The sequence below is a fragment of the Chiloscyllium plagiosum genome, unplaced genomic scaffold (genome assembly GCF_037043375.1).
Source record: "Chiloscyllium plagiosum isolate Xiang-an unplaced genomic scaffold, Cpla_swu_hap1 HiC_scaffold_5, whole genome shotgun sequence".
In the NCBI taxonomy this organism is placed as follows: Eukaryota; Metazoa; Chordata; class Chondrichthyes; order Orectolobiformes; family Hemiscylliidae; genus Chiloscyllium; species Chiloscyllium plagiosum.
This window is the reverse complement of record NW_028270143.1, coordinates 68258932-68315031: the sequence shown is the minus strand read 5'-3', so window position 1 is coordinate 68315031 and position 56100 is coordinate 68258932. Positions and strand designations below refer to the sequence as shown.

The window sequence follows — 56100 nt, the reverse complement described above, 5'->3', positions numbered from 1 at the left end:
GCTGTATTCTGCATTTAAGGGACCTCACAGATTTAAAATATGTGCACACCATTTGAAAGGGTAAGAACATAAGGGAAGTGTGATGTTAGGATGGCAGGTGGGTAGAGTGCTGGGGCACAAGTTGAGAACAGGACCAGGTGGAATGTTTTACGTAGGTCAGGGTGAAGAGGGAATATCAGCATGAAGGGGGAAGGAAGATCCTGAGGGGGGATTGGTGTATTGCCATGTCCCAGGCTGGGGCATTGAGTACTGGGGTCTGAGGGGGGGGAAGATGTCCTGGGAGAGAGACATGTCAGTTGGATCATGTGGTGGGGTGGCATTGTGTCCTGGGATGAGGGGGAGCTGTGCATGGTTGGTTGGTGTCAGTTTATTAGTCCCCCAGGAGTTAGACAAGGCTCTTAATTGTTTAACATTTCCTGGGTAAGTATTAACTGCAGCATATCCCCCAAATTTTCCAATTTAAATGCCTACTTTTGGAAGGTTCCTGACTTAGGAAAATTGCCCATCAGTTTCCTGGCCTATTCACTCAGAGTTTTCAACTTCGCTGATTCTGCAGGTTCCTCTTGAACAACTCTAAGCTACTCTGCAGAAACAACTATCCGGCCATTGGAATCTCCAGGCCCATTCATTGCTTTTAGGAATCTCTGAGAGCTAATTAAAACAGGTATGTAAATATGTAAATGGTGACCCACCATCTGTTTGAGACTCCTCAGGAAACTAATGCGCCAAGAAGCAGAATCCTTCTGCCCTTAGCTTTATCTATTGTGACTATGGTCTAAGCCAGCCAGAACTCAAAACCTGTTTCTATAATTTAAAAAAATCATCTGCTGTCAGCAGGAAGGAGGCTCCTCCCTTTTCAACAGCACACTCTTTAGCCCCTGTCAGCTACAGTCAGCCCCGTGTCCTCTCAAGTCCAGCTGTCTCTCCTAGCTCCTACTAAAAATTGCAATTGGGGAAGCAGGAGATCTGAAATTTGTAACAAACGCACAAATGCTTGAGAAACTCAGGAGGTCTGGCAGCATTGGTGGAGAGAGAATAAAGAGTTAACATTTCAAGTCTGGTATGACCTTGCTTTAGAACAAGAACAAGGCTTCTGAAGCAGTCACTCTAGATTCAAAACTTTAATTATGTTTCTGTGTCTACAGATGCTGCTGGACATGCTGAGATTCTCCAACATTTCTGTGTTTCAGGTTTCCAGCATCTGCAGGCCTTTTTGAGGGCTTGGAATTGAATGCTCCTGTAAAAGGTTGAAGTACTGTGGAGATGTGACAGGCTCCACGTGTGTTGTCCAGCGTATTCAGATGAGGCCCAATTTCACCCCAGTTCTGGCATGCATCGCCTGCTTGCCAATGAATTTCTCATCACTACATTTTAATCCCATCTTTCCTCACATGCCTTGTGTTAATTTGAACCCTTGGATTTCAGTTTCATTTAAATATACCTTAATCTCCTTTGAAAAAGATGTAGTCTCAAATGTTTGCTTTCTTTCACAGAATGTGACAGCTTTCACATTTAGTTTGGCGCCAAGGATCAAGTACTTGTACAGCCCTTAAGAAACCGTTGGTAGGAGTTTTGTATCAATGTACAACTGAAACCCCAGCGTGTAACTTCTTGCACAACATTTTGAGGCCACTGAGCTTCAATAAAAGGTCAAAGATATCTAACTTCTAAAGTCTGCTTCAGAAAAGCAATGTATCATGAATTGCCAGTTCAGAACTATGCCAATTCCAAAATGTGAGTTACGTGCAGGGAGTAAAAGGAGTACACTCGCACATCTGGATTTATTCATTTCCATGTGTCAGCAACTTACATTTCAATCACCGTACACAGTAAGCCCTAGGAATTCTCCCTTGAAAATTTTACATTTGAACTCGGCAGAAATTGATCATTCATGCCACATTTTAGTTACCCCCTGCCACTTTAAGCATAGAAAGAATTGGGAACAAACCTTTACAAATAAATTGAGATCATATAGATCATAAAAACATTGTTGATGGCTACAGATCACAGAATTGATGTTTCTTCATAAATTTTATTCCATGACCTTTGGAATTAAAAGAGTCCTGCTGCTGAATACATGGATTCAATGCTCCTTTTTATTTAAAATATTGTGTTATATTCTAATCTTCTTAGCAATGTTAATATATGCATTGGCTGTAATTCGCAAACATTATATATATTTACGTATAAATAAAATCACTGAGGGTGGAAACTTGTAGGGGTCTGAGCGACACGGGCTAGGAAGAGATTTGTAGCAGAATCAAACGGGAAGTCTCGCAAGGCCCATTCTGATGTTGGGAGCATTCCACTCCATCTTATTGAATTTGCAAGTTTTTCGCTCGGCAACAGTGTGGTACTAAGGTGGATTACTGCTTGTTAAATGCCTTTGTTAATGGCCTAATTTGCCTCATTAACATTCAGCTTCATATGTGGCAAACAAGCTGGATGTTGAGAAATCTCAATATGGAAATTAGAGCGGGTGCCTGGTGACTTCTGCTTGTCACTTGTTCTGGAGGACCACTGTGTGGCTTAGGACCAACAGCATCTCAGCACACAACCCATGTGCACTAGCCACCATGCCTGTCATTGGCATCTGACACTTGCCAACCCCTTACAACCATGATAGCACATCCCCCATCCACAGGCTGATAGTCACATCTGCATTGAATACTGTCTGCTGTGGCTGGAGAGGGTAATGTGTGAGTGGCAATCCCTTTCACTGACAGCAGGGGGGAATAGCATTGGCCCTGGATGAAGTCATGGTTTTTCCTTCTTGCAGGTTCTCAGTCCTACTGGCCATTCCTTTTTACCTCTGCATTTTCTGCACTCTTGTTGACTGCTTGATTCCTGGCAGACCAGTTTATCAGCAAGGACAGTCCATCCATCAGCTTTGACCACAGTCAGTTTGAAGTCTTGTCTGCAGACATCCTAGATTCATACACTTATTGGTCAACTTATTGGTCTCAAGTGAATAGCAAGCTTGTTATAGAGTATGCCTTTGGCAGTTACACATCCATCCAGTCAATGACTCTGTCAATGAAGTTTGCTGTCGACTCAGGAGCAATCACGCTGTATTCCTGCTTGCTGGTGTACATTCCAGTTCAGCATTCTGTCCTACCACAGGATCCTAATATTTATCGGACGCAGCAAAGCTACTCAGCCTCTTTTCTCAGAACAGGAAGGAACAGTGTCCGGTTAAAAATTGAATGTACAGTGTAAGTGTTTGGGATTACGTTTAATGGTGAATTAGCTCATGCGTCTCACTGCACAGTTACTGCTGCCTCAGGCTGGGCAAATCCCAGTCAGTTTGATAGAGCCCCACTATAGCCTGCAGGCAGGTTGCTAATGTGTGCACCAGGCCAGACAAACTCAGTAGAAGATATAAGTCTTCTGCATTGAGAACTTGAATGAATGAACCATGGCTTTACAGATAACCTTCCATAACAAGACAATGCACACAAGATAAGGTTCAAAATGGACATTGCTACACTGCAAGAATCTAGGCTTATTCAAAGTGCATCCATTAACGAGAAACCATACAAGTTCTTCTGGCAGGGGAAAACCTAAGAGGCAACACATTCAAAAACAATTTCTTCCTCCCTGTTATCAGACTTCTGAACAGATCTCTCAAATGTTAATTCTGATCTCTCTCTCTCTGCACCTTCTCTGCAGCTGCTACACTGTATGCTGTCCTCTGTTCTGTTACTCTGATGCCACTTTGTATTGTACAATCTCCTTGTATAGCACACAAAACAACACTTTTCACTGTATCTCTGTACGTGATAACAATAAATCCATACATCAATATTTGAGCATAGAGCAGGTTGGTAATTAAAAAGAACACCCATCCTACACACAATGTTTGAACCCCCAGAGAAGGCTCACCTCTTCCTTTTGCTTGTCAGCAAGCAAGGACCCAATTAACCTCACCTGCATCGATAACCAACATTCACCTCCACGCCTGATGTCAAACGGCAAGGATAATTTAATAGTCATTTCGGCAAAAATACCTGATTTGAATACTATGAGGTAGCATTATGAATCAAGAGATATAAACAGCAGAACGGTTTTTGAAAACTGCTTTGAGTGGCTTGAATATGGTAATTTAATAGGCTTAGGACAGAGGTGTATGTAATAAATACATACCCACTGAGTGGGCACATGCAAAGTATTTACATGAAAAGTAGTCATGTACAGATTCATAATTGGTACTAGTTAATGATGTAATGCTAGCATATGAATGAAGAATATTAATCTTATTAAATATATTAGAAATATTTTATAATTACATCAGGAGATGGTGAAAAACGATCATTGACTTGGTATAAAAGGGAAAGTTTGATTGTCACAAGATTCTGCTCCACATGAAACCTTTTGCCTTTCTGATGGTCAGAAAGTGTAACAATCTGGACTATTCCAGTCTTGGCAAAGTCAGTTAAAAATTCTTGAGCTATTTCAGTTAAACATCGCAGCAAAATGACCATGTCAGATGGACACAGAGCATTTTGTTATTGAAGTTATTGGCAAGTACTGTGGCATTGGAGCACATACACGTTCTTTATTGCTCTGTTTCCTGCTGTTAGGTAGTATTGAATTTTACACTGGAATTGAGGACTCTGACTACAAACTGCTATGGCTGGATTATTCCAGGATATTAAATGGCTGTTGGGTCATTAATCAGCTTGAGGTGGGTTTTTCACTTTCCCCTGTGAGGTAGCCGTGCCTTGGAGAGCTGCTGGCTAATTCACTGATCATTGCTTTCTTCTTCCCAGAGTTACAAGGAGTGACACGCTCTGCTGTATCTCAAGCTAAAAATCCAGGAATCTGGTTTTACAGATAATTCCAAGGTCTTCTAGGGCCTGACTGGCTGCACAAGAGAGTTGGTGGGAGGTAGGAAAGGACAGATGGTGAAAGGGCTGAATAGCTTCCTCCAGTGGAGGCTACAAAGGAGTACTTGATGTTCAACCTGGCAGCATGCCCCCTAAGCCCAGCCACAATGACACCAGGTTTGGACACTTGTTGCTTCCTTCCACTGCTGTGAGTTAAATTCATACAAAGCAAGCAGAGGCAGGTAGATGACAAGCACAGTACTGCTGCCATGGCACTTAATCTTATGGACTACCCTTCCCCACTCCACCCCCAACCCATCTACAGTGGATACAATTCTGGCCATAGAATTTGCAACACAGAAACAAACCATTCCACGCTCTATACAAGTCATCATCCAGCCCTCTATAAAACCTTCTATCTCTCTCTTCCTCATGTGTTTATCTAGTTCTCTCATAAATGCACCTATTCTATGCCCCTGAACTTTTCTATGTGGTTGCATATTCCAAACTCTTTGAGCAAACAGCTTCTCATAGTATTCTTATTGAATTAATCAAAGAAAAAGGCTGTAATTTATTCATTCACAGTTTTTGACGTCTGGACAGTTGAAAGTACTTCAGAGCTAATGAAGTACTTCTCAAGTATAATCATTTGTGTAACAGAGGGAAGGCAGGAGCCAAGTTGCACATAGCAAGTTCCCATATACAGCAATGTAATAATTTCCACATAATCTATTTTTGTAAAAATGACAGAAGGCTAAATATTGACCAGGACAACACAGTTAACTGCAAAAGTCTTCTTGATAATAGTTTTTCTTTAAATTTCAAAAATATACTTTATTCGCAAAAAACTTTGTATATATAAATAGTTACAAATGCCATTTGGTTCTGTACAGTAGCATATCAAAGGAACCAAATAAACATAAGAGTTTGGCTCTGTCCAAACAAACTAAAGACCTCTTATATATCGAAGACTATATTTATATTTATATGCATTTGAGGCACGAGGAGGGTCTGATAACGGAACAGGCCCCAATTAAACTTCTAGTGTCATTCAACTTTTTGCATACACTGGAGACAGCAGATGGTACTTCTGTTTAGTGACTGTCTTGTATTTGTAGCCTCTGGGTTTGGTCATGCTAGCAGTAGAAATATTTATATCAAATTCCCTTACAACTCTACGATTAGATAAACCCTCAACCTTTTCTTCTGAAAATTAAATGATCCAGCGTGTTCAATCAGCCTTGGGAATTTGTACCATCATTGGAAATCTTTTGTCACCTTCTCCAGAACCTCTGTATCCTTTCCTGTACACAATATGCAAAACATTCTACTGAACATATCCCTTTGTCCAATTTAATTCCTTGAGAAATGCACCCCAAATCTTTTCCTTTTTTAATAACCCTGACAATCTACATTTGAGAGTTTAAATGGCTCACTCCCATTGCTCCTCGATTTCTTAGATCGCAAATTCATCAACCTTGTTCCTCTGAGGTGGATGTGGTTAAAGGTGGCCAGTAGCAACCACATGATCCTAGAAAAGAGTTATGCTCACCCAGAATGATGGTTGGTGAATCAAGATGACAATGTCATAGTGCCATTTCTGTCAGAATTACTATTCATATCACCTCGTTATGTGTGCAAATGAGGGGTGGATGCTGATTTTGCTCTGATCACAGTTGCAAAAAGAGTTGATGTGTTTAACAATTAGGTTGCAGGTGCAACTCCAAATTATGTTACGACCACACAAAGCTCTTTGATCCTCACAGAACCTGAATAATGTGGGTTGTTTAAATTTCACGTAGGTTAGCAAGTAACATTGCTCCGGTCTCTGGTTGGGTCATGCGTCCAACTTAAAACAGTGGCATCAGAGTAGCAGAAGCTTATTATTAAACCACCCAAGGATGCATGACATCTTGGTTTGGGGTTTCCAGTGCCTAGAGGCTGTATATAAAAATTTAATTGTTCACCACTTTGTAAAGAAAGTCAGACAGGATGAGACATATTCCATATTTCTTCATCTAAAAATACACACCACTCACCTCACCAAACATTATGCACCAAATTTCTGCAAGAAAGATATTGAAGATCAAACTAAGGAAACTGAATATGTTGTCACTGAGACAACTAAGAAAGTATGAATAAAATATTATTGTGCTGTGAAATAAATTGCCAAAGTTCTCCTTTGCACTCCCTCTTGAATGCATGGAACACCAGTCCCAATTCTGTGCATCTGATAACCATTATTATCTATGGCCCTTGATGTCCTGTGTTAACACAGTTATGATATCACTTTAAGAAAGGAACATGATAATGAATAAGTAACCAGAATGTATAACATGTGACTAGCAACCTTTGTTAGTCAAGGATTTAGGTTCTGTGACAAGGGCAAGAACTACGATTGCTCAAAATGTGAGCTATCTGAACAGATAATGGAGTTCGTTATAACTTCAATACCTATTGAAGAGTTCCAAGATCACAACTTTTAGAAAAAGATATTCATCGCATTGACACACCGCCAAAAGATGGCAGAAAATATTAAGTCTTTGCAGCCAGAAAAAAAAATTAGCAAGCATTGGTTGGCACAATAGCCAGGATACGGATTCACTTTGGTTCACCTCAGTTCAAATCACTGAACTGAGATATTCAGCAGAGATTTCAGCAGACCATACTTTGATACAAAGAAAAAGGCAATTCTGTTAAAAAAAATCTGCTGAGCAAACCTACCTCTGACCTTCACATAATCAGAACCTTGTTGTTTAACAGTTAGACACAAACAAAAATACAATATATACTATGAGCTCCAGTGCTTGACTTCATATCACTCAATGCCCATGACATTTACACTTCCAGCTGGACTTATAAGATAGTGATCAGGAGTAAAATGCTGGCACTGAGGTCAATTGTAGCATCTCAATCAGTGCCATGTCTCTAAACAACTCATTGTGCACAAATTGGGGATTTCTTGCTTTATTACTCTCTGGATAAACTGAGAATCATTGTGAGACCCAAAATAAAACAAATGTAAGTTTGAATACGGTATAGTTAAAGGTACTTCATTGTAATACATACTCTTTAGGTAAGCAACCTACTGAAACTGATGAAATGCAAAAATGTATTTATTTCTTATTTTAAATTTTTAAAGGCTTTTTAAAAAAGTCTTGCTTATGCCTTACAGAATTTATTGAATATGTGAAAAAAACATCCAAGGAGGCGGAAGGGACATTCTCATCAGATAAGATTCAGATAATAATTTGACATTTGTTTTGTGTCCATGACAAATTTCTCTAATAAAATCCTGATTGTTATGTTAGCAAGACCTTCATAAGTGAATATATTCACCGTCATACGTGTCAAAAATAATCAAATAATCTTCTGCAATACCTGATTACTTCTGACATTTTGAATGCCATTCCCATTTTGTGCTAATGAGCAAATAGCTGCAGTGACAGAAGCTACAATCTGATCTTATTTTGAATCTTTTTTTTCCCCAATAATATGTTAGTGCAAATCTAAGTGCAATGATTGAATATTGCAACAATAATGGTGAAGCTATCAGTGCTCACCATTTTTGCAGGGTAAATTGGATTGCAACTTCTAGAGTATCCACGGGTATAATTAAATACAGAAATTCAGAAGGTCCTGTCACAGAGATATTTTGATTCTCTAAACAGTATACAGTTGCCACATTGCTGATAAATCCAGCATTGAAAGGAGTAGAACAGTGTGAACTTGGGGCACCTACCCATTAGTTCCGCTCTAAAGATGACTGATAAAGTTAGGACGGGTGCATTGATGAGTGGTCGTAGTGGTAACTGGTGCTGACAATCTCAGAATTTTTAAAGAATATGCCTTGATTGAGTTTCATTCCCTCAAAAGAGTTTGCCCTGGAGATGACAATTTTAAAAAGTTTTATCTGTGCCCCTTCAATACTTGGAAATAAACAGAGAATTACGTTACTTTTCAAGCATAATTTAAATTTAATTTGTATTTTTTGCTTTTGACTTGATGCGTTTCAGTGGGACATTACAATCTGGTTGGTTGAAGAGCCTCAGATCTTTCTTGTATTACTCACACACAATAGGCACCCTGTAGAGTAATGGTGCTGGGACAGACATCCAATTACAGGAATCACCTGTACTAAAGCTGAATAAATTTGTGACTAGCTGTCAATGCGGTGAATGCTGAGGGCATTCCTTCTCTATTGATAGCAAAATTCAGGCCAATAGTTTGGTTAATATTGCTGACAGGAAAACCTTAAAACTCCACAAGGTACTTTGGCAAAACTCCATAAGCTCTGAAAATAACAGAACTGGTGTTATTGCTTTCTAGAAATAAAGATTAATTAGATACAATATGTTGGTTTACAGAAAGTAAAGTAGGTTATATGCTTAGTTCAAACACCAGAGATATCAGTGAACATTAATACAAGTGGTTTATGCCCGTGATTTATTTCTTCATGAGCATACTCTCTATAAAACAGATACAACATTATCTTGGGTTTTTCTTTTCTTCCTGGTGGTGTAAAGTGAATAAAGATTCATACACCTTGTGTGTTTCACTGTGTCTCACACCTGCACACACACAACATTGGTGCTGGGGAATAAATAAGCACTACCGCAGAAGAGGAAAAAAAATAAAACAGATACAACATTATCTTGAATGTTTCCTTTCTTCCTGGTGGTGGAAACTGAATAAAGATTTGTACATCTTGTGTCTTTCGCTGTGTCCCACACCTGCACACACACAACATGGATGCTGTGGAATAACTAAGCACTATCGCACTTAGTGTAGAAAGAAAAAAAAAGAAAATAAAAACAGGGCGTCACACATCCTGTTCACTCTGAGAGCTGGCTCTGAGGGAGCTGAATGAGTGTCAAGCACTTTCCGTGTGCAAATAAAGGGTGATGTGGTGACAGGTAAAAGAACATTATCTATTTCTTTAGGGTGTCTATTTCTTTACCATTGGAAGGTATTGCTTACATCACTCACTGTGCGCTCTGAAATTTAGAGCAAAGTAGAAGTTTTAGATAGGTTGAAAAATAATAGGTTCCTTCTAGAAGGCTGACCTACATCTCTTTAGTTACTGTGAGTTAGAGACAGATGTTTGTAAAGTACTAATGCCAAAAATGAACTATAGGAAATTTCAAACAGACTGGAAACAGGGAACTCTTATGCTTGAGGATCATAGGCAATCATGCCTCCCAATTCTGAATTCAAGATGGCGGCGGAGTAGGATGCTTTAGACAGAGCTCATCTACTCTGTCCGTTTTTTTTCTCTTTTGTCTTTGCTTTTCCTTTTTCTCTCTTCTCCTGGCCATGGACTCCCGGCCTTGGATTCAGTACAGACCCAGCGAGGCAGTCTCCTGGCTTGGTGGGGCAACCTTCCAGTCTGGTGTGATGGACTTTCAGCCCAGACTGCCAGACTTGAGGTGATTCCTCAAAGTGTGGTCCTATTGTGGCTCAGTACTTAAAGACTATAATGTTTGAACTTTCAGCTTTATTTCTTTTTCTACTTAAAACTAATGTGATCTGCAATATGTAACTTTTAACTTTATTTTGTATGTTTTACTTTATATTATAATTACAGCAATGTTCTTCTTTATTCATAAGATTCTGTACCTAGGTACTTGTACCTGAGATGGCATCTTGTGTGCCAACATTGTACACTTTTTATTGTACTCCTGTTCTTTTAATTTGAGTATGTGCAATAATAAAATCAAAATCAATTGCAAACTCTACAGTTTGCTTCACTAAACACAAACAATGGGATCAATAATCAAAAAGAAAATAGAAATGCTTAATTAAATATTATCTAATAAATGATGGCCATAAGATGCTGAAAAGTGATTGATTTTGCCCAGCCAAACTCAAACATTGCTCAAGAATGATATTCCAAACTGATGGAGAAAACCATATAATGTATTGCAAACCCTCCAAACATTATCTTAAATGGAGCATTTGGTCATTCAGGTATTAATTGCAAATATAGGGCGGCACGGTGGCACAGTGGTTAGCACTGCTGCCTCACAGTGCCAGAGACCCGGGTTCAATTTCCGCCTCAGGCGACTGACTGTGTGGAGTTTGCACGTTCTCCCCGTGTCTGTGTGGGTTTCCTTCGGGTGCTCTGGTTTCCTCCCACAGTCCAAAGATGTGCAGGTCAGGTGAATTGGCCATGCTAAATTTCCCGTAGTGTTAGGTTAGAGGTATGGGTGGGTTGCGCTTTGGCGGGTCAGTGTGGACTTGTTGGGCTGAAGGGCCTGTTTCCACACTGTAATATAATCTAATCTAAAATAGGGGTTGCTTCAAATTTATGCTGATGACATACTACTTTCTCTTTCCTCCCAGCTGCTTGACCATTTCTGTGCCATCAAACTGCTCCAAAACAACATGCATGTTGCATCTGCCAGCTCAAACTCATTCTTACCAGAAACTCTGCTCAACTGGCAATGATTCTACCTCTCTCATTGTCCTCTTAGTCTGAATTATGTTTTGCTGAATGTGATAAATGGATATTATTATTATTCTGGATTTGGATTTGGATTTTTAAAATCGAGACAGAGGTATGGTTTTAGTTGTGTATGAAGCAAGCTTCTTTTTGAGAGGGCAGAGCGCCATTTGGGACTGTGAACTAGAGACATAATTTCAAGGAAAGCATATGTTTCCATCAACTGCCTAATAGGGTACACATGGTGTTAATGGATAAACTGTTTTAAGCTGTTCAGTATAAGACAGAGACAACAGATCAGAAAGATGAGTTCAGTTTTAGCATCAGGATAGGGGAATCAATATTTCAGTTCAAGGGAAACATTTCATCTTTGTAGAGAAGTGTTCATTTTTAGAATCACTAGGTCATGAAAATGCACAGAAGATGTTAAGCAGAGGTTTGGACCATATAGTACAAAAGGTTCATACCTGCAGACTGGGAAAAAAAGCCCTAAAACTATCTCAGCAGAGCAATAAATGAAACCTAAAAAAGTTCAGTCAAGTACGAAAGGAAAGAAAATATTTCTAAGATTGAGTAAAAATACCAGCATCATGTTTGATCCTGAACTGAGATCCAAAACATTCATCCTTTTCATCATTAAAAGAAAAAAAGGACTTCTGTTGAAAAACAAGTTGGAAAAGCATTTGCACATTTTTCACCTAAGGCACATTGATAAAGAAAACATTTATGTATTTTGTGAGCTGTGCAATTCAACAAAGGCATTTCAATGCAGTCAGTTGCTGAATCCAGGGCCTTTGCCAGATACATAACTCTGCTTGGTGTTCTCACCCTTTTCATTAGTCCAACCAATCCCAGTCCTGCCAGTCATCTGAGATCCAACTAAGCTGCCCATTTGCAGATACTTCAGCAGATACTGGTCATCAAACTGTGCATCTTTCATGTCTTGGTTGCTTGCTGGACAGATTAATTAAAGCACTAAGGAGATTTACTCTCTGCTTCCTATTGTTAAATCAGTTTTAAGTTTAATTAGCATATAAAACCAGTTACTAGGTAGATGCATGAAGATAGATTTGAGTTAATGCACCTGCTGATTCTCTTTCTTTTTTCAATAGCCCATCTGACAACATAATTATTATTGTAAGCCTCTGTTCTACTGAATGACACCAATGTACAATGCTGCCTGCAATTAGTCTAAATGAGTTGGTTCCAAGACAAGCTATATTACCTTTCTTGTTACTAAAACAAAGAATTTATGTTTACCTGTATTTATTCCACATGGTAATTACTATCATTAAATTTACCATTGCATGGCTATGACTTGACTTTAAATGAGTTGAACTCTCACAGACAGTAGCAAAATATTTGCCTGTGCTCAATGAACAGCTTTGATATGGCAAGACAGTATTCACTAAACTCTGCAGCACTAAATACCAATTTAGAAAAAAAGCTTTTGCATATTGGCAAACAGTAATTCAAGTTGTGTTTTAAATATTAAAAAAAACCCTTTATTACTCTCCAGAGATATATTAACCAACCTGTTTAACCAGGGGAGACATGTTAAGAGTATACTGGGGCTATTTGGATCAAAACCAGAAAGTACTTTTAAATAGAACATAGAAGCTCAACAGCTGACTTAAGGATTTTAGCAGTAAGTAGCCTGAACCATAAGATAAAGGAAAATTTGACAATATGAGACAGTCACTTCAGCTTGAAGGATCTGTAACAAACTATAAATCTTCATCCAACACAAGTAATTTTTAAATGCCTGAGTAAAAGCACACTGTACAACGAAGCAGACAAGTTATTAACAGGAAAAATGGAACAAGCTCAGTTATTTTTAAGCAGTAATGTTTTTCAGGACATTGAGTTTAACTCATATCCTGTTCCACAGTTGACAGTACAATGTGTTAACCTAAAGTGCTATCCAATGCATACAAGTTTGATAATCGTTGTTCTAATGGCTCTCTCAAAGAAATACTGAAGTCGCTGGTCCAAGTTGGTGAGATGTTCATTAAAGCCAAATCCTGATTTTAAAAATTCCTGCTTGCTAAACTTACCTGTGGAGGATGTAAGGTGGTTCATCTTTCCATGGATTGCCACCTTGCTGTGGTGAAGATTCTTAAGTATTCTGGGTTGATCCTGAATGTGATGCTGTCAGGAGTTGACAACTCACGACAGGGCCACCCATGATGGGAGGGTCATAGGGAAAGAAACGGAAAAGTGCTTTCCAGAAGTTATCCTCAATAGCTAGCCAGGTGGAAGATACTTAGGTAATATCAACAGTTATGATGGCTGCAGTAGGGAGATACCCACTCAACAAGGTTCCCTTGTCACTGAAACTGAATCTATCTTCTGTCAAAGAATATGTCTGCTGATGTACAACAGCATTCCCACATTAAAAGGATGTCCCACACATGGCATCTACCCAGATGAATTCAACTCCCACCACTCCCATCCCCACCTCTGTGCCCCACACATGCATACATATACACTTAACACAAGCCCTGCAGCAATCGGTGAGAGATCTGGAAGCTCTAGCTTTGGACCAGCATGTAGATAGTGGAGTGTGACTCAGTTGTTATGCCTTGGAATATGCATTACCATCATGTGTGGCTCTGCCAGTTGTCGGCCACATTAGTGAGGCAACAGGCTATTTTTAGAGCACCTTTTCTAGTCTGATCCCCTTGTGAAGTGAGCAGGGTAGATCTTAAAGAGAACTATTCAGTTGTAAAGAAAGCTGTTGAAACACTCCTGCTATTCCAGTGGGCTCATTTACCTGTGGTCTGAAAACCAAAATGAAATTAGATATCGGAACCTGGAATGTCTTAACTTTCATGGAAGAACAAAACAGTTATCTGAACGAAGAAGTATGCTCGTTCCCCGTGAACTCAGACACTTGAACATTATGACTGAGTCTCCTGCAGGGCAGCAAAGTGCAGGCAAAGGGTAGCAGGTAGTAGTTAGACCTTCTTCTGGAGAAAAATCCAAGGATCAGTTGAGGATTTGTGGAATTGGATTCACTATCAAGAACAAACTTGCCAATTGACTCTTGAAGCTCCTTTTTGATATCAATTATCACCTCTCCATCTACTTGCCATACACCAGCAGGCAATGGTTGTATCTGTGCTCCAACCCTTGATGTCACAGTGGAGTCCAAAGAAAGGCTTCCACTCCACCATGGTCACCAACATTCCTAAAAAGATAAAACTATCCTCCTTGGAGACTTCAATGCTAGGGTTGGAAAGGACACAGAACATAGAACAATACAGTGCAGAACAGGCCCTTCAGCCCTCGATGTTGCGCTGACCTGTGAACTATTCTAAGCTCACCCTCCCCACACTATCCCATCATCATCCGTATGCTTATTCAAGGATTGTTCAAATCTTCATAATGTGGCTGAGTTGGCTACATTAGCAGGTAGGGCATTCCATGCCCTTACCACTCTGAGTAAAGAACCTGCCTCTGACATCTGTCTTCAATCAATCACCCCTCAATTTGTAGTTATGCCCCCTTGTAAAAGCTGACGTCATCATCCTAGGAAAAAGACTTTCACTGTCTACCCTATCTAATCCTCTGACCATCTTGTATGTCTCTATCAAATCCCCTCTTAGCCTTCTTCTTTCTAATGAGAACAGACCCAAGTCTCTCAGCCTTTCCTCATAAGAGCTTTCCTCCAGATCAGGCAACATCCTGGTAAATCTCCTCTGCACCTTTTCCAACGCTTCCACATCCTTCCCGAAATATGGCGACCAGAATTGTACACAATATTCCAAGTGTGGTCGCACCAGCATTTTGATTAGTTGCAGCATGATATTGCGGCTCCGGAACTCAATCCCTCTATGAATGAAACCTAACACACCGTATGCCTTCTTAATAGCACTATCAACCTGAGTGGAAACTTTCAGGGATCTATGTACATGGACTCCAAGATCCCTCTGCACTCCACATTACCAAGAATCTTTCCATTGACCCAGTACTCTGCTTTCCTGTTATTCTTCCTAAAGTGCATCACCTCACATTTAGCTGCATTGAACTCCATTTGCCACCTCTCAGTCCAATTCTGCAGTTTATTCAATCCCCCTGCAACCTGTAACATTCTTCCAAACTGTCCACTGCTCCATCGACTTTTGAGTCGTCTGCAAATTTACTAATCTATCCACCTATGCCTGCATCTAAGTCATTTATAAAAATAACAAACAACAGCCATGGTCCCAAAACAGACCCTTGTGGCACACCACTATTAACCGGACTCCAAACTGAATATTTTCCATCAACCACCACTTGCTGCCTTCTTTCAGTAAGCCAGTTTCGAATCCAAACTGCTAAATCAGCCTCAATTCCATGCCTCATTTTCCCCAACAGCCTACCATGTGGAATCTTATCAAAGGCTTTATTGAAGTCCACGTATACCATGTCAATTGCCCTACCCTCATCTACATGCTTGGTCACCTTCTCAAAAAACTCAATGAGGTTTGTGAGACATGACCTGCCCTTGATGAAAACATGTTGACTATCTGAAATCAAATTGTTGCTTGCTAGATGATTATAAATCTTATGTCTTACAATCCTTTCCAAAACCTTTCCTACAACAGAAGTAAGGCTTACTGGTCTATAATTACCTGGGCCATCGCCACTGCCCTTCTTGAACAAGGGTACATTTGCAATCCTCCAGTCCTCTGGTACTAAATCTGTAGACAATGATGACTCAAATATCAAAGCCAAAGGCTCTGCTATCTCCTCCCTTGCTTCCTCGAGAATCCTCGGATAAATCCCATCCGGCCCAGGGGACTTTCTACTTTCACTCCTTCTAGAATTGATAACACCTGTTTGTAACTAACTTTGATCCTTTCTAGTCTAATATCTTGTACCTCATTTTTCTCCTCTACCCTAGTCATCCTTTTATTCCTCACGTACCTATAGAAAGCTTTAGGGTTCTCCTTTATTCTTTTTGCTAAAGACTGCTCATGTCCTCTCTTTGCTCTTCTTAACTCTCGAAATCCTTCCAGCTGATCTGACACCCAACTCTGGAAAGGAACCACTGGAAGGCAAGGAGTTAGGAATTCTCTTGCTCACTAAATGTGTGGATGATCTGGCCATTACCAAAAAGACAAATTCAAAACTTCTTGAAGGCATCCATGATAAAAACACAGCCAGAACACTAGTGGAACAGGTTTGAGGGGCTGAATGCCCTACTTTTGGAGTGCGTGCCATAATGAGGATTCTGAGGGATCTCCTACACAACTCTGATCTACACTGGAATAGCTACTGACCAGCGGAAAATCAGCCCCAAAGTATTATTTTCAAACTTCTGTTTCCCAGTCCTGTGCACAATTGTTAAGTTTAGATTAGATTAGATTAGATTAGATTACTTACAGTGTGGAAACAGGCCCTTCGGCCCAACAAGTCCACACCGCCCCGCCGAAGCGCAACCCTCCCATACCCCTACATTTACCCCTTACCTAACACTAGGGGCAATTTAGCATGGTCAATTCACCTAACCTGCACATCTTTGGACTGTGGGAGGAAACTGGAGCACCCGGAGGAAACCCACGCAGACACGGGGAGAACGTGCAAACTCCACACAGTCAGTCGCCTGAGGCGGGAATTGAACCCAGGTCTCTGGCGCTGTGAGGCAGCAGTGCTAACCACTGTGCCACCGTGCCGCCCTTTACAAGAAGAAAGTAATGAAATATGCAATGCCTCTATATTCATAATACTTTACTTTTACACAATCATGATGTAGAGTTCAATAAACAAATAAGATTCGTCTTGACTTATTTGACTTAATTAAAGCAGATTGCTGAGACTACTAGCTGCCACTTATTATGAATTTTCCTTTCATGTCTACAAATGAAGATCTTAGTAGCTGAATGAAGAGGCTTTCTAAATTCTGGACAGTTATTTTGTTCTCGCATGCATGTATCCTTAACATTATGTTGATTTTTGTTAAAGGGAACATGGGATCAGATTTCAACTTTGGATGTTTATAAAATTATGAAAATTCATTAGTTACATCATGATAGCAAATCTGTTTCCTAATTAGTGGATGTGCGATATTGTGACTATTAATGGTTGTAAGACGGTCTTAAAGTTTGGAAGAAAAATACAGAAGCTTAGCTGGACTATATATGGAGCAATCAAATATAAGTGGAAGGATATGAAAGTGTCCACCATTACTTTCTCCAGTAACATCTTTAAATTCCAGACTATGGTATTTGCATTTAAAGTACAATATGAAAGCATTCTAAATTGAGGATTTTCTTCTGTAAAATAATTTTTAAAACATTTCTCATGTGCTCTTAATTGGAAAGCTTTATTAGCTATTTAAACAGCCAAGTAAAAGTTTTTGTAACAGCAATGCTTCCATTGAAGTTAAAATATTGGGCCATTACTGGTCTGTTACATTTCACTTGAAACTTAGAGAAAGTTATTAAAGGCATGGTTCTTAAGAGAAAGCTGAATTATCTTCAGCACTAACAATTATAATTCATTTGTTAAAAACAAAAAGTACATCACACAACTAAAGGAACTTCATTATGTATTTTCTAATGACACAGTTGACCCTTTGTGATTGATGTCGTTTGTAGGAGAAAAGAATTTCAAGAATGCCTAAGTTAAGGTGCCAGGTAAAGCTATCATGCTGTAATCACCCTAAAAGCAGTTCCACATAATTTTCCATTTTAGATTAGTTTCCTAACCACTGTATAAAGTGTGCAAAAAATGAGAAATGAGATTAAGAAAAAAAAAGTCAAAATAATTTATTGCGGCATGAAACATTCACTTTGGACAAGATACATCACTTTTAACAGTCCTAAAAAAGATAAAGAAAATTTCAGCATTTTTATATTGTGTAAACTATATTAAAAATTAACTTGTGGAATATACATTGGTTATGGTTTTTTAACCAGATTAAGGCACCATGTACTCGACTATTCAAATTTGAAACATATACTAGTTACTATCGCAGTTACACCAGCACCACCTGTTCCTCCAATGATGGTATTTGCGCCGCCTCATGCTCCCATTAGGAAGTTGAACAGTTCATCAACTTTATCAACACCTTCCCTTTTCACGTGGTTGAAGATGCCCTCCAATGCATCGCATCCATGTTCCGCATCTCTGCCCTCAAACCCCACCCCTCCAACCGCAACAAGGGCAGAATCCCCCGGTCCTCACCTTCCACCCACCAATCTCCGCATAAACCACATCATCCACCGACATTTCTGCCACCTACAAATGGACCCCACCCCCATCCGCAAAGACCCTTCCCTCCAGGACTACCTGGTCAAGTCCATACCCAACAACCCACCCTCCCCTCCTGGCACCTTCCCTTGAAACTGCAAGAATTGCAAAACCTGCGCTCACACCTCCATCCCCAGTTCACCTCTATCCAAGGCCCCAAAGGAGCCTTCCACATCCAAAGTTTCACCTGCACATGCACCAATGTAACTTATTTTAATCGGTTGCTCCCAATGTGGTCTGCTTTACCTTGGGAAGATTGGACGCCTTCTCGCAGAGTGCTTTAGGGAACATCTCCTGGACACCCGCATTAATTAACCTCACCACCCCATGGCTGAACATTTCAAGTCCCCCCTCCACCGCCACTCCCTCACCAACCGACACCTGGAGGAAGAACGCCACATCTTGCGCCTCAGAACACTTCAACCCCAGGGCATCAATGTGGACTTCACCAGTTTCCTCATTTCCCCCCCCCCCCCACCTTACCCCAGTTCCAACCTGCCAGCTCAGCATCATCCTCACGACCTGTCCTACCTGCCAATCTTCTTCCCACCTATCCGCTCCACTATTCTCTCCAACCTATCACCTTTATCGCAACCTCCATCCACCTACTGCACTCTTAGCTACATTCTCCCCAGCCTCACCCCCATCCCATTTATCTTTCCGGAGGCTCCCTACCTCATTCCTGATGAAGGGCTTTTGTCTGAAACATTCACTCTAATCTCAGCGACGACACTACCAATTGATTTTAAAACCTAGTCAAATTCAAAATATTCCACTCTTAAAACAAATTAGAAAATGGCATCAAATAAATGCTGGCCCTATGCCAACAACCTTTGTCTAGGCAGGAGGAGAGGGACAGAGACATCACTTTACGGTAATTGTTCTTGATCACTTTCAGATTCATTTAAGGCACAACTAACAGAATTATGTGAAGCACGACAAGTTTCACTTAGCTTCTGATGATATTCAGTTTGCACAGATATCCAAAGAGGTTTAAATGCAATAAACAAAATGGAGCTCGAGTATTGCTGAAAAAGATATTTAGCCAAACCTTTGAGTCTTCCACTCTTCAGGACAATGTTGTAAACAATGTAAAGGAAATACATTATTTATATTGAGTGGAATGTGCTATCTGGTGAATAGATTAACTGCTAAACATGTTGGCTAGTTGTTAAACAACTCCTAGTATGCAAAGAATTATATGGATGATAAAGTATACAATCATCAAACTCCCAGTCTTATCACTTACCATACTGACATTATATATATTAATGCAGAGCCCTGTTCTATACTGACACAATGAATAAGTACATACATTGTACCTCTTTTCAACTCAGGAAAATAGCTGACAATCCATTCTCAGGATTGTACTTCAGCACAATGCCATCAGAGTTAGTCTGTCAGGTATAAAATAAAAAAGGTTTAGCAGTTAATTGTCAATCATCTAACAGGTACATTAATCGTGGCAATGCCACCTATCAGTTCTCTTCTCCCAAAAAAGTGTAATTTCTTTCCCCTTTACATCGGCATTATTATGAACTGTGTTATGACATGGGGTAAACCTCCTGCTTAATTTAAAACCGGCAACCCAAAAAATATTTATCCCTGCAGTAATCTGCAAAAATTCGAGAGGCCAAGGACTATTTAAAGTAAAATTAACAACTTTATTTCTCAAGGTATAACAGAATAATTAACTAACCACTATTTACAATTTCTTTCTCTAACCTATCTTTTACCTTCTCTTCTATAATAATAGTCCGATAAAACTCCCAATTAAGATTTATAAAACAACACTTCTTATATCAAGACCAGGCAGCTGTAGGTTCTTGTCTTCAGATCTTCCTGCATCTTCTTTTCTCCTTGTTCGGAATTTCTGCGTCACATGTTACTGATCGAAAAGGTACCTTCTTAAGACAGCTATTTTTCAGACAGTCTGTTTAAATGCTGGGCTTGTCAGTTCTCCTCTCAACTGTTCAATTTTCCTCCAGTCTTATATCCTATAGCATCTCATCGTGTCATGGGCTTTTAAGATTGTCAGTATACTCAATTCAAACTTGATTGAAAATTGGTATTGTTTTTTGGGGTATAATTTAAACTGATTGCCTGGAGACAAAAATAAATTCGAATCCAGCCAACGAACTACTTGAGTTGTTCAACCCAGTGTTACATACATTGTTGCCTTATTGAGAACACTTGGTGCTGTGTCCGGTTGTTCTGCTGCTTTTAAAGGTACACCCACATCTTCATAACAACTGTCCTGGTGACGGCAAGATCAAACATTTAAAACAAAAAGTCTTGTTTTTCAACAATACTCAATCTGTACTCTCAAGTTTCAAATGGGGTTGGTTTTTAAGAGGACTCGGAAATTTGAATAAAATAAATTGTTTTAAATAAATAATGGGAAGCATTTGATTGTAGTGCACTTAATCAAAAAGTAAAAAATGTCAACTTTGTAAAACAATATAATAATTTTTAGAAATAGAAGTCACACCGGCTAGCATTTAATCTCTTCTCAGTTTCAAAGCACTGAGATGGCCTTTAAAATGCTGTTTTCAAAATGTGTTAGATATAGCTGTTTAACAATTTTTAAATTAATGCAAGTTTCCAATCCTCTTATAAACTTGCAGTCCAGTTTCATTCTTTGTTCAAGTAGAAGCACAGTTGTAGGTACCAATGAAGCATAATTAGCAAGTCTGGTAATAAATTTACCAGGATAATTTCTCATACAAACTTATCTTTTTTGAAAATGACCACATTCTGTGAGATATCCATTACATTTCAAACAACTGTCTGCAATGTATATTCAAACAGCAAAATGCATTGGTGGCTCATGGTGTTCCACAGGATCTTGACGCTTTCTGATGGTTGACTTTTCATGTTAAAATATCAAATCAGGTACTTCTCACCCTTCAGTAGTTAACAGAATCCGTAACAATTTTCTTGGTCATTCTGATTCTGCACTGAGTTCTGGGTTTTACTTGATGTGTCATCTAACCAGCAGTCAATTTATTAGTAAGTGGTCTTGTATTTCTTGACTTCGGTGTATCTGGGAATGTTAGATTGGGATACATTTCTTGGATTGTTCAATTACATTTGGGTTAATATAATTTTGCATTGATACAAAACTAATGCAGCATCAGCTAAAAGTTCAATATTGTACAACACAATACAGAAATAATATTACTTAATTTGCATTTTTATAATGTTAGAAAATGAAAAGATGATGTCAACTTTTACTGTTGAATATTTTACGATTTTATACATTTCACAAAAGGAATTTAATGGCAATATTCAGGATTGAAAATCCCACAGACAATTCACTACATGAACAGTGTCGAACCTAATTATACTGATCTCAATTTCCAACTTTGAGTACGGCTTCCAGCAATCTTAATGGTCTTGGAATCAAAGAACAATCAAAGATTGATATTCAATGCTGGAGTAAAGTTATAACTCTTTGATTATCAGAACATGTTGAGGTAATTTTTTTTAGGCTTGCACTACCACCACTTTTCAAAAATGATACACTCTTTAGGAACGCCAAGTTTTTCTAGCTGTTGAGAAACAGCCTCTATCATTGGAGGTGGACCGCAAATATAACAGAGGTTATCCTTTGATACATGCGCTAGAGTCCTTTCAGATATTCTTCCAGCTGAAACAGAAATGAAAATTAGTCAAGTACAGCTAAATATTATTAGCTCCAAAACACAATTATATTTAAATGGTTTGATGCAAAACTTTTTATGTTCTCTAATTCATCAAATGGAAGGCAATGGCAGTCATCAACAAAAAAAAAATCATAATCTTACACTTACATAGCAGGATTCACAACCTCATAGTTAAAGAATTATTTCAAATATGTGAATTTACTAGCATGGTAAAAAAGGATCATGGCTCCTAATTTGCAGACAACATAGGTCCCGCAAATAAAGAAAAGATGATGTATACCAAGACATAAGGTGCTGATTAAGAACCAATGGGCATGATGCAAGGAAAACACGCCAGCTCTTTTAATATGTGTTGTGGAGTCTTTTGAGCTATGTTCAGGGGTAGATGGAGCCTTAGTTACACATTTCATTGGCAATTCACAATACACCAATTCCTCAGAATACATTGGATGGTCAACTTAGATTGGGTGCTCAAGTAAGACAATTAAGCCAAGAATGCTGTTACTAAATCACAAAGATGGAGACTTAATAATGATCTCTTACTCTCAACAACCATTCTACCCATTCCATCAACTATCTTTCAAATAGGAATACCACTTCAGGACAAGATCATGGGATACAGCCCTGGAAATCTTTCTTTCACAAATACTTAACTGGCTACCTTTAGCAAAATACTACTGAATCTAATTCACCATCTTTTGAGGTAGGTCATTCCTGATCATAACTAGGTAATTTTTTTCCGCATCTTCCTCACTGGTTCTTTTACAAATTTCCTTAAAAGTGCATACTCTGTTTACCAATCAATCATTCTGTCTGTTTCACTGTTAAAAATAATTGGCTTTTGCAACCTTCACAAGGTTTGGGATCCTCCCTAAAGTGTATGTCATTTGCTGTGAATTTTTCAGAAAACTTACAATTTCAAGCATTCTTACCTTTCCTTCCTTATTTGACTTAGGTTACTTTCTTGGGTAAGCTGCTTTTCTTTATTTCAGAGAGTAAAACTGAGCTATATTGCTAAATAAACCATGCTAATCAATTTAGGACATGCATCAATACTTTGATAAGCACATTTGGTAGAACACTAGAGCTTACCAGTCACATAAGGTTGCATATTTCCAGATATTTCAAAACTTTGTTGTGTCACATGAAAATTACAGTTGATTTTTCCAGAAAACTCTCTTGCCAGGTTTATGATGCTTCTCTGGAAGATAAGTTGATACAGTACTGGATGAATACTGACTATAATTTGCTTTATTAATACACTTTGATGGATGAGGGAAAGACAGAAAATGACTTGGGAAGGGGAGGGAAAGGAAACAAAAAAGTGCAAGCAACCAACACACTCTCAATTATTTTAGAATATGACAGCCATTTGTTAAAGTGCATGGCCCCAATTAACTCTGATTACATGACTTGTGGGGGACAACATACATAGCCTTCTTGTGAATTTTCAGGTTGTTGCTTGGCTTAGAGGGAATGCTGGAGTGCATTCCATTCCATTTAAGACCTGCATCAGTACTTTCATAAGCACATTTGGTAGAACCACATTGACACACTAGAGCTTAACAGTCACATAAGGTGACAGGATTTTCTGGAGTACAATGTAGGCAGAAATATGGCTGGGATTGAGACGATTTGGAGATTGGGGGTGGTAGGGAGAAGAGGGTAAAGAGGAGAGGGAAAGGAGAGAGAGAAACTAAATGATTAATTACATATTTTACAATTAATGTTTCTGCATTACAAAATTAGTGAGGCTAATCCAGCCATTTTCCTTTAAACCTGAGGACTGATCAAATTTATAATAATGTAGTTAATTATACAATCACACAGTAGCTACACCATAGTAGATAGCTAAATTAGCCTATAGTCTCTTCCAGTTCATATTAGCAACTAAGGTAGTCTCCTCTCCTTTCCTAATAGCTCTGCAAACATTCTCTCTTTTCCTCATGTCATGTTTGGCTTTTTTATCAATCATCTCAAATTTGTGTCCTCTGCTTCTCAATCCTTCTGTTAATGGGAAGCTTATTCCACCTTTATTGTTCAAATCCTTCTATATTGAACACCTCTTTTTTTCAAGGACTCAAGCTTTTCTAACCTATCTAACCATCGTGGCTTGGTGGCTTAGTGGCTAGCACAGCTGCCTCACAGCACCAGGGACCTGGGTTCAATTCCAGCCTTGGGCAACTGTTTATGTGGAGTTTGCATTTTCTCCCCATGGATTTCCTCAATTAGAATTAGAAAACAATTAGAATTGTGGAAATAGACCTTTTGGCCCAACAAACCAACCCAGACCCATTCCCCTCCCCATTACTCTACATTTACCCTAACTAATGCACCTAACTTGCACATCCCTGAACACCATGGGCAATTTAGCATGGCCAATTCACCTACCCTGCACATCTTTGAATTGTCAGAGGAAACCAGAGCATCCAGAGGAAACCCATGCACACATGGGGAGAATGTGCAAACTCCACACAGTCACCCGAGGCTGGAATCGAACCGGGGCACCTGGTGCTGTGAGGCAGCAGTGCTAACCACTGAGCCACTATGTCGCCCACAGGTGTTCAGGGATGTGTAGGTTAGGTGTGATGCTCAGTAGAAATATGGAGTAATAGGATAGGGGAATGGGTATGGGTGGGTTACTCTTTGGAGGGTCGGCAAGGAGTTGTTGGATGAATGGCCTGTTTCCACACTGTAGGGATTTTATGATTCTATCAAGGTAACAGAAGCTCTTCAGCCATGGAACCATTCCACTAAATCTTTTCTGCATCCACTCCAAAACTTTCTCAATCTTTTTAAAACTCCAATTTGTAATTTCACTAGTCTTTCATAAAGACATAACATACCATCTTTGCTTTTATATTCTCTGTCACGACAGAAGAGGTCTAGGATTTCATGCACCTTTTTAATTAGGTTCTTAACCTTTCGGTAACCCTCAATGATCTGAGCAACTCTCCCCACATCTCCTGTGGAATTGCCCCCTTAGTTAATTTTATCTTTCCTCATTCTTCCTATAAAAATGGATAACTTAACACTTCCTTACTTTGTTGAATTTTATCTGTCATTTGATATTTCAATAATCTGTTGAAGCTGCTTTGAAATCTATTTTTTTCTCCTCAGGTCAAAAACATTTCTAAGCTTAAATCATTTGTAAATTTTGAAATTCACAATATTGGATGAGGAACCCAGATATTAAGCTCAAAACCCATTGAGACAAATAGTGAAAATAAGTAAACTGAAGAATTACCGAATTAATGTGATGTCCATGAAAGCTGTCAGATTGTTGAAAAACCCAACAGTTTTACTAATACCCTTAAGTGAAGGTATCATGCCATCCCTATTTGTAGTTCCTGCCCCATATCTTCTACAGGGAGAAAGTGAGGACTGTAGATGCTAGAGATCAGAATCGAAAAGTGTGGTGTTGGAAAAGCACAGCCGGTCAGATAACAAATGAGGAGCAGAAGAGTCGACATTTTGAGCACAAGCTCTTCATCGCGAATCCTTCATCAGGATAACAAATATGTCATCAAGAATTTAACAACTTCCCATCTTCAATCCTATATCGCAATGGACATACAGACGAAGTTTGGGTTGGGGATAGTGTGTATCAAGGCCTAGTATTATAAGCATCCTACAAAAAAATGTGAAGCGAACCATGTTTTTCAATTTTAAATAAATATAACAAAGTACAACACAGCACTATTGCCTACAAGGAATAATTCTGAGCTGAGCATTAAAGAAAGCATTAAATTTAACTGGCTCAAAGCACAGAAAATTAAGTAAAGCCACCAGTTTAATTTGTGCTAAATTACATTACACAATGTATTAAAATCAAGCCCAAATTCAGGAAGGTAGGAGAGGGTGGGAGAAGGTATCAGCGCAATGATTTGAAAATTTAAAAATAAAGGTTTAGCTAACCTTGAAAAGGAGTTCATCTGTGTTTTTGGCGCTATAATACAGCTGCACTGATCCTGGTTTGTATTTACAAGACTTGCTTCCTTGCATTCTGTAGAGATCCACAACGTGCAAAAGTATGGAATACAAGGGATTAATGCCCACTCCACCTGCAACCAGTAACAGGTTCACCGGTTTGTCAGAAGGCTGAGGGTCAAAGAAGAAATCACCTCCGACACGAAGAGTTACTTCTGAGCCAACATCGCACTATAGAAGAGAATGAAAATTTTTCGTTAAGAACAGTTTTTTGAAAAACAATTGCAATTTCTAGGACAGGCTCAAAACACTTCCTGCACAACCGTCATCCACTATAGGAATACCTTGCTTCTGAAAATGAAGTGAGAAATCAGATTTAATACTGTTAGGCAAAATATGCTCATTGCATTTCAGTAGAACCTCCCTTACAGGTAAAATAAAATGCCAGAATGCATGACTTAGTATTGCTAACTCAATAAAATGTGATTAAAAAAATTAACGGGTTTCTTGACCATTATTGAATTTGAAGTTTCATGCCAGAACTGATGAATAAATTTCACTAAAATTCATTACGCTTTAAATGTTGCTCGATTGCAGGCCTTTGAGAAGGTTCAACAAGTTAAATTTTTAAATCTAAAGATGAATAACACAAACAGTCAAATTTTCCTGAAATTACATGGGCAACGGTGAGACGATTGAGAAACTATGGCAAGATCAGAAAAATGAAACTCTTTGTGGAGAGAAAGAAAATTTAAGTTTCCATCCAAGGTTTGACTGGCAAGATGAGAACTTCACTAGTGAGCAGCAAGAGGCATATTTGCATGTATTATATATTGCTGTCTCATTTAAATGCAATTTCCTATTTTCTCCCATGTGGTGGAGAGAAAGTAGCTGAAGAGAATCACTAAAGTCAAAGCAGATAACTGGTGGCTTTAGTTCTCTGTGTGCTTCTCCAGGCCACCATCCTAGCCAGCAATCCCCAATACTCTATGGGCTGCAACCACCTAAATCCCCCGCTTACAGGTTGGTCTTGGCATCAACCACATTACATCATGGCACTTCTTTGACTCACTCTTAATACAGTTCACTACTTTGGAGTCACTAATGCTGCTGCCAGGCCTCTTAGCACCTACTTTGCATCCACTTGGACCATATAGCATTTTTGTCATGCAATATCTTTTCACGATTTGCCACCTCCTTCGGAAGTAAGCCTCACAGTCCTTCTATTGTGCCTTGTCTTCCCATGGCTGTCAGCAGTGATCGGTCAAGCGGGTGGACATATAGCAACACATCAAATAGCAATACCACACTTACAGCATGTGGCAGTAACTGATACACTGTGCTTGAACCAAATGACCATGCTTCATTCAAAATTTACCGGAAGGAGTCCACAATCAAGTCTACAGGGACATTCTCAGTCAGGGCGTGGGGGCACCGGCATAACAATGGGTTTTTCCAGTAATTGACAACGGTTTCATGGTCATTAGTAGATCTTAAATCCAATTAAAATTCCATTAACTGCTACTGCAAGATTCAAACCCAGCTCACCAAAACACGAGCTAAGTTTCTGGAAAATATCACTCTGTCATTGCACACACAGACATCACCTCCTCCCAAAAACATAAAATCAGTTGAAAGCACTCACCACTACCCAGACATTTCAGGATTCCCGACACTACTGCCTTGGAGGATTGTTGAAGTTTAGAGTCAGAGTTATACAGCATAGAACAAGGGCCCTTGGCCCATCACGTCTATGCCAACCAACAAACACCAAACAACACGAATCCCACTTAATTGCAAATGGTCCAAAGCCTACTATACGCAGGCTTTTAAGTACTCTTCCAGGTGGTTCTTAAATGTTACAAGAGTACTAGCCTCCACCATGATCTCAGGCAGCACGTTCCATATTTCTGCCATCCTTTCGTGATTGTGAATATCTTTATCAGAGTCCTCTGGGTGAAAAATGATTTCCTTAGATCTCTAAATCACTTGTTCCTCACTTTAAACTTATACCCTTTGGTCTCAGACACATTAGATTCCCCTACAGTGTGGAAACAGGCCCTTCGGCCCAATAAGTCTGTGCCAACCCAGACCCATTTCCTTCTGATTAATGCACCTAACACTATGAGCAATTTAGCATGGCCAATTCACCTAACCTGCACATGGACTGTGGGAGGGAACTGGAGCACCTGGAGGAAACTCACGCAGACACGGGGAGAATGTGCAAACTACACACAGACAGTCACTTGAGGCTGGAATCGAACCTCGGTCCCTGGCGCTGTGAGGCATCAGTGCTAACCACTGAGCCACCGTGCCGCCCCAATGGCATCAGTCATTGGGAAGAGATTCCCATGAACTAATTTGAGCATTGAAATCTTAAAAAGCAAAAATGGATTCATACCAGCAACAGGGCATTCAATACTAATAAAACTAAATTACAGCTTGATAAAATTACATTTTCCTAAAATAAGGTTTGCATGGCAAGTTGTGCAATATTTTATGCTCTAAATTACAAAATTCTGTTTCAGAGTTGGATTTCTTTTAGTGTTCATTTCAATTCAATTTGAAATTTTTAAAGGATACGTAACAATCACCTAAAGCCTAAAGCTTTAGTCCTGGAACAGAAACCTAGGAATGTACAACACACGTGGAATACAATAATCTGAAACTAATGATTATGCTTGCATGTCAACTCATCTGACTATAAAAGAAAAGAGAAGCAAATGACAAATTTACACTATTTTCTGAAATACATAACTTCCAATTCAAACTAGAAACAAAAAGTAATTCAGAATTAAAAAGTCTCAATTTTTGTCTTGCATCATTTATATCTACACCAGTTATATTCAAGCAGGCAGGGTAAGTGTTGCAGCACCAGCTAGTGGTAGTAGAATGTGTATAGGTCACATCATAAAAATCACCATGAAGTGAGTCATTAATTTGGACTCCAAAACAAAAATCACTATTCAAGAACTTAATTTACATTTTTCTACCTACTTTCAGTCTAAATTTAAGCTATAATTAATTTCAATTAAGGAACAGTATTCATGGTACTATTGTGCTGAACTATTTGTGAAAATATACCACATGTACCAGGAAGGTTTGCTCCAACACATAAAAAGTTCCTGTATTTAGTCATTACTGGGAATTTAATTCAAAGATTTTCTGAACAAATGTGCTCATTTTCCCTACTGCATGTTCAATTTATGCAGATAAATCAGACAAACAAAAATCTGATGATGTGCTTCACAACCACCCTCTATACATTTACCATTTCTCTGCTCATCGAATTGAATGTCTAAATAGCAGAGCTGGCTCAAAGATTTGAGAGAGAGAAAAATGGGTTTGAACTCATGGGACATTGGCACCAGCACTGGGGAAGAAGGGACTAGTTCTGATGGGATGGTCTTCATCTGAACCTGGCTAGGCCCAGAGTCCAAGCGAATTGCATAACTAGGGCTATAGACAGGGCTTTAAACTAAATTTTGGAGGTGGAAGGCAGGGGTTTCAATTATAGAGGAAATTAGAAAACCTGAATTAAAAAAAAAGGTAAGATTGCAGGACTCAGGAGAGGTTATTAAAATCTCAGCATAGAAACAAATAGGACAGAATATCTGGAAAAGGTTAGCAATCAAACTTCAAGTACACTGGACAAATGAATGACTGTTAATACAGGACTGAAGGTGTTATATTTGAATGCATGCAGTGTAAGGAATAAGGTAAATGAGCTTGTGGCACAGATTGAAATTGGCAGGTATGATGTGGTGGGCATCACAGAGACATGGCAGCAAGGGAATCAGAATTGGGAGCTGAATATTCAAAGATATACATCCTGATGAAAAAATAGGCAGGTGGGCAGAGGGGGTGGGATTGCCCTATTAGTAAGAAATGAAATAAAATCAATAATAAGAAATGACGCATGGTCAGATGGTGTAGAATTCTGTGTGGGTAGTATTGAGGAACCGCAAAGGCAAAAAAAAAACATAGTTGGAGTCATGTATCAGCCTGCTAACAGTAGTCAGGAGCTGGGGCACACGATATACCAGGAGATGGAGATGATGTGTAGGAAAGGCAAAGTTACAGTAATCACGGGGGATTTCAATATGTAGGTGGACTGGGAAAATCAGGTTGGTGATGGTTCACAAGATGGCTTTTTGGAGCAGCTTATGATGGAGTCCACTACGGAACAGACAATATTGGATTTAGTGCTGTGCAATGAGGCAGACTTGATAAGGGAGCTTAAGGTGAAGAAACCCTTAGGAAGCAGTGATCATAACATGATCAAATTTACTTTGCAATTTGACAAGGAGAAGACAGAATCAGAAGTATCAGTATTTCAGCTGAATAAATGCAATTAGAGGCATGAGGGAAGAGCTGGGTAGAACTGATTGGGAGAGGAGCATAGCAGGAAAGATAGTAGAACAATAATGGTAGGAGTTTCTGGGAGTAATTCAGGAGACACAGCAGAGATTCATCCTGAGGAAAAAGAAGCAGGGTACAGGGAGGATGAGGCAACCATGGCTGACTAGGAAAGTCAGGGATAGCATAAAAGCAAAAGAGAAAGCATATAAAGTAGCGAAGAAGAGTGGGAAACCAGAGGATTGGGAAGCTTACAAAGTCCAACACGGGGCAACAAAAGAAAAAGAAATAAGGAGGGAAAAGATTAAATATCAGGGTAAGCTAGCCAGTAATGTAAAGGAAGACTGTAAGAGTTTCTTGAGATATATAATGGGCATAAGAGAGACAAAAGTGGACATTGGGCCGCTAGAAAATGACACACGTGAGATAATAGTGGGGAACAAAGAAATGGCTGAGGAACTGAATAATTATTTCACGTCAGTCTTCACAGTGGAAGACATGAATGATATCCCAAAAATTCAAGAGAGCAAGGGGGCAGAGCTGAGCATTTGTGGCCTTCACTAAGGAGAAGGTGATAGAAAAACTGAATGGCTTGAAGGTGGATAAATAACATGGACCAGATGGATTACACCCCAGAGCTCTAAGGGAGATATCTGAAGAAATAGTGGAGGCACTAATAGTAATCTTTCAGGAATCACTAAAATCAAGGAGAGTCCCAGAGGACTGGAACATTGCTAATGTAACACCCCTGCCTAGAAAGGGATTAAGGCAGAAGATGGAAAATTACAGACCAATTAGCCTAACCTTGGTCCTGGGTAAGATCTGGGATTCCATCGTGAAGGATGAGATTTCTGAATACTTGGAACTGTGTGGTAAAATAGGGCAGAGTCAGCCTCATTTCATCAAGGGGAGGTCATGCCTGACCAATCTGCTAGAATTCTTTGAGGAAGTAACAAGCAGATACGACCAAGAATCAATGATGTTTTCTACCAGGACTTGAAGAAGGCCTTTGACAAGGTGGCACACAGAACACAACTGAGTAAGATAAGGTTCCGTGGTGTAAAAGGCAAGGTCCAAGCATGAATAGAAGTTTGGGTGATTGGCAGAAAGAGAGAGTGGGGATAAAAGGGTCTTTCTCAGGGTATCAGTTGATGACAAGTGGTGTTCCACAAGGCTCAGTGTTGGGACCATAACTTTTCATTTAATAGATGAACGATCTAGATAAAGGAACTGAGGGTATTCTGGCTAAATTTGCAGATGATTCAAAGATAGGTAGATGGACAGGTAACATTGAGGAGGCGGGGGGGGGGGGGGGGGGGGGGGGGCTGCAGAAGTATTTGGGCAAAGAAGTGGCAGATGAATACAATGTGGCAAAGTATGAGGTCACGCACCTTGGTTGCAAGAATAGAGGCACGGACTATTTGGTAAATGGGAAGAAAATTTAGAAGTCTGAAGTGCAGAGAGACTTGGAAGTTCTAGTGCAGATTGTCTCAAGCTAAACTTGCAGATTGAGTCTGTAGTTAGGTTCCGTAGTTAGGAAGGCAAATGCAATGATGACATTTATTTTGAGAGGACTTAAATATAAAAGCAGGGATGTTCTTCTGAAGCTTGAAAAAGCTCTGGTCAGACCACATTGAGTATTGTGTACAGTTGTTGTGGTTCTGTTCGCCGAGCTGGGAATTTGTGTTGCAGGCGTTTCATCCCCTGTCTAGGTGACATCCTCAGTGCTTGGGAGCCTCTTGTGAAGCGCTTCTGTGATCTTTACTCCGGCATTTGTAGTGGTTTGAATCTGCCGCTACCGGAAGCGGCAGATTCAAACCACTACAAATGCCGGAGGAAGGATCACAGAAGCGCTTCACAGGAGGCTCCCAAGCACTGAGGATGTCACCTAGATAGGGGACGAAACGCCTGCAACACACATTCCCAGCTCGGTGAACAGAACCACAACAACAAGCACCCGAGCTACAAATCTTTTCACAAACTATGAATTGTGTACATTTTGGGCCCTAAATCTCAGGAAGGCTGTACTGGCCCTGGCACGTGTTCAGAGAACATTCACGAAAATTGTCCCAGGAATGAACAGCTGAGGAATGTTTGAGGACTCTGGGTCTATACTTGATGGAGTTTAGAAGGATGAGGGGGGATCTAATTGAAACATACAGAATACTGAATGGCCTGGACAGATTGGATGTTGGGAAGATATTTCCATTGGGGTAGAAGAGACTAGAACCCAAGGGAACAGCCTTAGAGCAAAGAGAAGACCTCTTAGAACAGAGATAAGGAGAAATGTCTTCAGGCAGTGAGTTCCAATCTATGGAACTCATTGCCACAGAGGGCTGTGGAGGTCAGGTCATTAAGTATATTTTAAAATGGAGATATAAATTCTTGATTGTAAAGAGGATCAGGAGTTACGGAAATAAAATGTGAGTTCGGGGTTGAGAAACTTATGAGCCTTGATTGAATGGCAAAGCAGACTTGATAGGCTGAATGGCCTAATTTCTGCTCTTATGTCTTATGGTCTCGTGGGAGTGAAAAGTCCACAAAGCTTTTTGTTTAGTGCTGTTTAAAGCAACATATTAATGTTGAGCTAACGGCATACAGTGGAAAAAATTCATCTAATTACTTATTATAGAATTGAGAAATTGTTTCAGTATTATGTTATATATCCACAATGCTCTTATATTGTTTATGTCACTGGACTAAAGGGCTTTTACCCGAAATGTTGATTTTCCTGCTCCTCGGATGCGGTCTGACCTCCTGTGCTTTTCCAGCACCACATGCTTGACACTAATATTTCAGATGTCAAGCCAAGTGGGCAATCAATTTTCAATCATCTTAAAACTGAGATTTAAAGCTCATAAAGATAATTTATAATCTGATTTCAGTTAATTAAATGAAGCTTATGACCAAAATGACCATATTGTTGTTAGCCCTATTATTTAATTATAAAGTTCTGGAATTTTATCTGAGCTGATCTACTGATTCCAAAATAGCCAGGTGTTTGACTGCTTTTGAAACATCCTAATAAGCGAGTTTTGAGAAAATTTGTAGTTCAGGTTGATGTTCTGGATGTAGGTTTGCTTGCTGAGCTGGAAGGTTCATTTTCAGACGTTTTGTGACCATACTAGGTAACATCTTCAGTGAGCCTCCGGACGAAGCACTGCAGATATTTCCTGTTTTCTATTTATATGTTTGGGTTTCCTGAATTGGTGATGTTATTTGGTTAAAGATTAATGATGCCCATAACAGACTCCGTAAATACAACAGAGAAATTTTGCACCTAAAATCTTTACTCACTAATGCAACAGACCATGAATGGATAGACACAATACAGCAAGCCATAGATATTAGACAGTGACAAACACAGAAAATGAAAAAAACTAGACCTGCAGAAAAAAACTAGACAAACTTACACCAAATAACAACACTGACAACAGAAGCATGGATAATTTTTTTTTAATCTGACCAACCCTTAACAGACACTTAGTTAGAGGATTAAATTACAACTGCCAGGATGCGGACAAGAAAGATTTCTTAGCAGCATTAGAAACAAAACTGAAAGACAACCAAGTCACAGAAGAAACCCAGCAAACTATCAGACAGGTAGTCGCACCAACATTAAGCAGGAAAAAAGAAGGAAGCACACTCAATACACAAGAAAGGAAAGCACTAGAAAGACTAAAAAAAGTTAAAAACATTGTTATCCTACCAGCAGATAAAGGACACTTGACAGTCATTTTAAATCAAAGAGACTACATTGAAACAGTGAACGCAGACACCAACACTAACCGACAAATGGCGATAGACCCGACCCTACAACTAGAGAGCCAAATCACAGCCTTACTCAAGAAACTTCAGAAATCTGGAGAAATAAATATGACAGACAGATCCAACACACGCTTCTACGGATTACCCAAAATTCACAAAATTCACAAACCGGGAGAATGTCCACTAAAGAGGAAAACAATAACAAACCGCCATTCAGTGATGTCACAGTACAGCGAACAGCCAATGGGGAACTTCAAACCTGTATCTACAGGAAAACAACACATACCAGCCAAATATTCAACTACTGAGGCAATCATCCCAACATCCACAAGTGAAGCTGCATCAGAACACTATTTCAAAGAGCCACCACACAATGTGGCACAGAGGAACTATACAGAGCAGAGGAAAATCACCTACACAGTGTATTCAAAAAGAATGGGTACCCAATGAATACAGTCTGCCGATTTCTCAGCAACAAACCCAAACAAGCAGACAAAACACACCCAGAAACCCTAGCCACTCTCCCCCCAACATTAAAGACATCTCAGAAATGACTGCCAGACTACTCAGATCCCTTGACATCATGGTAGCCACAAATCCACCAACACACTGAAACAGCAGCTAATGAACTTGAAAGAGCCTATACAGACAACAAGCAAAACTAATGTCATTTACAAAATATCGTGTAAGAACTGTAACAAACACTACATTGGACAAACAGGCAGAAAACTAGCCACCAGGATACATGAATATCAATTAGCCACAAAACGACATGACCCTCTGTGACTAGTATCCTTACATACAGATAAGGAAGGACACCATTTCGACTGGGACAACACATCCATCCTAGGACAAGCCAAACAGAGACACGCACAAGAATTCCTAGAAGCATGGCATTCCAACCGAATCTCTATCAACAAACACATCGAGTTAGACCCCATCTACCACCCCCTGAGAAGAATAGGAAATAACATCACTACAGGAAATGACATCACCAACCCAAGGAAACCCATAGAATGCAGGAAACAACAGCAGTGTTTCGTCCAGAGGCTCACTGAAGATGTTACCTAGTATGGTGATGAAACATCTGAAAATGAACCTTCCAGCTCAGTGAACAAATCTATATCCATGTCCTAATAAGTCAGTACAGGTGGACTGGGTGCCCGTCAAGTGCTTTATCTGGGATATAGTGCCTACCTTGAGTGTTAATGGACCAGCAAACATCCAGACAAGTGGAACACTCTTGGAGAGAAGTGGTGGCACAATAATTAGTAATCCCAAGCCAAGGATGATATGGGATATGGCAAATAAAGACAATTGTATTCAATAAGAGTCTGGATAAAAAAGCTAAGCTACTCTGTCCATGAAAACATGGTCTATTGTTGGGTTAAAGAAAAACTCATCCGGTTCACTAATACCTCAGATTACAATGGGATCTTAATCAGATGGGTCAATGGGCTGAGAAGTAGCAGATAGAGTTTAATTTAGATATATGCGATGTACTGCATTTTGGGAAAGCAAATCTTAGCTTATACACTAAATGGTAAGGTCCTAGGGAGTGTTACTGAACAGAGACCTTGGAGTGCCGGTTCATAGCTCCTTGAAAGTGGAGTCACAGGTAGATAGGATAGTAAAGGCAGAGTTTGGTATGCTTTCCTTTATTGGTCAGAGTGTTGTGAGGTCATGTTGCGGCTATACAAGACATTGGTTAGGCCACTTTTGGAATACTGCGTGCAATTCTGATCTCCTTCCTTTCGGAAGGATGTTGTGAAACCTGAAAGGATTCAGAAAAGATTTACAAGGATGTTGCCAGGATTGGAGGATTTGAGCTATAGGAAGAGGTTGGGGCTACTTTCCCTGGAGCGTCGGAGGTTGAGGGGTGATCTTATGGAGGTTTATAAAATCATGAGGGGCATAGATAGGGTAAAGAGACAAAGTCTTTTCCCTGGGGTGGGGGGAGTCCAGAACGAGAGGGCATAGGGTTAGGGTGAGAGGGGAAAGATATAAAAGGGACCCAAGGGGCAACTTTTTCATGCAGAAGATGTGTGGAATGAGCTGCCAGAGGAAGTGATAGCAGCTAGTACAATTGCAACATTTAAAAGGAATTTGGTTGGGTATATGAATAGGAAGGGTTTGGAGGGATATGGGCCAGGTGCTGGCAGGTGGGACTAAATTGGGTTGGGATATCTGGTTGGCATGGACGGGTTGGACCAAAGGGTCTGTTTCCGTACTGTACATCGCCATGGCTCTATGACTCTAACACAAAGAGTCAAATAGCTCAGGTGGATGACATAGCTGCAAAATAGGCACTGGATTCAGACATGAAAAAGGCTTATCCAATTCATTTGACTCAACAAAGTTGTTTGGAAATCACCAGATGTTATATCAAAGTTTGGTTGCATTAGCCCACAGACTGATCAAGCAACAGTCTGAATTGGAAATGTAGTCAGATTTAGTAGCAGAAATCCCAACTTCCTTCATTATCATTCCTGTGCATATTCTTTCCCTTTGATAGATTAGGTAGATTGGCCATGGTAAATACAGTGTTATAGGGATGGAGATTGTGGGAGAGTTGGTCTGGGTGGGTTGCTATTTGGAGGGTCAGTGTTGGCTTGATTCATCAAATGGCCCACTTTCACGCTGTAGGGATTCTACAATTATATGAAAACAGACCTACTAGAGATGGCAACAGCTTTTATTCACTCTTGGGATGTAAACATTGTTCAATGAACCCTCAATTATTGTCCACCACCCATTGTTCAAAAGGTCATGCTGACCTGCCTTCTTAACCGCTGAAATCTGTTATGGATAGGTTGACCCACAAGCCATTAGGGAAGGATATTCAGTATTTTGGTTCAATGACACTGAAGGAATGAAGTTATATTTCCAAGTCTGAATGATGAGCGACTTGGAGATAAACATGAAGGTTACGTTGGTCTCAAGTATCTATGATCTACTCTAAAGATTTTCCTCCTGATTCCCATTGACTCCACTGTTGCTGGGGTTTTCTTGATGCCATACTCAATTCCACTCTTGATGTTAAGGATAGTCACTCTCACCCCACCTCACCTCTGGAGTTCAGTTCTTTTGTTCATATTTAAATTAAGGCTGTAATGAGGTCTGAATTTGAATATCCCTAACAGAATCCAAACTAATTGTCACTAAGCAGGCTATTGCTAAGCCTATGCTGCTGGATAGCACTGCTGGTGACACTTTATGCCATTGTACTGATGACCAAGAGTAGAACAATTGGGTGACAGCTGGTTGGACTGTACTTATCATGCTTTCTATGTGCCACACATACCTAAGCAATTTTCCACTGTTGGGTAAATGCCAGTGTTGCAGCTGTATTACAACAGCCAGGGGAGAGGCACAGCAGACTTTAGAGCACACAAATAGCTTCACCCTATGTGCACTCTATATTCAGCCTATATTCACTCTACTTCACCCTATATTCAGCCCACTGATGATTTGCAAAACCTTATCAAATCTCCTCTCAGCCTCCTTCTCTCCACAGAGAACAGTCCTAACTTCTTCAATCAATCCTAAAGCGTGAAGTTTCTCTGCCGTGGAATCATTCTTGTAAATCACTTCTACACTCTCCCCAGGGCAATCACATCGTAGGAACAATGTGGCACCCATTACTGTATACAATATCCCAACTGACGAATAACAAGACCCTCTTTTCCTGCACCCCTTTTAGAATTGCAGCCCCTATTTTATATTATCTTCCAATTTTCTTTCCAGTGAAGTAGATAACCTCACACTTCTCTGCACTGAACCTCATCTGGCACCTATCCGTCCACTCCACTAATTTGTCAATATCCTTTTAAAGTTCCACACAGTCCTCTAATAGTTTACAATTCTCTCAAGTTTCATATCATCTGTTAACTTTGAAATTGTCTGCTGCATACCAAGATCCAAATCTTCAGATGGGGTAGTCAGGAAGAATATTTTCCCTGATGGAGAGATCAATGACCAGGGAACATAATTTCAAAGGGCAGAAGGTTTAGAGGAGATGTGAAGTAAAACCTTTTCAATCAGAGGGTGTGGGAATCTGGAACTCCTTGCTGTGAGAGTGGTAGAGGCAGAAACCCGCATTCTGAAGCAATGAAGTATTTAGATGGGCACTTGTGATGTCAAGGTATCCAAGGTTATGGGCCCAATGCTGGAAAATGGGATTAAAATAGATAGGTGGTTGTTTCTGACTGGCATTGTTGCAATGGGCTGAAGGGCCTTTGTACTGTGCTTTAGATCTTTATGACTCTATTAGTACAGATGAGGAAAAGCAAGGTTCCAAAACCAACCCCTAGGGAACCCCATTACAAACTCTCCTCCAGTCCAAAAAAAACAATTCCTCCTCTGTCACCATGACCTGAACAGTATTCTTCTCTTTTATAAAGACAGATGCAAAGTATTCATTTAACACTTCTGCAATATCTTCTGACCCATTACAAATTCCCTTTCTCTTCTCAGCATATGAAAGTAAGGAATAAAAATACAAAAAAAGTGCCATAACACTTCTGTGTTTCTCTCCCCACTGAGGAATCAAAGTTAACATTGCAGGTTGGGAAGAACAGTCATACTGGACTCAGAACATTAACCTTGTTCCTATCTTCACAAATGCTAGCAGACCTCCTAAGCTTCCCTGGCATTTTGTTTTTATTTGTGATATTCAGCATCTGCAGTACTTTGGTTTTATAAAAGGATGTTATGATGAAGTTTTATAAAACACTGGTGCTGACTCAACTGAGTTTATGTCCAATTGGGGGTGCTGCACTATAAGGAGGGTGTGAAGGTGTAGGGTTATATATAGATCAGAAAAGCTGAAGTTCTTCTTTAAGAGAAGATCAAGATGTAAAGTAATAGAGGTACTCAACACAGTATGCATATACAGAATACAGAAAACTGCTTTCATTGACATAGAGGTCAAAGACTGGAGGACACAGATTTAAGTTGATTTGCCAAAAGACACCAAGGTGCTATGAGGAAAAACACTGAGTTTTTAAAATAAAAAAAAGTGAGAAAGATCTTGAATGCACTGTTCCCAGGTGTGGCAGATTCACTGTTAGCTTTTAAAACAGTTAAGACAGTTGAAAGGAAATAAATCTTGAGTGCGCTCAAAGGGTGGGGGTAGGACGTAATTGTTCTGGGCACAGATAAGATGGGCCAATGGTCTCCCTCTGTGCTGTATCATTATACAAGTCTATTACTTTACTTGCCTGGATGAATGTAGCTCCAAAAATACTGAAGAGGCTCTACACCATCCAGGACTAGGCCACAAGCTTGTTTGGTACTTCCTGGCCTGCAGTGGTTCAAGAGAGCACGATTACTTCTTGAAGGTTTTTTCAGAGGGTAGTAAATACTGGCCTTGCCAGCGACTACCAAATTCTATGAAGAATAAAGCAAAAAGAAAGCTAGCTAAAAAAAAAAACAGATGAATACTTGGTGACAAATTCGTAAACAGTCAAAACTAGAAATCATTGTGGTCAATTCTTTGATGAAAAAAACTCCACCATGATTCAACAATCGAGCATTTTTATTTAATAATTGTTTTTTTAAAACATGTTTACATTACTAATATTGCACTGACATAATTGATTTGCATTCACTGATGTTACTTTAACTCTTATGAAATCATTAAAAACAAAGAAAAAATTGGTTACCTGAGTATGAATCCAGTGGGCAGGCAGTTGTTTACTGTATTTTACGGCCAATTCTAATACACTTTCCCTCTCCAAGAGCCCCGGACTTGAACAGATAGAAAAGCCACCAACTTGTGAAATGCCAGGTATAAAGAAATCTACCCTTTAATGGAATTTAGAAAAAGGTTTTAAATAAAAAGATTGCAACTAACAAGAAATATATGTAATTATCTCTTCACACAGCTCCTTGAATAAAAACAGCTTAGACAGGCACAAAACATGCTTCACATTCTACTCAAGAGCAGAGTGAATTTGGAAGAGAACTTTAGATAGCGAACTGAGCAAAAGGAAATATTATTAAAATATGTTAAGTTTTTCATTTGAATTGACTTTATAGTTTAACACCACATTTAATTTGCGCATGTACATAAGTTTCTGCTGGCTGCTTCCTCTCCGATGTATGTGAGGTTTTTTTAAAATTTGGTTCTGCTGGGTACAATGGTCCTGGGTGAGCTTCTCAGAAGACTCAAAATCAATAGCAAAACAAAGTTAAACCTCGAGAATATGCTTTTAGCACTTCCTTTGACCAAAATGCAAACACTCCAGATTCAAGCTCACCATAGAAGATTAAGTTTGGTCATTTTAGCCAGATGCAAATTGAGTGAGTCAGCTTGATTAAGATGCGCAATTTAGCTTACCCGAGGACTTTGGTGCTTGGCATTTTGCACTATCATTAGATATTCACAAGCTTCCAAAGGTAGTTCAAGTGAAAGTGCTTGAAATTCCTAGCAGTATACTGGCTAGTATCAAAATCTAGTAAACACAGTTCATTGTGCAGGACTGTTATTTTCTATTATATCTGTTTGGTAGGCAGTTGTGCACCTCTTCATTCTGATTGATGTTTGAAATCTGAAAGCTGCACTTGCCTAAGTAACCCTTGCACATGTTTTGCAGACAACTAAGACCATTCAAGAATGTGTTAAAGGCACAGCTATTGATGTGGTGTACATGGACTTTCAAAAAAGCATTTGATTCAGCCAAATTTTGTGGCAAGTAATAAATTGTGGAATTAATGAAATGAACAATATCAAGGTGAATACAAAAGTGGCTGAGAAACAGAACACAGTGGATAATAGTTTATAGGTCTTTTTAGATTGGAGGAATGTTTGGAGGGAGTTCCAGGGTTAATACTGGAACACTTGCTTTTCTGGATATAAACACATGACCTGGATCTTGACGTGGAGAGGACATTTCCAAAGTTTTCAGATGAAATGAAACGTAAAAGAATTATAAACTGAGAGGAGTACAGCGTGAACTCCAAAAGGATGTTGAAAATTTGGAAGAATGGACAGTTAGATGGTAGTTGAAATTCAACACAGAACTGTGAGGTAATACATCTTGGTACAAAGAACATGGAGATATGGAAAACATAAACTAAAGAGGACAATTCAAAAGGGAGTGCAGGAGCAGAGTGTCTTGGATTTATATGAGCACAGGTCATTAAAAATTGGCAGGATGGAGAGAGCTGCTAAAAAAGCATGCACAATTCTATGCATCATTAATAAAAACATAGAGTATACAATCAGGGAGGTTTTGATGAATGTATAGAGGATACTGCTAAAGCCTCAGTTGTACACAGTTCCAGCCAGCATTCTATGGGAAGAACGTGATTTAAGAGAATGGTTCCAGGGTTGAAAAAACTGAGTTATGAAGATAGATTGGAGAAGATGAGACTGTTTTCCAGGAGGGAAAGGGGGGGTGGGGGGGGGCTGTTGATAGGAGTCGCAAAATTACAAAAGGTCATGACAAAGCAAATAGGCTGAAACTGTTCTCACTTATAAAAGGATCTAAAACCAGAGGGCCCAGATTTTAAGTACTTTTCAGAAGTAGATAGGAAGATGGTTACAGTTGTCAGCCATCTCTGCAGGAGTTCCTCAGGATAGTGTCCTGGCCCAACCATCTTCAGTTGAGTCATCAATCACCGCCCCTCTATCGTAAGGTCTGAATTCGGATGTGGCATGTAACACAAATGCCAGGCAATGATCACCTTCAAGAACAGACAGACAATCTAACCACTACTCTTTGACATTCAATGGTGTTACTATCACTGAATCCACTACTATCAAGATCCTTTGGGGGGGGTGACAGAAACTCAACTGGATTCACCCTATAAATACAGTGGCTACAAAAGCAGATCAGAGGTTATGAATACTGCAGCTAGTAACTATCGCTTGATTCCCCAAAGTCCATCTACCATCTACAAAGCACAAGACAAAAGTGTGATGAAATACTCCCCATTTGCTTGGATGAGTGCAGCTCCACAATAGTTAAGCAGCTTAATATCAGCCAGGACAAAGCAGCCTGCTTGAGTGGCACCACACTCACAAACATTCACTCCCTCCACAACTAACTTTCAGTAGCTGCAGTGTCTACAAGATGCACTGCATAAATTTGCCAAAGATCTTTAGACAGCACCTTCCAGACTATATATACATTAGAATTTCAACAGCAGAAGGGGATAATTAAGGGCATAGATTTAGATAAAAGAAAATAATTTTAACACTCTGGATGTTGGAGTGAAAAATAATTCCAGATTTTCTTTGTGTAGTTTGAGGTAGCAACCAAGCAGATTAGTGCTGCTGACACAGCTAAACACATACTGAATATGTAGCTCATTTTAATTTTCTATGGGACACAAGTGTTGCTGGTAAGATGTTCATTTGTTGGCAGGTGGTGACAAGATGCCTTCTTGAATTGCTGCAATCCTTCTAATGAACGCATAGCCATAATGTTGCAAAGAAAGGAGTTCCATGTTTTTGGTCCAGTACCAGTAAAGGAATTGTGATATAGTTCCAAGCCACAATCACGTGTCGCTTTGTGGTATTGTTTGCAAGTGTCTGCTACCATTTTTCTTGATTGTAATGTTGGGTTTGAAAGATGCTGTTGAAGAAATCATGGCAAGTTAATGCAGTACATCTTGAATATGATACCCACTGCCTGTTCAACTTCCGTAGTGGATGCAGTGAATGTTTGAAGAATGTTTAAGCTGAATGATGGCTTTGGATTTCTTTGGCTTAGTTTACTTATATCAGTTTCCATTTTTTCTACTGACAATGGCAGACACCCCCAAACCTCACTTACATTCTGCTACCCGCTTTATGATTTGTGGCAAAAAAAGATAGGGTTCACCTTGAATACAATAGTTTATTGCAAATACTGCCAAAAAATACATCTATTTTAATTAAGTTATCAGCTTTGTTATATCAGATCAAAGCATAGTATTGAAGCTAACAACTGCAATTAAAACTGTATTCTTTTTTACCAACATCTACAGACCAACAATTCTGGAATAGTAATTTAGAGGAACATCACGCTGAAGCTAAATATATTTTGAACTGCTGAGGAACACGCATTGTACAAGAAACTAAAGTAATTACAGGTAATTACAACAAACTCTTCTAATGCTGATATGAACATTTACCACTGTCCTGCTTTGAAAGTAAAATCTTTGTTCATGACGACAAGGCGCAGTCTTTTAACTGTTTCAGATTCCTGAAGTATTCCACAGACCTTTGCTTCAGCAATCATCTAAAAATACAAGAAAATAAAGTTTATTGCATTGGCAACCTAAAATAATTCTTCCACAACAATAATTTATCAATTATCTTCTGTTTTTCCCTACTTCAATATCCAGTTAAAAAACCTTCTTTACATAGGTACCTTTGCCACACTAAATTTAATCATTGCACCTCTGGTTAAAAATAATCCCCACCTGCAAAGCAAAACTAATATAACATTTCCAACCATTCCATTCCCTTAAGTTCACAATAGTTTATCATATTTACAAATTGAGGAATATACAACAAAATAAAAAGGACTAAAAGTTTAACAGTATAGGTGCTTCAGTCAATAAGATCAAAATCAGGGTGGGGGTTGAAAAAAAACTAAAAAGATAACTCAGAGATATTTTATCTGAATACATTTGCAACAAGATAGTTAAACTAAATAAATGGGCTTTCTTAAATTGCAGAGACTTGGATGTATGGTAACCAGAGTTAGAAACTAAATAACTTTTGGGTATGTGAAGTTTTGATAGTTGAAATGTTGTTTGAACGTCACAGTGCTTTCTAACACTAAAAGCCACATACAAACAAAACACCGCAGTTACATAAACTGGGGGACTGAGTTTCGGAACCATGAGGTGATGCTGCAGCACTACAGAGCCCTGGTTAGACTACACTTGGAATATTGTGTTCAGTTTTGGTCGCCTCATTATAGGAAAGATGTGGATGTTTTAGAGAGGGTGCAGAGATTTACCAGGATGCTGTCTGGATTGGAGGGCATGTCTTATGAAGAAAGGTTGAGCAAACTAGGTCTTTTCTCCTTGGAGCAAAGAAAGATGAGAGGTGACTTGATAGAAGTGTACAAGAGAGACATAGATAGAGACTTTTTCCCATGGTGGAAATGTTTATCATGAGGAGATATAATTTTAAGGTGATTAGAGGAAAGTGCAGGGGAGATATCAGAGGTAGGTTCTTTATACAAAGTGTGGTAGGTGTATAGAATACACTGCCAGCAGTGTCAGATACATTAGGGACATTTAAGTGACTCTTGGATAGGCACATGGAAGATAGTACAATGAAGGGTATGTAGGTTAGTCTGATCTTACATAAAGGGCTGAAGGGCCTGTACTGCGCTGTACTGTTCTATGTGCTAAACTATCCTAAGTTTTTGAGCTGTGGTCTTGTATTGTTTTAGAAAGACTTTGCTATTTTCATATTCTATTCACTTAGAAATAAAGGCCAACATTCCAATTGCCTTCTTTATTAACTGATGAACTTAGATGCTGGCTTTTTGTGATTCATGGATGAGGACTTCCATATTTTCCTGTTTCACAGCTTTCTGCAGTCTTTCACCATTTAAATAAGATCCAGCTCTTCTTCTTCCAGCTAAAGTGCATAGCCTTACATTTCCCCGCATTATATTGCATCTGCCAAGTTTTCATCATCTGCAAGCTTAGCTATAGTATATTCTTTTTCCTCATTCAAGTCAATAACATATATTGTAAATAATTGTGTCCCTAGCACTAAACCCTGTCCCACTAATCACAGGTTGCCGTGGTGAAAATGACCCCCCGCCTTATCCCAACTCAGTCTTCTATTAACAAAAACAGAAATTGCTGAAGAAACTCAGTGAGTCTGGCAACATCTGTGAGGACACATTAAACCAACAGGCTTATGATTACCCATTTTTTTGTCACCTTGCCTTTTTAAATAAAAGGTTCTGCATTGGCAGTTTTCCAATGTTCAGTTTTTTCCAGAATCTAAGGATTCCTGAAAGGTTACTACCAGTGCATCCACTATCTCTGTAGCTACTTTCTTTAAACAATAGGATGGGGACCTATTGATCTTTAGGTTCATTAGTTTGCTCAGCACTTCTTCCTCTAGTGATAGTTATAGCGTTTATTCCCTCCCAATTTTTTTTTCTCCTTGATTACTTAGTAACTTTGAAATACCATTAGGGACTTCTACTGTGAAGACTGATGGAAAGTATCTAATCCACTCTTCTGCCATTCTCTTGTTTCCCATTACTATTTCCTCAATTCTTCCTCATAGCTTCATCTGCCAATCTGATGACTCAACGCTCCTTTTAAAAAGTTATTTCAAAGCCCTTGAGTAAGCTTTTAGTAATTTTTCCTCATCTCTTCCTTGGATCGATGTTTCTTTATAGGTCTATAGTGGCAAGGATGGCAATCCAAAGCTAATCTGGTTTTATCTTCACCAAACATATACAAACTGTGCACTGTTTGGTCAGAATCACTGCATAACGGTAAAGAATAAGACTTTTTAAACTGCTTTTTTCCCTTGGCCAGCTCAGGGTAACCTGTGCCGCTCCAACAAAGAATTTGACAAAGCAGCTATCCCAGGACAAAGCATAATTCTAAACTGGAACTTTCTAGACTGTGTTAAACTGGGTGTTTTCTTTTTACATTGAGTACTGTACAGTTAACTTCAAGTACCCGAGATCCTGGAATGTTTTGGATTATCTCTGGCTATATGCTTTTTTTCTCTTTATTGTGCGGGGGTTGAACATAGGAACAGGAGTACTGCATTCAGCCCGTCGAGCCTGTCTGGGCCCACACACAAGGCAATAATGGGAATGTCTTCTTTATCATTGAAATGTGCAATTTAAATTTCTATTTCTTTATGATATCGGACTCTTATTAGCATTACAACGGACTGAATGAATTACGGACTGGTAGATGCATATTTAAATTAGCATGCAAATATATTAATTGATCAATGCTCCGCTGAAAATACGAGTCAACCACAATCATAAACAATAGCTTTGACGTAAGAGAGATCACAAATGTTTGAAATTCACATTCAACACATGAAAATAAAAATCATCTCTCTCTAATCAGCAATTTGTACTTACCTCTTGACGGAAATTGTTGACAGTCCTTTCTAGATGGTTTGTTTTTCTTCTTGATGACATTGCCCTGCCAAAAGTAAACACAATGCAGCAACTTACAAAAAAAAATGTAATAAATGGTGACATTCTTACTGATCTGATCATCAAACCACTGCAATGAAACCTTGTAGAGAACGGGGCACAAAACCACAGCTGGCATTTCAGTGCAGTACTGAGGAAGTGCTACATTGTTAGACATCTTGTCTTTTGAATTGGAAATTAAGCAAAGGACCCATCTTGCTGTCAAGTGGACATAAAGTAAAATTAATTTAATAATTTGGTTTGCCCAAAAAATACATGATCACGACAAAGTTGAAAAGTGTGGTGCTGGAAAAGCACAGTCAGGCAGCATTTTCAGGCATAAACCCTTTATCAGGTATGCCTGAAATGTCGATTTTCCTGCTCCTTGGATGCTGCCTGACCAGCTGTGCTTTTCCAGTACTACACTCCAACTCTGATCTGCAGTCCTCACTTTCTCCTGGATGACCGTGATGAACACTTGTATTGTTCGAGAACTTGCTCATCATTTCTGATCAAAGTAATTAATCAACTGCAAAGCACATTAGGATGTTAAAACAAAGCTTTAAGATAATATAAAATACAATTTCTCGATTATTATTCTGAATGAACACCATTTAGTCACATGCGAAATATAGTCTGGGAAGCAAAATAACATTAAATAAAATTTTTATATTGTAAAGTATTTTTACATTATTCACAGTTAAATGCATAATCTTTCCTAAAATGATACATGATTACAATAACCAAAAGATACCAACATAAAAAATTAGTTTTTCACTAGAAATATTAATCCCAGAGTATAACTTGCAATCCCATACTTTGGATTTCGTAAGTTTAAAAGACAAGTTTTTAAATTACACAACAGGGGAGGGGGTGAGGCTCAAGGGCAGAAATGCGGGAAGTGGAGGGCATTGTTGATCATGTGGCAGTGGAAATTTCAGTCCTTGAAATAGGAGGCCATCTGGAATGTCCTGGAGTGAAATTGTACCTCCTGGGAGCAGGTGTGTTGAAGGCGGATGAATTGGGAGTAATGGATCGCGTTTTTATGGTGTGGAGGGGTTAGTTAGGTAGCTGTGGGAGTCGGTGGGTTTGAAGTAGATGTCTGCGTTGAATCTGTCACTGGAGATGGAGATTGAGGTGTCCAGGAAGGGAGGGAGGTGTCCGAGATTGTGCAGATGAACTTAAGGAAGATGTTCATGATGCTAATGAACTGCTCAATCTTCTTGTGGGAGCATGAGGTGGCACTGATACAGTCATCAATGTAGCCGAGGTGGGGGATGGTGTAATTGTGGAAAATGGACTGCTCCATGTATCCGAGGAAGAGGCAGATGTAGCTGGGGCCCCATGCAGTGCCCATGGCTACTCCTTTGGTCTGAAGGAAGTGGGAGGATTTGAAGAAGTTGTTATGGATGAGGACCAGTTCAGCCAATCGAATGAGTGTATCAGTGGAAAGGGCACTGGTTGGGCCAGCAGGAGAGGAAGAAAGGGAGGGCTTAGAGCTTCTGCCACATGTTTTGGGACTGGATGTCCACGGTGAAGTTGAGGCATTGGGGGCCAGGAGAATGGAAGTCATGGAGGAGGTGGAGGGTGTAGGTGGTGTCGCGAATGTATGTGAGGAGTTCCTGGTCCAAGAGGTACAGGACCTGCCAAGATATGATGAGATACATTCAGTGGGGCAGGAGCAGGCTGAGATGATGGGTCATCCGGGGCAGTCAGGCTTGTGAATTGTGGGTAAGAGGTAGAACCGGGTGATGCGGGGTTCCGGAACTATGAGGTTGGAGGCTGTGGATGGGAGATCCCTTGAGGTGATGAGGTTGTGGATGGCCTGGCAGATAATGGCTTGTGATGGGAGGTGAGGTCGTGATCAAGGGAGCACTTGGAAGTGGTGTTGGGTTGGCGCCTGGCTTGCGGTGTAGATACTTGCAGTGCGCCAAACTACCACTGTGCTCCCCTTGTCCGCTGGTTTAATTGTGAGTTTGGGGTTGGAGGGCAGGGAGTGGAGGGCTGCGTTTTGTAAGAGTGAGAAGTTGGAGTGGGCGAGGGGAGTGGACAGGTTGAGATGGTCAATGTCACGGCAACAGTTGGAGACAAAGAGGTCGAGGATGGTAGCAGACCAGGACGAGGTGTCTAAGTGGATGGAGTATGTTGGAAGTGGGAGAATAGTTCCTTGGAGCATGGGTGCGACTCCCGCAGAAAAAGCGCAGAGGCGGCGGAAGAAATGTTTGACGTTGCAATACGTATGGAATTTGATGGCCCGGGAGCGTAGTGGGACGAAGGTGAGACCTTTACTGAGGACTGATCGTTCATCCTCAGTGAGGGAAAGGTCTGGGAGAATGGTAAAAACTTGGCAGGGCTGGGGCTTGGTGTAGAGCTGGAGCTGGGAGTGGGGGTGGAGACTGTTTCTGGAGTGGGTGACTTCATGGAATTATTGGTGACATCACCCATGACGTGACCAGTCATGACGTAAACAGCAGTGAGAGGGTAGAACTGTGTGTTCCGTGGTACCTGAGGGGGCGGAAATGACATTCTGTGTGACATTTGCAGAAGCAGTGTCTCCGGCAGGGCTGGGGTGAGTGACGTCTGTGGCTGTGAAAGTGGCACGCTTGGCAGCAACTGTGGCAGTGGAAGTGACATCTACGGTGCAAGCGGAAGCAGCGTTGTCGGTGTTCCAGTTGGTGACATCACTGGGGGCAGAAAATAGCGTAGGCAGCAGCGCCTACGAGGGCAGAAGTGGTGTTGCTTGTGATCCTTGTGGAACTCCACTGGTCATAGGCCTCCAGTCTGAAAAACAACCCTCCACTACCACCTCCGTCTTTGAGATTTTCCATATTTAGGTATTGATTATTCGAAACAACATATTCAATATATCTGTCTATGCCACTATGCTCTCCAGATTTGAGAAGAGAAACCAAACTGATGAAGATTTCTTTTCAGTACTACATCTGTTTAATTCCAGAGAACTATTGATACAGGATTGTGTGGTGCTGTGGATTACTGCACTGTGCTTTCATATTTGCAGCATACACTATTCAGAGCTATTAGGAAGGACATACTGTTGATGTTGCTTGCAAGGATCCCAAATAAAAGATGCAGAAGTAATTTCAACAATAATCTTAGCATACACGTACTTTGAATGATATCTCTAATTTTGAAAAAAATTAGGCCATTGGATGAATTAACATTGAGCTGAAAGGTCTACAAAGAGCATGCAGATTGTTAAATAACAATAGAAAGAACTTCACCTTGGTTATGTTATTAGGCATCTAGGTATTGGAAACTGGAAAGCAATCTATTCCCAAGAGTTGTTTGTTGAGCTTAAAGTACATCCAGTCCAAAAGCACAAATAATGACAACAGACTATCGTCTGGCTCGGACTAGCATACCCTGATCCATTTGATGGAGTTCATTGGCAGCAACATTTATTTCATTTAGTACAAAAACTTGACGGCCAAATTAATTTTTTCTTCAAATTCATTCACAGAATGTGGGAAGATTGCCTAGGCCAGCATTTATTGCCCATCCCCAATTGCCCTCAAGGTGATGAGCTGCCATGATGAATGTCCACAGTCCACATACTAAATCCCACTGAGATTGCCAGCCCCTGCCATCTAATTCAATAAATTCAAATTTATTTCCCCCAGTTAAAAGTACTTAGACAATCCACTCCTCTCCAAAGCTCTTCAAACTTGCATGCTGGTCCATCATTTTTTATTAACTTGTGGAACATGGGCATTGTTGGCTGGTCAGTATTTATTACCTATCCCTAGTTGCCCTTAACAAAAATGGTGATGAGTTGCCTTTTTGACCTGCTTCTTCCCGGCCATTATTAGACTGATGAATGGACTCTCTTGCCTCAAATAATAATGATCTTGCTTAGTGGACAATTGGAGGCATACAGGTTACGTTGCACAAAATCTTTTTGATCTGTACATCCTTGCTTATTATGATCTGCTTGTATTGCTCGTAAGTAAAGCTGTTCACTGTACTTCGGTACATGTGACAATAAATCAATCAATGCTGCAGTCCATATGCTGTAGACAATACTATTGGCTTTCCAGCTTTGGGATCTTCGGTTATCTTCCCCCTTTTGCTCATTCTATCTTGTATCATTGAATCTTCAGCCACTTAAATTACAACAGTGAACTTCTTCCTAAGTCAACTCCCTTACATGATTTCCAATCAAGCTCTCAAAATTTAGCTCTTTGAACATACCTTTGGTGACTTCCTTAACCTCTCACTGTTAAGTGCCAATACTTGCACCTTGTGTAGCCCAAAGAGTTTTATTTTTAATCATTCATTATAGTTAAAGGTTACATTACCTGCAGTGAGAAACATTTAATGTACTTTCATTCATTACAAAAAATGCAATTCATAATCATTTAAACATGATTAACTTATTTTTACTTCAGATCACCATTACAAATCAAATTTAAGAAAACGTTACAAGCAACAATTAACACCACAAAGGCACAGTACCATTTAAAAGATGCCATTTCCCATTGTGACTTCAAAGTAGCTATTTCTCACACAAGAGAAAATTATTATACTAATCCAAATCCAGTCCTGTCCAATGTCTACAAACATCATCTTTCAAGCAAGAATCAATAGATGCTGATCAGGAGAGGAAACCTTTTGTGAATCTAGGATCTAAGTGTAATTGTAGCACCTAACCACTATTCTGGCTCAGGCAATATGCCAGGTTTTATTAAACCAGGTAGATTCTTGTCTGTCTAACTCAGTAAAACATTGAGGTTCCTGATATTTCAAGCAGAGTGCGGAAACACTAAACATTGAAAACTCAGGATTTAGGGCAGGTGTTGGAGCTAGAGGAATTACAATCCATTCTGGGACTCTGATGCACACAGGTTATATTGTAATAAGATATTCTACTTCTGTCAATAAAGGCCACACACCAATAAATTAATTGACAAGCTTAAATACATGCAGCAAGGGCATATAAAATAAACTGCACTGTCAACAAATGTCTGTCTGTCCCTCTCCCTATTCTGAAAGACAAAAGACTTAACAGCAATCTAAGTTTTTTCAATATATCATTTCAGTTGCATGACACAGTAATCTTTTGCTATAAATTCTGTCTTAAGATCCTACTCCACAGCTACCTGACGAAGGGGCAGCGCTCTGAGAGCTAGTGCAGGTACTTCCAAATAAACCTGCTAGATTATAACCTGGTGTTGTATTATTTGCAAAAGTGAGGACTGCAGATGCTGGAACCCAGAGTCGAGATTAGAGTGGTGCTGGAAAACACAGCAGGTCAGGCAGCATCTGAGAGGCAGGAAAATCGACGTTTCAGGCAAAAGCCCTTCATCAGGAATAAAGGCAGAGTGCCTGCAGAGTGGAGAGACCCTGGAAGGCTTCCTGCCTCTATTCCTGATGAAGGGCTTTTGCCCAAAACGTCGATTTTCCTGCCGCTCTGATGCTGCCTGACCTGCTGCGTTTTTCCAGCACCACTCTGACCTAAACTCTGATTTTTAAACTGTCCAACACTGGCATCTCCATATCACAACGGCAGCAAGACATATCTGCTCCTGTCCTCAAATCCTCTTGCTGTGAAGACCAATGCACGGTTCGCCTGTTGTACTGCCCGCTGTACCCTGCATGCCTACTTTCAGTGGCTGGTATACGCGGTCTCTGTCAATAACTTACAGCCCTTCAGTTCATAAAACGACCCAGCCAGGCCAGCTTACCTCGCAGATCCGGAATGACAGTGAATCCAGGACCCTGACAACCACGTGGAAGAGGAACAGGCAGCTGGCCCGACATTAGCTCGTCGGAAGACGAACCGGAGAGCAGCTTGGGCCATGGACACGGTCACAGTCATTGCCGCCCGCTAACGGACACCGCTCGCTCCCCGGCTCGCGCGGGCCCACAGAGAACTCCCAGGCAGGCTGTGCGCACAACGTCACAAAACCGTGTCACGTGACGGGAGGTCATGACCTTTCGTTGCCCTTGGTCGTCACCGGGAGAGGTTGTCGAATGTCTAACCCGAATGAATTGTGCGGCTTTCCACTTTAAACTAAGGCGCCTTGAAGGGAAAGAATTCTGATTGTGATTGGTCGTTTTCCTTAGTGCTGCTTTTAAACTTTGTAACGGATGTCTGCTGATGGGTCGACTTTAATTCCGTTACTTTGTCCATCACTGTCTTGTCTCCCTGCTTGTTAATTTTATGGAGTCTCGAGAATGTCCTTGATTCAGTGAATAGTTTTCTTTCGGATTTCTGGCATTCTCGTTTTGCTTCTCCAACTATCTGCTCTGGGTTAAAGTCATATGTTTATTTTATTATTTGAAAGCCTTACTGTTATTAGATGCCCACATTGGCTTTTTACCCTCATAAAGACGGACTCAATGGTTACATGCCATGCTTCTGCTAGTTCTAGAACATAGAACAGTACAGCACAGAACAGGCCCTTCAGCCCACGATGTTGTGCCGACCACTGATCCTCATTTATGCACCCTCAAATTTCTGTGACCATATGTTTGTCGAGGAGTCTCTTAAATGTCCCCAATGACCCTGCCTCCACAACTGCTGCTGGCAACGCATTCCATGCTCTCACAACTCTCTGTGTAAAGAACCCGCCTCTGACATCCTCTCTATACTTTCCTCCAACCAGTTTAAAACTATGACCACTCGTGTTAGTCATTTCTGCCCTGGGAAATAGTCTCTGGCTATCGACTCTCATTACCTTGTATACCTCAATTAGGTCCCCTCCTCCTCCTTTTCTCCAATGAAAAAAGTCCGAGCTCAGTCAACCTCTCCTTATAAGATAAGCCCTCCAGTCCAGGTAGTATCCTGGTAAACCTCCTCTGAACCCGCTCCAAAGCATCCACATCTTTCTTATAATAGGGCGACCAGAACTGGACGCAGTATTCCAAGTGCGGTCTAACCAAAGTTTTATAGAGCTGCAACAAGATCTCACAATTCTTAAACTCAATACCCCTGTTAATGAAAGCCAAAAACACCATATGCTTTCTTAACAACCCTGTCCACTTGGGTGGCCATTTTAAGGGATCTATGTACCTGCACCCCAAGATCCCTCTGTTCCTCCACACTACCAAGAATCCTATCCTTAATCCTTTCAAATTCAAACTTCCAAAATGCATCACTTCGCATTTATCCAGATTGAACTCCCATCTACCACCTCTCAGCCCATCTCTGCATCCTGTCAATGTCCCGCTGCAGCCTACAACAGCCCTCTATACTGTCAACGACACCTCCAACCTTTGTGTCGTCTGCAAACTTGCTGACCCATCCTTCAATCCCCTCATCCAAGTCATTAATAAAAATTACAAACAATAGAGGCCCAAGGACAGAGCCCTGTGGAACACCACTCACCACAGACTTCCAGGCAGAATATTTTCCTTCTACTACCACTCGCTGTCTTCTGTTGGCCAGCCAATTCTGTATCCAGACAGCTATGTTCCCCTGAATCCCATTCCTCCTGACCTTCTGAATGAGCCTACCATTGGGAACCTTATCAAATGCCTTGCTAAAGTCCATGTACACCACATCCACAGCTCGACCCTCATCAACTTTTCTCGTCACATCCTCAAAGAACTCGATAAGGTTTGTGAGGCATGACCTGCCCCTCACAAAGCCGTGTTGACTGCATTTAATCAAGCCATGCTCTTCCAGATGGTCATAAATCCTATCCCTCAGAATCCTTTCTAACACCTTGCAGACGACAGACGTGAGACTTACTGGTCTGTAATTGCCGGGGATTTCCCTATTTCTTTTCTTGAAGAGAGGAATTACATTTGCCTCTCTCCAGTCCTCAGGTATGACTCCAGTGGAGAGCGAGGATGAAAAGATCTTCGCAAGTGGCGAAGCAATTGCATTTCTCGTTTCTCAAAGCAGCCGAGGACAAATCTGGTCCGGGCCTGGCGGCTTGTCAATCTTAATGTTTGACAAAAGTTTCAACACATCAGCTTCCTCTATGTCTATCCATTTCAGCATGCACACCTGCTCTTCAAAAGTTTCATTCACTACAAAGTTTGTTTCTTTCGTAAAGACAGAAGCAAAAAACTCATTTAGGGCTTCCCCTACCTCCTCAGACTCCACACAAATTCCCTATGCTATCCCTGATCGGACCTACTCTTTCTTTGACCATTCTCTTATTCCTCACATAAGTGTAAAATGCCTTTGTGTTCTCCCTAATCTGTTCTGCCAAGCCTTTCTCGTGCCCCCTCCTGGGTCTCCTCAGACCATTTTTAAGCTCCTTCCTTGCCTGCCTGTAATCCTGTAGAGCTGAGCTTGACCCTAGCTACCTCCACCTTACGTAAGCTACCTTTTTCCTTTTGACGAGAAGCTCCACCGCTCTCGTCATCCAAGGTTCCTTTATCTTACCACTTCTTGCCTGTCTCAGAGGGACATATTTATTCATCACATGCAACAACTTTTCCTTAAACAGCCTCCACATGTCTATAGTCCACATGTCTATACTTCTCTGAAGAAGTAATTCGCCTAATGTGATTTCCAAGTCTTTTCCATGTAGCTGTGCATTTTTTTTCCTTTCTTCATAATGATCCAATATCCGTTTGAAACCTCAGTTGACCTTCATTCCACTATACTGTCAAACAGTGCATTACAGATTCCAACCAGACTACATGAGAAGAAAAGGTCCATGCCACAATTGCTTCTTCTGCCAACCTCCTTAAATTTATAATTTGGATTTGATCTTTCCACCAACTGAAACAGTTTCTGGCTCTATTTAACTATAAATGCCTTCTTGTCAGTCAGGAAGCAACATTAAAATATTAATGTCTGAACTGTCTTGAAAGCTCCCTGAAACATGACTATCACCAATTTGCAATTTTTAAATCTTCACATCTTATGTGATATGAAAAGATTCATATTATAATTCTAAAGTGGAAGAAAATATTGTAAGCTTGATTTGTATTTCTATATTGTGTTAAAAGGTGGGGTAAGGCATAGTTTTAGTTTAATTGTAGATTTGTTTTGAGCAGTGTATAGTGTCTAGAGATTGTTTACATGCGGAGGTTAAATCTTGAGTGAACTGCCATAAGCAATTCCCCCAATTTGCAAATTGAACAAGGAGCTTTCACATGGAGATAGGGTGATCCCTCACTGTGATATGTGTGTCTGTAAGGTTGTTGAAGCTAATGAAGTTGTAGTTTTATTTCTGATATCGGTAATAGTAAGCACCAGGGGGATCCAAGATGGCGGCGACCCAGCAAGTCTGAGTCTATAGTGCTCCTCCCAAGACTTGGGCAAAGTGGGCCACCCACCCCCACCACACTCACCAAATCATTTAAAATAGCTGTTTAATTTAATTAGTTGCTTAGTATTAAATTTAAACAATCTAATCTTTAGTAAAAATGACTAAAGGGAAGGGAGCCCGCAGCTCTCAGCAAGCAGGAACCCCTCCCCCACCCTCTCCAGCTGTAGCAGAGGCGTCCACAGCCGCCCCGGGGGACTTACCTACAGTGGCAAGCCTTGTGGAAATCATCTCCAAACTGGTTGCAAATATCGACGCTTTCATTGAAGAATCCCGAAGTCAATGGGACTCACTCTCGGCTGCGCTGTAAAAGCACGACCGAGACATTAAAGAAATCGAGCGCCGAGTCGGAGGGGCGGAGCTAAAGGCCGCAATCTCCGAAACTACAGCGCAATCAGCCGTGAATCAGGTCCGGACTCTCGAACAGCGAGTCGGGACCTTAGAGAATCATATTGATGACCTCGA

At 40.2% G+C, this 56100-nt stretch overlaps 1 protein-coding gene across 2 annotated transcripts; it reads right to left on the bottom strand.

Moving 5' to 3' along the window:
• Positions 1-21696: 21696 nt before the first annotated feature.
• Positions 21697-52270, bottom strand: oxnad1 (oxidoreductase NAD-binding domain containing 1). Of its 2 annotated transcripts, XM_087987266.1 has the most exons (8): positions 52087-52270; positions 46325-46388; positions 43368-43474; positions 39908-40049; positions 39464-39632; positions 26103-26248; positions 23277-23385; positions 21697-22168 (listed from the first exon to the last, which is right to left on the bottom strand). In XM_087987266.1, exons 1-8 carry the CDS (start codon positions 52218-52220, stop codon positions 22017-22019), a joined length of 1023 nt encoding a protein of 340 aa, XP_087843392.1. In that variant the 5' UTR covers positions 52221-52270; the 3' UTR covers positions 21697-22016. The 2 variants fall into 2 exon arrangements, with proteins under 2 accessions (XP_087843392.1, XP_043546108.1); XM_043690173.2 differs by lacking the exon at positions 39464-39632 and having other exon boundaries at positions 26103-26345; positions 52087-52263.
• Between the last annotated feature and the right edge of the window lie 3830 nt (positions 52271-56100).

Bases quoted from the DNA above. Each gene is read 5' to 3' on its own strand.
- oxnad1 (XM_087987266.1), bottom strand. From the start codon at position 52,220: ATGACTGTGACCGTGTCCATGGCCCAAGCTGCTCTCCGGTTCGTCTTC. The intron at 43,475-46,324 runs GTAAGTACAAAT...TTGTATTTTTAG, and splicing joins TCAACAATTTCCGTCAAGAG to ATGATTGCTGAAGCAAAGGT. The intron at 22,169-23,276 runs GTAAGCTCTAGT...TTTCTGTTTCAG, and splicing joins TATGCAACCTTATGTGACTG to CTGGAAGAATATCTGAAAGG.